Source organism: Felis catus, chromosome D3 (genome assembly GCF_018350175.1).
Source record: "Felis catus isolate Fca126 chromosome D3, F.catus_Fca126_mat1.0, whole genome shotgun sequence".
In the NCBI taxonomy this organism is placed as follows: domain Eukaryota; kingdom Metazoa; phylum Chordata; class Mammalia; order Carnivora; family Felidae; genus Felis; species Felis catus.
The window spans coordinates 70,580,760-70,652,848 of record NC_058379.1 but is presented as its reverse complement, the minus strand read 5'-3'; the positions used below and the strand labels follow the sequence as shown (position 1 = coordinate 70,652,848).

Genomic DNA, 72,089 nt, shown 5'->3' with positions numbered 1-72,089 from the left:
GGCAAAATTAAATTCAAATCCCTAGCCTGTCACTTACTAGTTAAGTGATATGACCCAACTTATTAACCTCTCTCAGCCTCCCTTTTTTTTATCATTTGTGAAATGGGGGTAATAATACCTACATCACACAGGTTCCTTGTGTCTGATACCTGTGAGACACTCAGTAAATGACAGCATCATGATTTTCCTCAGGGCTCATTGCTTGGGGTTACAGAAGAAGATAAAGAAGTTTTGGGAGATGTTGAATCCGTTTTGATGCCAAGAGGCCCTGTAGGAGTTTCTTTACAAACAAAACAAAACAGAAACAAAAAAAGTTCTTTGATATCTGCCTATTTTCCTTACCTGCCTCTTTCTAAAAAAAAAAAAAAAAAAAAAAGAGAAAGAGAGAGAGAGAGAACAGAGAAAAACATACTCTTCTTAACGGGTCTCGCGAATTCATGAATCCATATGTCTTAAGCGTCTATCAGCTTACACTCTGTCTACTACACCTTATCTGTAAAGGAACAGAACACCTCCTGCAGTCGTAGTGCCAGAAGGCAGATTCCAGTCCATCGGCACTTATGAGACACCACAAGGCCCTACCTGCTCAAACATACCATCCCCAAAACCTGTCACATGACTTAAATTTCTCCTGTCAAAGTTATCCCTTTGGGTTAAGGCTTTACGGAAGGTTCCATTGGTTGCCAAAGAGAAAAAAATCTCTTCTTTCAAGAGATTTGCTCAAGAATTAGTTTACCAGATTGACTAGCATTCAGAAGTCCTGGCGGCCTGGTGTCAGCCTACATTTTGGCTGACATTTTGGCCTACATTTTGTCTAAGGTACCCTCATTTATAGCCATGGCTTGGATCACCAACCTCAACTCCAGCCCAAGTCGGTCCTCCAAACATCACATCCAGACATTCGATAGCTTAACATCTTCAGTCAGATGTCTTAAAAGTACTTCATGACAATCAGGCCCACACTACTTCCACACCTATCCTGCTCCAAGATTCCCTATCTTAGTGACTGGCACCACTGACCACCCAATTAATGAAGCCAGAGACCTGAGATACATACTTTATTAATACCTTTCTTTCATTTCCAAAGCACTAAGTTCTGTTGATTTTACCTTCTAAGGATCTCTTGAATCCATCCACCACTCTGAATCTCCACTCTCACTCCTTAATCCAACCCAATATCATGTTCTGCCTAAATATGCACTGTCTAAATGATATCCCCTAAAGTCTGCTCTCCACTGGAGTCAAACCTCGTTCTTACAAGAAACTGGATTGGGGCACATGGGTGGCTCAGTTGGTTAAGCGTCCAACTCTTGATTTTGGCTCAGGCCATGATCTCATGGTTTGTGAGATTCAGCCCATCAGGCTCTGTGCTGACAGCATGGAGCCTGCTTAGGATTCTCTCTCTCCTTCTCTCTCTGCCCCCGCCCCCCTCAAAGAAATTAGATTAATCCACATCTTTTCTCAATTCAGGTCATTCTATGGCTTCCCACTGTTGCTAAGATAAAGTACAAAATCCTCAACATGGCACATTAGGCCCTACAGGATGGGGATTCCACCTGCCTCCCCAGCCATATATCTCACTACTCCTCCCCTCCTTTCCCTGAGCCACTCTTGCCATCTTCCAGTTTCACACACACACCCTCCCACTTCAAGGCTGTTGTCATTGTTTGAAATGCTTTCTTCAATCCCATTCCTCTTTGTATAGCTAATTCCTAATCAAGCCCCCAATTTTAGCTCAAACAGTATTTCTTTAGAAAGTCTTCCATGAGCCCCAAAGATGATCAGGGATTCAGTGAGGGAAGTAGGGTACACAACCATTGGAGGATATATATTAGAATTGACTGGAGAATTTTTCAAAATATATTTTCAAAATATATGTGCCTCCTGACTCGGCCCTAAGCTTTCATTCCCTCTCTCTCTCTCTCTGTCTGTCTCTCTCTCTCTCACACACACACACATATGCACACACATGTATACCACCTCTATTACCAGATTCTTATTCGATGCTTAAATATGCCCCAGTTAAGACACCATTGATTTGTATTATTATTAGCCATTATTATGAGTAGGAGTGCGTCATGAGCCTCAGAAGCATGGGAGTGGAAAAAAATTGAGAACTGCTCTTTTGCAAAAATGGAGATGGCCTGCAAGATGCCTTCCCACTACAGCTCTGTAATTCTCTGAGGTTCAAAGTAATATTCTAGGACCCAGTCAGTGCTCCCCTGGAAGTATAGGGCATCAACACACAGTAGAGCTGAAATTCCAGATAAATGACAGGATACCAGTTAAATCTGAATTTCAGATAAACAACAAATAGTTTTTTAGTGTTGGTATGTCCCATACAAAATTTAGGACATCCTTATACTAGAAAGTTTTTTGATATTTATCTCAAATTCCGATTTAGCTAGGATCCTATATTTTTATTTGCTACATCTGACAATGCTACATGGGGCAAATCTTTGATAAGTGGGAGAAAGGTGGTGCTTAAATTCTTCTCCTTTCCCCAGGACTGCCCTCAGACCCGGTAGTTCATGCAGCATGATGTGTCCCATGAGATCAAGCAACCAGCAGCCCAGGACAGCAAGCAGTGGCCAACATTCACACATCAGCTCTCTTCCTTTCCTGACTCGCCGCCCTTCTCCCTAATCTTGCTTCCCTAGCGGCAAACCCGTAAGCACCTTTGGCTTCTATCTAAGCTTCAGTCTTAGGCTCTGCTTCCTGGGAAACCCTGTCCGTTGAGAGACAATGGGAAAATAAACTGTGGTTTCTTCATAGGATGGAATCCTATATAAGGCTTCAGGTATATAAACTAGATTTACATGTATTAACATGGATGGATTTTGAAATCGATGTTAAGTAAAAATAGCAAATTGCCAAAGGAACATGCGGTATTTTACTATTAATATCCTTTGTAACATATAGAATACTTATATTATCTATGGAATATATAAAATGTAGAATGCAAAATCATGGATGAGAACAAAACAAACAAACTTGAGGTTGTTGGTTATCCCTGGTGAGGGAAAGAGGTAGAAGGGACAAGGATGCTGCGTGTAGAAAGATTTTACGATTTTATCTTAAAAGTTCCGAAAAAGATTTTAAAAAAAGAAAGACTGCAAGATCTTGTCCCTTAAAAAAATCCATTGGAAGCAAATGCTGCAAACTGTGACTATCTGTGAAGTGTAAATGATGGGTCTATGTATATGCTTCCCTGTATTTTTCCGTCTAGTCGGCATTTCATAATCCTTAAAAACCTTATTACATTTAAAATCAGCTGCTTCTAGCTTAACAAAGGACAAAGCAAATAGAAATTGATCTCAGCAACACTACAGAAGACAAAAGAAACGGTAAGACACCAGAGTTAAATTGCCCAGAGAGAACGTGGCGTCTCTCTATTCATCTCTCACCCAGCATCCACGCCTCTCCAGCGTAAGGCATTGCAATAGGCATTTTGGAAGAGACGATTATATGTAAAAACAGCCTAGTACCAAAAAGTTGAAAATCCAGGTCCTATTTACAAAGAATTGTATTCTAAATATTTATTTGTAAGTCTGTTGGTCAGAATTGAAGCCTCAAGGAAGATTTCCCTGCAGAGAAAAAAAAAATTGCTATCAACTGTGGTTAAATTCTTAAGTTAGCCCTCAAAAGGCCTATTTGTTCCATAATATGAAATTATTGAGTTCCAGGGGTGGAAGGGATCTTAACGTAATTGAAATTCTGCACATTTGCAATGAAAAATAGTCGAAAACAACAAGTTTCGAAACTGGTAATGAAACAGCACAGAAAAACAATAGAGTTGAATAAGAAATAGCTTTTTTCATTATCTTGAATGCTGAAGTTTGAGGACAAGAAGAACTAATTAAAAACAGGTTGGAAAGCAAAGGAAACTTGCAGAAACAGGGAGGGGGGAGTTGGGGGCATTCCAAGGACTTTCAAGGTTGATACCACGGGCTTTCTTGTCATTTAGACTTTCTACATTCACTTTAAACAACGAGCTGTTACTTCCCTTGATACCAAGTGATTATTGATGATCTTCTACACATTTTTCTACCATAATTAGGAATCTGTGATTCAATTAATTGAGACCAGAAGAGACAGTGTGTGCGTGTGCGTGCACGTACAGGTGTCTCTGTGTGTGTATGTATGTGTGTGTGTGTGTGTGTGTGTGTGTCTTAAAAAGATTGCTATAGGGGGTCTTAGCTAAATTCTGAGTGAAGAAGGGAAGGAAAAAGAATTAGCTGAAATGTATCAGGTTCGGCACAATCCTCCTAAGGGAAAAACAAATAAGAAACGAATGTAGATCATACATGCCCTGCACTAGCCACCAGGTACGTGACTGGCCAGAGACAGGATAGCTATGGTCCAAACAGAAACCAAGTACAAAATAAACACATGTTCCTCAAAAACTACACAGAATTACCACGTGACCCAGCAATTCCTCCTCTAGGCACATATACTCTAAAAAGCAGGATCTCGAAAAGGTATTTATAGCAGCATTATTTAAAAATGCCAAAAGGTAGAAGCAACACAAGTATCCACTCATGGATAAACAGAATGTGGTCTACACATACAACAAAGTATTATTCAGCCTTAAAAAGTAAGGAAATTTTAACCCATGCTACAACATGGATGAAACTTAAGGACATTACGCTATGTGAAATAAGCCAGTCACGAAGAGACAAATACTGTATGATTTCACTTACATGTGGTATCTATCGCAGTCAAACTCATAGAGACTGAAAATAGAATGGTGGTTGCCAAAGGCTAGGGGAGAGGGGAATGGGGAGCTATTGTTCGATGGGTCTAGAGTTTCAGTTTTGCAAGATGAGAAGACTTCTGGAGACGGATAGAGGTAGCGGTTGCCCAACAGTGTGAAGGTATTTAACACTACTGTAGTATACACTTAAGAATGGTTGAGATGGTAAATTTTATGTCATATGTATTTTACAACAATTAAACATAAATAAATAAGTACATAATAAAAATCAAATATGGGGAGATGCTGGTGGGGCAAATGGAGTGGCCTTGAGGAAGATGCAAAAAAGACCGAGAGCCGTAATAATGTCAGGTGTCTGCAGGGCAATCACCACTTCTACTAACATAGCACCTGGTGCTTTTTCTTCTTCACACTTATCACCACTGCAATCAGGTATTTGCATGGCAATGTTGTGAAGTCTCTTTCCTCTCAATCCCGAGGTCAATGAAGGTAGGAGCTACATCTGCTGTGCCCACCACTCCACCTCCCAGGCCATCATATCGACGGACACACCATGAGACTTAGCAATACTTGTGGAATGGATGAGTTTGTGGCCACAGAAGTAACCGTCCCTTAAAAGTCCAATTACAGTAAAAGAAAGAAATGTCAAGAAATAGAATGCAATGGAAAAATAAATGCTACAAATGATAAGACACCTGAATGCCAAGGTAAGCAACGTCACTGTGCCTTTGGAAGTTTGCACGGAGAAGGAGGAAGCTGACTTGAGTCCTGATCCTGTCCCTGTTCCACTTTGTGTGTGACACCCAGCTGGGCTGTGGACTCTTCACTGCTATTCTATGCTGAATATGACCCACTTGCCAATAATTAAATACAGATCATTGTACTTGCAAGGTCCTCTGATTTTATTTGCAAAGTTTCTCTTTTGTCCTGTGGGTCTGTGATTAAATAGGAGAAAACTAATGTGATTAATAGGACCTTAAAGTTCTGATTCCGCAAATCCCAATTTCTCTGAGCTGTACCTACTCCCTCTATAAAACTGGCATGGTTCTAACATTAAACTTTTTGGCACCCAGGTCTGATGAATTGCTAATAAAGTAAATAAAGCTCTTTATAAATTATATATAAATATATATATATAGTGAAAAAAATATATATATATAGTGAAAATAACACCTTGAATTTATACAACAGCTTCAAAAAGGGTGCTTCATTCACCCACCAAAAGAGAGAGAGGGAAATAAAAACTCTCTTTGGGTAACAAATGGATAAATACTAGTAGTATTATCTTTGACTACAGAATGAAAACAAGAAGCAAAGAAAGGTCAGGCAACTTGCCCAAGGTCACTCTGGAAGTCAGTGATGGAGTTGACAATAGAACCCAGGTTGCCAGGCTCCTGGCCCAATACATTTCTCTCCAGGCAATAAATTACAAGACTGGTTAGGTTTCTAGATTCTCCAGATGTTGCCATTCCCTCAATGTCCTTGTGCCGCCACCCAATGCTTTCACATTTTTTATGGAGTTAGATGAAAGTCTCCCTCCTCCTGACAGCTTTATTACCCCAAGAAACCATTATCTCCCTCTAACTCAGAAAGTTATATGCAATTGTTGGTGCAGTAACCAAACAGGAGTCAGAGACATTTCTATGATTGATGCACCCTTCAGTGGAAAACAGCTGAAAATATTACTGCTTTGATATTCCCATTTTTTTTTCAGGCCTAAAGGTTAATCAGTTGACAATGTTATACAGAGAGGTTTTTTTTTTTTTTTTTAAGTCCAACAGCAAAGAGTCTGTGTAAGTTGGAGAATGCTTCCTGGGCTAGGAAGAGTTGTTAATCCCCAGAAGAGAAGTTTGAATAAAGTGGGGAAATGCAAGCATTGTTAAATTCACAGGAAGGGTTGCTGGTCCTTCATGCAAATGCAGGGGTCAGAATATAAAGAGCACCAAGCAGAAGTAAAATCGAGCTTAAGAACAATCACCAGTCCAAAGGGAAGAAAAGAAAACATATGAAAAATACAGGAAAAGAAAAGATAGAGAAAATGAAGGAAAAGGAAAAAAAGAAGAGAAATATCAAAAGAAAGAGTAAAAGAATGAAGCATGTATTAGTAATAACTAATAGTTATAAATACTTACAGCTTCTTAAAGGCTCTCACATATATCTATTCGTGTATTGCTCAAAATTCATCAGCCCAATCTGATGAATGAGGCTCAAATGCCAACGATCAGAAAGTTAGGAAATAGAAGACAAACACAGACACAGACTCAAATACCGGACCCAAGGAGGCTTGTCCTAGGTCGTATAAGGGGGAATTAAGCCTAGACTCTAGTTGTGGCCCCAGGGGCTATGTGGAAACCCTCAGCTATGTACCATAATGTAAAGAACCCCAAGAATCTTCACTCCAGACCCTGCATAAATTTTCCCTTCTCCAAGAAAAAAGGGTAAAAGAAGGATGGCAAGGAGGCCCACTTCTTCAGAAATGAAAAAAAAAAAATAAAATAGAATTTTAAGTGGTTTACTTTTAGAAAGAACAGCACATGAAAAGATACTGTGGCACAAAATAATGTCCAGTATTAGAGAATGTGATCAGCCCGAGTGAACCATTTGGCAAAAGATGTAAAAGAGAAGATGATGTTAGTTAAATGGTTGAGTAATGGGTCCTGGAAGGCCTTATAAACCACACTAAGGGACATAAAGTTTATCCTATTGGCAATGGGGAGACTTCAAAGCTTTAAAGATAAGAGGAAGCATTGCAAATGACATGATCACATCTGTTTTGGAGAAAAATAACCCTGACTGCAATGTGGCAGAAGAGAAGAATGCCTGTGAAACCAGACATAGGGTGAAATTCAAGCATGGAAGTATGATCTAAAAGAAAAAGGAGGGCCACCTGGGTGTCTCAGTTGGTTAAGCTTCCAACTCTTGATTTTGGCTCAGGTCATGATCTCATGGTTCATGAGTTTGAGCCCCACGTCGGGCTCTGCGCTGACAGTGCAGAGCCTGCTTGGGATTCTCTCTCTCTCTCTCTCTCTCTCTCTCTCTCTCTGCCCCTTCCTCTCTTTCTCTCTCTTTCTCCCTCTCTCTCTCTCTCAAAATAAAGAAATAAATTTTAAAAATATATATTTAAAGAAGAGAAAGGACATGGTCTAGAGATATTTCAGAAGTATAGTCAATAGATGGAGCCCAGGGAGGAAAGAAGTCAAAAATGAGTCTGGGAATGCTGGCTTCTATAACCAGGTAAAGTACAATAGCATCGATCAAGACTGAGACGATACAAATGTTTATTTAGGGCATTTTGAATTTGACATGTCTTTGGACCTAGGTGTATGTGTCAGCTAAGCTGATGGGAAAGATGGCTCTGAAGCCCAAGAGAAAGTTAGTACTGATAAGAGAAATTTGGGAATTGTCAGTACATAGGTGATGGTAGAAGTCATAGCAGGAGCAGCAAACATCAGTATCCAGCCTTATATCTAATTCTTTGAAAATTCAGCCTTCAAAAGAACCTTAGGTCACATAACAAGGAAAGTGAAAATGCTGACTAGATAACTGGCTTTCATAGCCACACCATACCAAGGGTATAGCAACCATACCAGTGATTTCCAACCAACTGGCTGCTGGACTCACCAATACCTATTTTCAGCTGCTACTCACTCTCTACTCTCCCTCCTGCATGTTTACAGAGAGGCACTTTACTTGACATGCTTCTCAGGCTCTGGATACTCCTCCTTTTTTTCCCCAAATGCCCGCTACGCTTTCTTCCAGCTGTGGAATCTCCAAAGAATGATAATCCATTGAACGCCCCCCATTATCACAAGACCCTAGAAATCTGCACGTATGTACTCTTCTGGGGCAGCAATACCTGTCTTGGACAGCGTGAACCAAGAAAAGAAAAATCTCAATAGCCAAAAGGTGGAAACAACCCAAATGTCCACAGACAAATGAATGGATAAACAAAAGGTGTTGCATCCATGCAATGGGACATAACCCAGCCTTAAAAAGAAAGGAAATTGTAACACATGCTACAAAATGAGGACATTATAAATACTACATTTAAGGACATTAATCTAAGTCAAATAAACCAGTTATAAAAGACAAATACTGTATGATTTCACTTATACAAGGTACCTAGAGTAGTCAAACTGATAGAGACAGCAAACAGAATGGTGGTTGCCAGTAGCTGACAGAGGGAAATGGGGAGTTAGCATTTAATGGTTACAGAGTTTCTGTTTAGGAAAATGAGGGAAAGTGCTGGAGATGGATGGTGGTGGTTATACAACAGTGTGAAGGTACTTAATGCCACCGAATTAGCTGTATACATAAAAGTGGTTAAAATGGTAAGTTTTATGTTATGTATATTTTATCCTAACAAAAAAAATGTGCCAACCAAAAAAAAAAAAAAAGATATCCAATCTAAGAATAGTTGATGGTTTTATGGTCACAACATGGAATACAACAGAGCAGTGAAAAAGAACTGATACTGAATACAAAGACGTAAATGGATCTCACATACACAATGTGAAACACAAAGTCCCAGATACAAAAGTGTACGATCTACACAATTTCATTTACGAGAAGGTCAAGAACAGGCAAAACAGACCCGCGGTGATAGAAGTCAGAACAGAGTTGCTCTGGAAGAGGTGTGCTGAACGGAGGAGGTCAAGAGAGAACCTTCTGCGTGTCGAAATGTCCCCTATCAGGATATGAAAATTTGAAATTTGAAAATTGGGATATGAGCGGTGGTTCCCTAGGTGTATACATAGGTAAATTCATCAGGCTCAACACCTAAGATTTATGCACTTTACTCCATGTAAGTTGTGTCTCGATATTTTAAAAATTTTAAAAGAATAGTCTCAATAAAAATTGTTTAAATGTTTCCAGGTGCTGGGGCACCTGGGTGGCTCAGTGTGTTAAACATCTGACTCCGGCTTAGGTCATGATCTCACAGTTCGTGAGCTCCAGCCCCGCTTCTGTTGAGTTCGAGCCCCGCTCAGGGCCCTGCAGTCTCTCTCCCTCTCTCTCTGCTCCTCGCTCACTCGTGCTCTCTCTCAATTAATTAATTAATTAATTTTAAAAAAACATGTTTCCAGGTGTTTTTGACAGAGAGCTGAAAGCAGCTATAGCATGTGAATCAAAGTTCTGATCGAAAAGGGAAAGAAAGCAAGAATTTGGGGGGGGAGAAAGAGGCACTACGAGGGATGTGCCCCTTAGGTTTTGGAGGGAAGGGTGCAAACATCGCCATCATGGTGGTTGTGTGGTGAGGTAGGGAGAAACCACCGAAAAGGAGATCAGGGAGTTACCATTTCACTTCAAGGTTCAGTTCAATAAAATCCAGTTGATAAGTAACTATTGAGGGGCACCTGGCTGGCTCTGCCGGTGGAGCGTGCAACTCTTAATCTCTGGGTTGTGGGTTCGAGCCCCACGTTGGGTGTAGAGGTTACTGAAAAATAAAATTTTTAAAAATAAATAGAGAGAGAAAGCACTTCGTGCCAAACACCATGCAAAGTTCTAGGGCAGTATCGCAAAGTGGGCCAGCCACAAGGGAATTGTGTCAGTTGTTTGTTTAAAGTGAAGATTCTCGGGGCGCCTGGGTGGCGTAGTCGGTTAAGCGTCGGACTTCAGCCAGGTCACCATCTCGCGGTCCGTGAGTTCGAGCCCCGCGTCGGGCTCTGGGCTGATGGCTCAGAGCCTGGAGCCTGTTTCCGATTCTGTGTCTCCCTCTCTCTCTGCCCCTCCACCGTTCATTCTCTGTCTCTCTCTGTCCCAAAAATAAATAAAAACGTTGAAAAAAAAATTTTTTTTAAATAAAAAATAAAAAAATAAAGTGAAGATTCTTGAGCCCCACCCCAGATCTACCGACTCAGAAACTCAGGGGGTTGGGCTCCAGGAATCTCTTTTCCACAGTCACCCCAGGTGACTCTACAAAGGCGAATAATTGAATAATATATACTTTGTTCTGCACTAACCTCTCTGCCCTCAGGAGGGGGGGGGGGGATGGAAATGAGACATAATTTTGGTATAATGTGGCAACTGCAATGATTAAGATACACAGAGACTGCTAAGGGAGCTTGCAAGGAATGCCTGAGGGTGGAAGTAAGAGTAGGTCAAATCAGGTGAGCTGATACCTGTATGGAATCGAAAAGGCAGTGGAAAAATTAGCCGAACCAATTGGGGGGTGAAGAAGTCAGAAAGGTAACTGATTTGCCAAGGGTGGTTTCCAGAAAGTAGGATCAGCATCACCTAGCAACTTGTTAAAAATGCAAATTCTCGGGGCGCCTGGGTGGCTCAGTCGGTTGAGCGTCCGACTTCAGCTCAGGTCACGATCTCACGGTTCGTGAGTTCGAGCCCCGCGTCGGGCTCTGGGCTGATGGCTCAGAGCCTGGAGCCTGCTTCCGATTCTGTGTCTCCCTCTCTCTCTGCCCCTCCCCTGTTCATGCTCTGTCTCTCTCTGTCTCAAAAATAAATAAACATTAAAAAAAAAATTTTTTTTAAAAATGCAAATTCTCAAACCCCATCCAGACCCAGACCCACTGCGTCAGAGTTTCTGAGGGTGGACTCAGCGATCCGCGTTTTCAAGCCCTCAGAGGAGTCTGATGCCCACTGAAGTTGGAACTGGGTTCTGAAGTTGGAACCAGAACTGGCTGGCAGGAGCTTTGGAGCCAGGCCGCCTGGGTTCAGATGCAGGTTCTGGGGCTTGCTTGCTGGGTGACCTGAAGTGGATGGCTTCATCTCTGTGGGCCTGGGCTTCTTTACCTCTATAATAATAGCACTTCGCTCATACAGTGACATACAAAGTGCCCAACATGTAACAAGTGCTTAGCAGAAGTGGAAGCGTGGGCGGAGGGACCCACGGGGCCAGTGGCAGGGCGGTTTCACAGGAAGCTGGGATCCCAGCCTCAGGCACGAAGCAGGGCGTGACAAGAGGTCAGCAGAGGACAGATGACGGCATTTCATGTTGAAAAAAGAAGACAGTGGGAACTTACACTTCCAAAAAGATGGACTGCATGTACTTTTTCCCATTCCTCCCACTAAGAACAACCAAACCCCCTGGGTAGGATACATAAGAAGACTCTGAAAAGTAGAGAAAAAAAAGGCAGACCGGGAAGAGAACTCAAACGCTGAGGAATGACACAGTGATGAGTTCACTGGATTTTTTTTTTTTTTTCTTTCAGCCTCGCATATCCCAGACTTGGGGCTGGTGTACCTGGCAACTCAGATATACCAACGGGTGCAAACAATAAAAGCCCCAGCAAACGCACACTCTCTCAGCCAAAGGGCCAGAAAAGGGGCAGCCTGGAAAGACAACTTCTAGACAACAGCTGCTCTACTCCGGCCAAACACCACGGAAAACACCAGGGCCCGTGCCCACCCGTGACGTCGTCAGATTCCATCCCAGCCAGGCTGTAATGAGACGCCCGGGGTCCCACATCGGGGAGCCGTTCAGAGAGGCTGGGACTACACTGCCCATCAGGAAACAATGAAACCCTCTCCATGATGTCCCTGAAGGCCATGCGGGGGCCAGAACACCCACCTCCTACTGCCAGGGCACCCCACCCCAACTGCAGGATGTCAGTATTGGATGTGTGATATTGTACTCTTAATTTTGCAAGAGTTGCAGTCGGGGAAAACTTGGTAAAAGTTACAGGGGCTCTCATAGTGTCTTTTTAAAACTGCATGTACATCTACAATGATCTCAAGATTTAATTATTTCATTTAAAGACAGAAAAAGAAAACTGAAACAAACCATGTGGCAGTGGAGAGCTATGGATTTTTTTTTAGTTTGTTTATTTATTTTGAGAGAGAGAGAGAGAATGAATGAATGAATGAATGAATGAATGAATGAGAGAGGGGCAGAGAGCGAGGGCAAGAGAATCCCAAGCAGGCCCTACACCATTAGCACAGAGCTTTATGTGGGGCTCAAACTCATGAACAGTGAGATTAAAAGTCAGACGCTTAACAGACTGAGCCACCCGGTCACCCCAGAGCAATGGATTTTAAGCTAAAAGTGACAGATTAGATTTGTACCATAATCAACCTTTTCTGAGTGTGGTTTCCACAAAGGGCTCAGATGATGACAGCCTCCAAACATCACTGCAATTAACCTGAAGGGAGCCTTTGGCACACACACTAGACTGTCTGCTCTGGAGAAGGACTCTTCCATGGGGCATCGTCAGAGCCTCACGGCTCGTCTCCCAAAGAGGAACAGAAGAACAGTTGGAAGTTTCTGGGTCCCTGGGGTGACGAGCCTAACGCCTGTGGGAAGTCTTGAGGGAAACGTCCAGGGCAGTGAAGGAGGACATGACTTACAGAGAAGTAAGGTCATGATTTGGGAAGCTCTTGTTTCTGACAAATATGCTTGTGAACCAACTCTATCAGCTCCAGTAAGATCTGGCAGTCTGCAAGGGTAAGCACAAATCAGTATGATCGGTGACCAGAGGAGGCTGGGGGTCACTTTTTCAACAAAAGCGGTTTTTGAAAATGAAAACCGTAAGACGCTTCCTGTGCAATCAATGTGTTTCCACTTGTACAGCTCTGACTCCATCATGTCAAGCCCTGCACCCCAGTGGGATGGAGCGACCCTGGCCAGTGACGTGGGGAGGGAGAGAAGAGAGCAGCTTGGTGATCAATAAACACTTGTGGAACCCTGAATATAAACAACGGACTTGATGGGGAGTATTGATGGGAAGTCAGAGAGCGCTTGGGCTCAAAGGAGAGGCAGCACATGACAGGCTGGAGAAGTCAAGGTGGGTTTCTAGGAAGAGGTGGGATTTGTGCAGAGTCCTGAGAGAGATCAACACATGGGTCCTTAGAGAGAGAGAAAGGGACGTGGGGTGGAACAGGCATTCTCTATTAGGCAAGGTGTTTAAAACACAGTGCCTTTGTGAAAGTGGGGCTCTTCAGCTCAGTTGGCAAAAATGTGAAGCTAATAATGATAGAGTTGCAAAATGAATCTCTGAGGTGATTTGCTTTGTGCAAAAAATAATAATAAAATTAGTAAATCAATTTAAAAAACCGCTCAAGGTCACAGACTGGGCTCTGGAAATACAGACGGCTCAGCACAAATCCACACTCAGTCCTGGCCCTGAAGGAGCTCACATTCCTCAGTGGAGAGACACGAATACACTGGCACAATGAAAAAGGGGGTTCCTCCTGTGGGGGAGGAAATGCCAACATTCTTGTATAGAGTCTAGAACAATGTGATTATGTCTTTATCCCATGTTTTAAAATTGAAGTTTTGTTATTACTCAGGTATCATGACGCTAGCAGATCAGGAGAGAAATGCCTCTGAAGAGATAGCTTGTTACTCACCATTTCCAAGATGAGGGGGCATCACAGGCAGAGATCACTCAGGAGGCCTAGGGAGCAGGAGGCAAATGGGGGAAAGAGCCTTTGTTGTGGTTTCCACAGGAAGGATTGGTCAAGGCAGGGTAAACTGGTTTAGGTATGGCTAGTTCCAGTCACTTCAGCAGGCTCCAGGGTGGGCTAGGTGCCTAGGCCAGAGGAATGACCCCACAGAGTTTAGGAACTGATAAAGGGAAGTGAGGGAGGAGGTCCTGGGCTGTGGATTGCTTGGTTTACATATGAAAGGTGTTCTGAAAGTAAGTTGTTTGCTAGCTCTAGAAATGGACTAGCTGAGGCAAAGGCAGAGGCAGGGGCTGGGGAGGGGGAGGGGGGTAGTCCTTCCCTGGGCTAGCCAGGGCTCAGAGGTCAACGTGTCAAAAGCACAGAATATAAAGAGATGTGATTAATACATGCACTAAATATTTACTGGGCCTCTTCCACGTGCCCAGCACTGCCACTGGGCTTGTGAATTCTCAGAAAACTTGTAAGCATGACCTTCATTTGCCCTGGGAGAATTAGCTCTGCCTTAAGAGGTGGTCCATAGAAACTCACAGAGGAATTAACAACCCAGTAACTAGTAATTCAAAAAATGTAACAATATGAATGCTCCAAATCAGTGTTCCTCAAACCTGAGTAATGTTTGGATTCCTTTAAAAAAAAAAAAAATTCTTCCCAGATCCCCAGTGTTGACTTAAATTATGTTTTATTATAATATTAGTTAAATCTATACAAACATGAGAGTGGTTGTAAACTTCTTATGCTTACAGCTCTGACAATAAAATCAAAACAAGTTTTAAAATTAAATGGGGCGCCTGGGTGGTGCAGTCGGTTAAGCGTCCGACTTCAACCAGGTCACGATCTCGCGGTCCGGGAGTTCGAGCCCCGCGTCGGGCTCTGGGCTGATGGCTCAGAGTCTGGAGCCTGTTTCTGATTCTGTGTCCCCCTCTCTCTCTGCCTCTCCCCCGTTCATGCTCTGTCTCTCTCTGTCCCAAAAATAAATAAACATTGAAAAAAAAAATTTTTTTTAAATAAAAATAAAAATAAAATTAAATTAAATTAAATTAAATTAAATTAAATTAAATTAAATTAAATACAAATATGGGGTGCCTGGATGGCACAGTCGGTTAAGCCTTCGGCTCTTGATTTCGGTTCAGGTCATGATGTCATGGTTCGTGAGTTTCAGGCCTGCATTGGGCTCTGTGCTGACAGCACAGAGATTCTCTCTCCCTCTGCCCCGTCTTTCTTTCTCTCTCTCTCTCTCACTCTCTCTCTCTCTCTCTCAAAAATAAATAAATAAAAACTTTTTAAAACTAAATTAAATTAAATACAAATAAAAAGATAAAACCAAAGAAATTTTAAAATAGCTTCAGTTTAATGTGATAATTGATGTTTTTCTTAAACTTGATTGATACTATGGGACATAGTAGTGGAAAACTATGCTTGAGCATTTCCTATTTTACTTGTTACCAACATGAGTCTTCTGATTCTGAAAATGACGACTCGTCACTTGAATCAAGGTCATTGGGTCCTCTGCCATCATACTGTTGTTTATTTTAATTACCTCACTTTTAACCACCGATGCACTACTTTGATAGAAGAGTCAACAAAAAATGCAGAACTGGGGAAAAGATCTCCATTGGCCTGTTTTCAAATCTGCTTATTGGTAGTGAAGTGTTACACATAGATGTCTTGGGGAATGCATCCACAAAACAGGTCTGCTTACAAAGCCAGCGTGGTGCCACCTGCTGCTTTCAAGTTCTTGTACAGCTAAGTGCCCTCCAATCATCTCATTTCCTTCCCCTCTTTTCTGTTCAAGCTCCTTCAAAACCATTGCTTATGTGGTTTGCCTGGACATCAATTGGCTTTCACATGGCACCACCGAGGCACTGAAATCATAAACTGAAACTCAAACAGGTGCACCCAGATGATGTCTTAAGCTTAGACTATTTTAAATTTTTTTTCAACGTTTATTTATTTTGGGGACAGAGAGAGACAGAGCATGAACGGGGGAGGGGCAGAGAGAGAGAGGGAGACACAGAATCAGAAACAGGCTCCAGGCTCTGAGCCATCAGCCCTGAGCCTGACGCGGGGCTCGAACTCACGGACCGCGAGATCGTGACCTGGCTGAAGTCGGACGCTTAACCGACTGCGCCACCCAGGCGCCCCAAGCTTAGACTATTTTAAATCTTAGCATCGAAATTAAAACATTTTAGGGGAAACTGACTAGATAGTCAGAAAAACATGTGACTCTTGATCTTGGATGGTGGCTTTGAGCCCCACGTTGGGTGTAGAGATTACTTAAAAAAAAAATAAACTTAAAAAAAAAGAAAAAAAGAAATGAAAACATTTTGTAAAATCTGAGGATACCTCCCCAAAGATAAATCTGGGGGCCTCCAGAGGTCCAGGGACCCCAGTTCAAGGAAGGGAGCACAGTTTGGATGGCAGAGGGAAATGCAGAAAGCTGATAAGGTCATGGAAGGTTTGGGACAACGACATAGTTGGAACTGGATGGGAAGATGGGGAAAGGACTTAGGAAACAGAGAAGGGAAGGCTGAACCTCTAAGTAGTAGCTACGGTGTCCACGAATCAACATCACCTGATGTCCCCTCCTCTAGTTATCCTGGCCCACCTGTCTTCCTTCAGTTGCTGTAACAGACAGAACTGTTGCTTTTGAGGTCTCTTCTGGCATTGTTTCTCTGGATGCAATTCTCAACACCCTATCTTGTTTGAAGCCTAGCTCCTTCTCTTTTATTTGGTCTTTATCCAAACTATTAGTCTGTCAGAAAGGTCTTCACTAATCCCCTAATCTTAATATGGTTCCTCACATTATTCTTCCAAAGAACCCACTCTTTTCCTTTGAGGTTTGTATTAGTTTCCTATTGCTGCCGTAATGAAATAACACAAACTTGGTGATTAAACAATACAAACGTATCCTTCTACAGTTCCAAAGGTCAGAAGTCCTAAAACCAAGGTGTCAGCAAAGCTGCATTCCTTGTGGAGGCTTCAGAGGGGAGTCTGTGTCTTTCCCTGTTCTGGTTTCCAGAGGGTGCCTGCATTCCTTGGCTCACAGCTCCTTCCAGTTTCAAAGCCCGTAACATAGCATCCCCCATTCTATTTCAGTGCCCACCATCACATTACTTTCTCTGACTCTGACCCTCCTGCCTCCCTTTTATAAAGACCCTCATGATGACATTGGGCCTTCCCAGACAATCCAGGAAAATCTCCCCATCTCAAGAGCCTTAGCTAACCACATTTGCAAAGTTCCTTTTGTCATGTAAGGTAACATATTCACAGGTTCTGGGGATTAGGATGTAGACATCTCTTGGGGTCATAATTATTCCATAACAAAGGCTCTTCCTACAATTCAACTGGTTTCCTCTGTATTGCCTACCTCACAATCAGACTGTAGGTCTGTGAAAAGAACTATGACTGTATTATGGTGTTGAGGGCATAGGAAATGCTCATTATATATTTAATAAATGAGATGTCAATAAAGGAATGGCAGGTATATGAAGACGGAGAGTGTGGCTGAGATATCTTCTAAGGAAGGTGGACGTGGCCATTCTGCCTGCTCCAGATTTCACTAAAAAATGGTAGGAAGCAAACCAATCTTGCTCAAGACACCTTGCTCTCACTGCTCTAGAGTGTGTCAAACCTAGAGAAGGTCTCTAACTGGCCAGGGGGTTCCAGTGTCCACCCCATTATGGACCAATCCACATGGCCAAGAAAATAAGGTGAGGTGATAATCAGCACCATTACAGCCACCAAGATGCAGTTGGCAACGGGCATTTCCAGAAAAAGGTGATGGTGATGCTGCTGCCAGATGGGGGAAAGGAATGTTGGACAGACAGGTAGAACAAATTTCTTGCCCAACAATATCCCAGCACTTATTCCCAATAAAAGCTTAGCACTAAATCATCTTGTGCCTTTTAACCCTCTTTCTTTCCTTCTGTATGTACCTCCCTCTCTAATGGTTTGTCCTTTAGCTAATCTTTCTATACCTTCTATCTTTCCATCTTTTCCCTCTTTCCTCCAAAATACATGGCTGATATATAAAACTGAACTATAACATTTATTACATTTATGTAAACGTGTTATACCTACAAACTAAAGGTTTGTATCCCCAGCTCTTATTTTGAAAGCAAATGAGTTGGAACATTCTACACTCAAGAGTGCAGTAAAGAGAGCCCCTGGTTAGAAGCTTGAGGTCTTGCTCTCTGGCACTAATTCTCTAGCTAGATGTGTGACTCAGACAAAGTCACTTGCCCAGACTTGGCTTTAAATTTCTTTGTGTAAAATGAAAAAATGGGTCTAAATGATCTCTAAGATTGTGAACATCTCTGAAATTCTATTACGCAAAGGTAAAGGGCAACTAACATAAAAGGAAGGATGTTTGTTCATAACCAGGAAGGTGGGTTGCATATAATCTGAATGTGTTATTTTGTTTCTAGCAATCATTTCCCTTTGATAATAATAGCAACAATAATAGTAGCTTACATTTATTGAATGATTCCCTTGTCCTAGGCACTATTCTAAGTAGTTCACATGTGTCAACTCACTTAATCCCCAGCTGGGGACGACTAAAGCACAATCGACAGAAAGATGTTCTGCCCCTGAATTATAGCTCCCTGAAAACAGTCTCCCCATGACAGTGGATCCACAAATCAGGAAAAATATAGCTATTTACTGAGCTGTCGCTACCGCTGTATTTTCACCCATTTTACTTAACCCTCACAAGAACCCACAAGATAAACATTAATGTACTTCTCCCTTCGGCTGACAAACAGTAACTCTTTAAAAAGAGATGTTCTGGCTCAAATTAGTGATAGGAGAGGATCCTTAACTCACCTCCTCCCATGAACACACTGAATCTACAGCTGCATATGGAACAACATCCTCTAGGAAAAAAGCCTAAAAACTGGCTGAGTGATTCCTATGCATCGGATGATTGAGATAAAGTCTATATCTCAATAAGTGGGTAGTAGAAACCGGGACACAGTCTTGCCATAAGCCTCATGCCCAGTGCAGTGACCTGCAGTCCGGAGTGGACACAAAACCCAGAACTTCTCCTTGAGGAGTGAAGGATTTGAACCCCACATTGTGCATCCCCAACTTTCCAGACCTGCACCTGGGAGATGAGCCTGCAGAACAGCCAGGTTTGAAATGCAATAGTACTTACATCCAAGATCCACAAGACTACAGCGATCTAAGAAAAGGCTCCTAAATGGCTCATGCACTCAGACTCCACTACCCCAAAGCCCAGGATGGAAGTGGTCAATCAAAGGGAATCAGACTTTGTGTGGGAAGGGCTCATTTGCTTGACTTGGAGCATCAGCCTGAGCGACGGGCATAAGAGATAAAAGGAGATGTGATAGATTAAAGATGACCACCAATGATTTGCTGCTTCCCCATCAAGAAGTGGGAACTATTTCCCTTTCTCTTGAATCTGGGAATCAAGAGATTCCCAGATGACTTACTCTAACCAATCAAAGGTGATCAAAGTTACACAAGGACAGTTCTAGACTAAGGCCTTGCACTGGTGGCTTCTCGTTTTGCATTCTGGGAAACCAGCAGCCATCCTATAAGGAAGTCCAAGCTATCCTGCTGGAGATAAGGATCACATGGAGAGGTCTGGGAAGATGAGACACTACAGAGAGAGAAAAAGAGAAAGAAACTGAACCACATAGAGGAGTATTCTAGCTAACCATCAGCACCCAGGCTCCAGACATGTAAAAGAGGCCTTCTTCTCTCCCCTCCCTTTTTTTTACCTTTTGACCCTCTTCACCCATTTCTCCAAACCCCAACCCCTGTCTTATGACAACCACTAACCTGTTCTCTGTATTCCACTTACAATTGCATCAAAAATAATAACATATCTAGGAATACATTTAGGCAAGGAAGTGAAAAAACTGTATCTTGAAAACTACAGGACATTAATGAAAGAAATTGAAGAAGACACAAATAAATGGAAATATGTTCTGTGCCATGGATTAGAATAATCAATATCATTAAAATGTTCATACTACCCAAAGCAATCTACAGATTCAGTACAATGCTTGACAAAACTCCAAAGGCATTTTTCAAATAAATAAATAATTCTAAAATCTGTATGGAACCACAAAAAACTCTGAATAGCCAAAGCAATTTTTCTTTTTAAGTTTATTTATTTATTTATTTTGAGAGAGAGCGTGTGTACGTGCACATGAGCCGGGGAGTGGCAGAGAAAGAGAATCCCAAGCAGGCTCTGCACTGTCAGCACAGAGCCTGACAAGGGTCTCAAACTCACAAACCATGAGATTGTGACCTGAGCTGAAACTAAGAGTCAGATACTTAACTAAATGAGCCACCAAGGCACCCCAAATATGGTCACATCTTTTTTTTAAGTTTATTTTGAATAGCCAAAGCAATCTTGAGAAAAAAGAACAAAGCTGGAAGGGTCACAGTTCTCCATTTCAAGGTACATTGCAAAGTTATAGTAATTAAAACCATGTGGTTTTGGCATAAAAACAGATACATGGATCAATGGAATAGAATATAGAGCCCAGAAATGAACCCGTGCATATACAGCCAATTAATTTATGACAAAGGAGCCAAGAATATACAACGGGGCAAGGAAAATCTCTTCAATAAATGGTGTTGGGAAAACTGGACAGCCACATGCAAAAGAATAAAACTTGGCCACTATCTTACACAATACACAAATCAACTTGCAATGGATCCAAGACAAGAACATAAGACCTGAAACCACAAAACTCCTAGAAGAGAACATACATGGTAATTTCCTTGATATAGGTTTTAGGGGTGATTTTTCAAATCTGAGACCAGAAGCAAAAGCAACAAAAGCCAAAATAAGTAAGTGGGACTACATCATACTGAAAAGCTCCTGCAGAGCAAAGGAACCCATCAACAAAATGAAGAGGCAACCTGCTGAATGAGAGAGGCCTTCTTACATCATCCAGCCAGCTAACCCACCACCTGGATGCAGCCACACAAAACACCCCAAAGGAGACAAGCGGAAGAACTTCTAGTCAACCCTAAACTCATGAGAAATAATAAGTCACTGTCGCTTTAAGGCAAAAAGTTTTGGGGTGGGCTGTTATACAGAATTATTTATGTGAGGGGCACCTGGGTGGCTCAGTTGGTTAAGCATCTGACTCTTGATTTCGGCTCAGGTAATGATCTCAGTTCGTGAGTTCGAGCCCCACATTAGACTCTGCACTCATAGTTCAGAGCCTGCTCGGCATTCTCTCTCTCTCTCTCTCCCTCCCTCTCTGTTCCTCTCCCACTTGTACTCTCTCTCTCTCAAAATAAATAAATAAACTTAAAGAAAAGAATTATTTTTCTGAAACAGAGACAACAAACTCTTCCTCATCTCTTCTCAGTTACACGGGTGCTTTGACCCAGTGAAAGCAGTAAATGTCGGTTACTTGATGTTAGTTATGGGATATAACATATCTCTTATAATACAGAAGGATAGCTGTTCTCCCACAGAGTACAAGAGAGTTTAGCCTGGAGTCGAATGGCACCAATGCTAGGTCTTACCTGCTCATGCAAACGAGACAGCAGCAAAGATGAATGGATAGCTTTGGTCATCTCAACCATCAAAGCAAATGGACACATGATCACTTCGGCCGTTAATCAGAATCCATCACAAAGAGAAGAAACTGCTGGTCTGTCTTGTCTCAGCCACCAATTATCTTCATCATCCCTATGTTCCATAAGGACCTCAGGGGACGGGCATCCTTGGGCTCACGATACTGCAGGTGGCAGGCAGTGATGCTACAGTCACCTACACACAGCAAAAGTCACATGATTCAGGGTCCACCTTGGTACTTCTGCCTTGTGGAATTGTCCTGAGTACCTCAAACCCCTGGATTTAGCTCTTTGGTCTGTTCTGATCTGCCTTTGATGTGTTTTCCTGATTTCTAGATTTTTGCAGCCCGTTCTAGTCCCATCTATCTGATGTTTCAGGTTTAATCAGAATATTCAGGCCTCTGGTTCGGATGCGCCTCAGGGATGATTCTTTGTTCAGGGTTATAATACCCATGTCCCTGCACTGGTCAATTATCCAATAAACATACTCTGAGCAACTACTAAATGCACTAATGATAAAAGCATTAGATCTGACTTCTATCCAGACACCAAGAGCTTCCAAATTAAAAATAAGTCCTGTATTCTATCTCTCCCAAAAGAGTATGGGGTTCCACTTAATAAATATTTTGGTAAATAGAAAGTGATATCCCATACAGAGACATCCAATCTGCAGTGAATCAGAAAACCATAAAATACACTTGACATTAAAATTATTCTGCATCGAAGTCAATCATTTTTTGCAAATTCATGAGACCCTTCAGGATCTAACAGATCCTCTGGAATATCATTATGAATATCCGTTATTATTCTGCTTACAAAGCAGAGAAATGCCAATTAGCAGAGATTTCCTATTGACAGAACACCAGCTAAGCCAGCTCTCACTTGTGGTGGGGGGGGAGGGGGGAGAGGGAAGAAAGACATTAGCAAAACAGAGAAAATAAGCAGAAATTACCAAGTCAGAGAGAAAAGCATACATTTTTCACCAATGCAAACTTTGAAATTTCCAGTGCCCAATCTTGGAACAAGGCAGAGATAAAGATTGGTTGGCATTTCCATTAAGTGTTGTGTCCTTACCAGACCCTTCTTTCAGATTCGAACTGGGGTGGAGCCGGGGGAGGGCTCCCTTACTTTCTTCTTGGGGAACAAAGGCTTCTGGTTGTTTGGAAAAGATGAAATCTTTCTCACATCCTAAAAGGATCTGGGGAAGGTAATTACTGAAAGGAGATTTACACTTCAATGTTAGAAATAAAGAAGCCACTCCAAAGAGGGGTTTACAGATTACAATACAACCAGAACCATCGCAGGGAGTTGTTAATGGCACCCAGCTGAGTTCTGGAAATATGTTTCAGAGAAATGTCCAAAAACCAGAGTGAAGAATTTGTCTTCCCACAGAATTATTTGAGGCCTCTAATTTCTTGAGAAAGGAATTATTGGCTCAAGAATTTGCAAGGCTGCAGTAATTAAACTAACAAATTATAAGTACATTTATCTGGATAAAAGATATTCATCACCCAGAGGGTGTGACTGCCACATCCCACACGTTCGGAGTCCGTAATTCTCCCATCAGGCACCTATTTGCTCTGCACTGTGGGAAAAGTTTGCTTAGAAAGGAAGGATTTCACCTGCAACGCCCCTCACTCAGGTCCTCTGAATGACAAACCCTGAATGACAGCTACATAGAAGGCTTCAGGATGCAGGGGACGAGGGAGGGAGGGAGGGAGAGCCTATCCATTTTAATGCCTGCAGCAGCAGGAAATTAAATCTCCGCTATGCAAAGCTCTGTGGCCAGCATAAGATATGAGAAGAAATATCTAAGTGTGGTTATAAACGAGAAAGGTCAAAGACTTATTTTTCTTCTTCACCTTTATGCAATTTATTGGGAAACTGGCATATCATTACTCAAAAAGATAGAAATGAGACTGTTACAGTTGCTTTTACTTCGCTGGCCGAGTCAAACTTTGCATTTCAGAGCAGTTCCTCATGGCAGGGGTGAGGGCATTTATGTTGCCAGGTTTACCCAGGGGTGGGAATAAAAATGATTAAGTCTGGTCACCCTGTCTACATCCCTGGTTAATGATTTGCATGCTATTTAACGACGTCCACAGTGTCACCAGCAAATTCAATGGGCTCACTCGCTAGTCCATCATCCCAATCACTAAAAAAATATTAAATAAGAGCTTCTGCTTAAGGTATTCTTTGAACTGACCCAGAGTACTGAAAAGTGCCTTTATAGGTGCAAACTTTGTCGTTGGCTCCCTGACTATGGCGGGGTGTTCTGGGCCTGATCTTTTTGAAAATAAGAATGGGGAACAGAACCCAATGCTCAGAATTGTAATGAACAGCATTTCCTTACTCACTCCTGGGTTAGCTGTTAATCTTAACCCTGGACTTCGACTAAGATGTCTAGTTCTCCCACCTTAACTCTCCTGCCCTGTTATTGTAGCCATTCCCTACCACTGCCACACCCAAGTGCTCACAAGCACATAGATACCTTCAGTTGGTTGGTTGGTGTTATGGGCTGAATTGTGCTCTCCCAAAATTCATATGCTAACGTCCTAATCCCTAGTACCTCAGAATGTGATTGTATTTTTTTTATTTTTAATGTTTATTTATTTTTGAGAGAGAGAGAGAGAGAGAGAGAGAGACAGTATGAGCAGGAGAGGGGCAGAGAGAGAGGGAGACACAGAATCTGAAGCCAGCTCCAGGCTGTGAGCTGTCAGCACAGAGCCCCACGCGGGGCTCCAACTCACGAACCATGAGATCATGACCTGAGCCGAAATCGGAACTTAACCGGCTGAGCCACCCAGGTGCCCCAGAATGTGATTGTATTTGTAAATAAGGTCTTTAGAAAGGCAAAAGGAAGTCACTAGGGTAGGCCTGAATCCAATCTGAATGGGCACAGACAAGCACGGGAAAGGCCATGTGAAGATACCAGCACAAGGCAGCCATCTACAAGCCAAGAAGAGAGGCCTTAGAAGAAATCAACCCTGCCAATCCCTTGACCTTGGACTTCTCAGCCTCTAGAACTGTGAGAAAATAAATATCTTCTGTTTAAGTCATCCAGTCTGTGGCACTTCGTTATGGAAGCTTGAGTAAAGTAATACGGTTGGTTCAACCTTCAACATGCCTGGGTGAGCTTATCTTCCACTGAATATAAACTAAGTGAGAAGGTCATTCCTGTCTCCTGACTGTGAGGGCAGGCAGACTAAATTAAGACGGACCAGAGAGGACCAGTACTGGGGTGACATTCCAAGATGTTGAAGGAAACTGGATCATAAAGCTTCTTCTGCACCTTCTCCTTTAGCACCTGCTGCGCTGCTGGAGGGGTTACTCGGGGAGTCAGCAGAACTGAGAGATGTGACCTGATTGGATCCCTTAAGTGAGAAGCTGAAACCATACACAAAAGCAAAAGGACTAAGGAAAGACTTCCAACTGATTTTGTTAATTGGTTGTTTTAAAAAACTTATAGTACTCATCAGTATACACAGTAACACGGTTATAAAAACATTCTAATGAAAGTTTAGGCTAAATTAATCAATGTATAGTGTGTAGAACTAGGGAGGTAAACCCAAATGTCCATCGACAGATGAATGGATAAAGAAGACGTGGGAAATATATACGATGGAGCATTACTCAACAATCAAAACGAATGAAATCTTGCCATTTGCAACTACGTGGATGGAACTAGAGGGTATTATGCTAAGCAAATTTAGTCAGTCAGAGAAAGACAAATGTCATATGACTTCACTCATATGTGGAATTTAAGATACCAAACAGATGAACATAGGGAAGAAAAGCAAAAATAATATAAGAATAAAGAGGGGGGACAAAACCTAGGAGAGTCTTAAATACAAGAGAACAAACTGAGGGTTGCTGGAGGGGTTGTGGGAAAGGGATGGGCTAAATGGGTGACGGGCATTGAGGAAGGCACTTGTTGGGATGAGCACTGGGTGTTATACATAGGGGATGAATCACTGGAATCTAACTCCTGAAATCATTATTACACTATATGCTAACTAACTTGGATGTAAATTTAAAAATAAATAAATTAAAATTTAAATTGTAAAAAAAGATGTTGGGAGGTGAAGCAGAGGCGTATGCCTCAAAAATATTTTGCTCAGCACAGTTCCAGGGGCCTCATTTGACTCAGATCATGAAAAGCTAATGAATAATAAGGATGGCCAAGAGTTTGGAAAACATGCTATACGAGAAGCCATTTTCAGAAATGGGTGTTTGGCCTGAAAGTGGGATGTTTCAAAGGGTACAGACAGCTGCCTTTACCACTTGAAAAGGCGATCTTGTCTTTGTAGGATTAGATTAATTTGTATGGCACTCCAGGGGAAAAACCAAGACAAAAAGGTAGATATTACTCCGAGGGACTTCAAGAAGTTTTAACAGTGATGTCCAGTAATCCTGAGATTGAGTTAGTTTTAAGTGTGAGAGGACTTCCGTCCAAATTGAAAGGTAATTTTGAAGTTAAAACTCACACATTCGGTAAGGAAATATTAATCAAGCATCTACCACATGCAGAGTTCAGGGCTGACAAAAATGAAGGACTTCCGTGGGTTTTGTCTGCCCACCCCCCCCCCAACATTTTGCAGGGAGAATTGCTTCTCCATATTCCCACTGGTCACACTGAGGTTGTCAGATACAGTGCCCCAGCTCAAGACTACATACAGTCACAAAGAGGGCATGTGACCCCGGCTCAGTCAATCACAGCATCTCACACCCACAGCAAAAGCGAATGGTCAAGAATGAATAATCCAAGTCAGTCCAATCAGGCCCTTCTCTGAATTTGTGATAGATGTGAAGAGACATGTAGGGGTAGGTGCAGGTGTCTCAAGTTCAAATTCACTGAAAATCTGTACACAGGGAGTGGTGTGATGAAAGCAGAGCGGGAAGAGGATACAAGTGTGCAATACGAACCCGGAAGCGGGGTTAGGAAGGGAAGGAGCACTCAGTCCAAGGACATGATTCTGAAGCCTCTGAGGCTGGTAATGCAGGCCTGAGCTAGAGGCCTCTGCACAGGACAAAAGCGGAGTTGACCGGAACTCTATTCTCACGAGGCCTTTTAAAGATGCATGGCTTGTAGACACGAGCACACACACACACACACACACACACACACACACACACACCCCAAAGGACATACAAGGGGAATTTCATTTTAGCTCCTTCCACCCAAGAACAGATTAATTTTGCTCATTCTGTTGCTGAAGCCGTCATCCTACGGCAGGGTACAGCTTGCCATCAACTGACAGACTCCCAAATACATGAACATTTTTAATCAGGAAAGGTCGATAAAGCATATTGGCCCCATTATTATGGATTACATGTTCCTTTTCTTTTATTTTTAAAATTCCTTTATTTTGAGACAGAGAACAAGTGGGAGAGGGGCAGAGAGAGTGGGGAACAGAGGATCTGAAGCAGGCTCTAAGCTGGCTGATAGCAGAGAGCCCAACGCAGGGCTCAAACTCATGAACTGTGAGATCATCACCTGAGGTGAAGTCAAATGCTTAACTGGCTGAGCCACCCAGGCGCCCTGAGTATTCCTTTTCTGAGCAAAAACCCAATAGCCTTCCTTGGGACTGTGGGGCGGGGCGGGGGGTGGGGGGCAGTGGGACTTAAATGTCACTTTGGAATCACCATCTGAGAATGACATAAAAATAACTACCGTCAGCCAAAATCCAGGGAAAACATTACTTAGATATCACTCCAGGGCTTGGGAACTGATTCAGAAAGAACTCCTGCATTCAACCATTCAACAAGAAAGCACTCGCTGGAGGTTTATAGTGAGTTACACTAAAATACTATGAAACACTTACAGAGTAGAATACAGCTTCCAAAACCTATTCATATATTTCACCTGATTTTACCCTCTCAATAATACATTCAGGGAGGCAGGGGCGCCTGGGTGGTTCAGTTGGTTGCGCATCCGACTTCGGCTCAGGTCATGGTCTCACAGTCTGTGAGTTCGAGCCCCACATCGGGCTCTGTGCTGACAGCTCAGAGCCTGGAGCCTGCTTCGGATTCTGTGTCTCCCTCTCTCTCTGTCCCTCCCCCACCCGGCCCCCACTCATGCTCAGTGTCTTCTATCTCTCAAAAATAAATAACCATTTTTAAAAAATACATTCAGGGAGGCAGAGCTGATATTACTTCAGGGCTTAGGTGGAGGAGACATGAGGCTCTGAGAAGCAAAAGGACTTACCCAAAGACTTTCAGTAGGTAGTGTTGAACCCAGGCCTGGAATCTTTTGACTCCAAGTCCAGACAACTTGACTTTGCAACTTGACATGGCACGTAGGTAGGGAGGCCAGGGCTCACTCCTGGCGCCCCCTGCAGGGTTGGGACGCCTCCTTTATGCACAGAGAATGGAAAGGTAATGGTGGACCACACAAAGTCAAGTTCTAGCTCTGCCACAAACCAGCTGTAGGACCTGAGCAAGTTGCTTCCTAAGAGTTGACAGCAAGTAGAGTACATAATAGCCCAAGAGTAAAGAACTGGGAGCAGAGCCCAGGAAGCTCTACACTGCAAATCTACTGGAGGAGCAAGGACTGGTGGGACGAGGGCTTCCTGGAGAACCACAGCCACGTTCACCCTAAAAGCACCACGGAGCCCCATTCGTAGCAATTTATCCTGAAGAGAGAGCCGGGGTACTGAGGGAAGGGTTAGAGGGAAGTGCTGATTTAAAGTCTCTGAGCTGGTCTCCAAGCCAAGCTCAGCGTCTACCAAGTCATGCCTTAGTCAAAGGAGATTTTTTAAAAATGTTTATGTATTTATTTTGAGACAGAGAGAGCACATGCAGGGGAGCAAGAGAGAGAGAGGGAGAGAGAATCCCAAGCAGGCTCCACACTGTCAGCACAGAGCCCGCTGCAGGGCTCGAGCTCATAAACTGTGAGATCGTGACCTGAGCCGAAATCAAGAGTCGGACACTTAACTGACTGAGCCACCCAGGCGCCCCTAAGGAGAAGATATTAAATAATAACAAGGAAGAAGAGGAAGAGGAAGAGGTAGCTTGAATAAAAACCAGAACTATTTCCTCAAATCTCTGTCAGACAGTGAGTGTGGCACGTGACATTTGACAAGCCAGTCACCCCCATTTTCTCACTGCAAAATGGGATGTCTACACTAGCACACCTGGGATTGCTGTAGAATTAAATGCAAGGATTCATTATGCACTTGGCAAAACGTCTAGCACATGATTCTTTTGCTGTTCCTAACGTGGCTTCACTGCTTTGGTATCTGGTGACAAAGTGCAGTACAAGCGGTCCCTTTTTGGGGTTTCTGGCAGGTAGTTCTAGGTTTGGCCCAGTCAGTATTCCCTTTTCTAAAGTACAGGACCTCTCTTTCCTGTGGGAAACCCATTCTGGTGGTTGGACGTGACCAGCACAACCACCTTTAGCCACAGGGAAGGCATATAACCAGATGTGGTCAGTCACAGCTTCCCATTCCCCGGGCCACAGTGAGGGGTTCTGGAATGGCAGGTGACCACAGAAAAGCCAATCCAATCCCTTCCAAGGGACCTGATACGTGAATTCCAGGAGAAAGAGAGAGAAGGTCTTTCTTCCTCTGGGGCTTGGAACAGCTCCAAGAGAAAAGATTTGTGAGAAAGAAGCCAGGGAAAGTTCAAGCAGAGCCAAGAGAAGGAGAGCTCAAACCTGATGATCCTCAGCGTCCAGCTGCATGGGAATCTGGCTCCTCTCGTTCAACTTTCCAGTCCGATGAGCCAATAAAGTCCCCACTGGGCTTAATGCAGTGGAGTTTTCTCAGACTTATGACCAAGAATCCTAAGTGATTCAGATTGTTGCTAGGTAGATTGGAGCTCAGAACAGACCTGGCAGCCTGAGTGCCAAGACAGATCCTTTTCCATCTGGAACAGAGAAGGACAAAGAAGAACTCAGCTCCCAGCTGCGTTTTGGCAAGTCTATAGCACATATCACCACAGCAAACAAAAGCAGAAGAGGAGGATACCAGCAGAGGCCGGTGTCATTTGAAAGGACTATCTGCTAGGAGCCAAATTAAAAGTATATTGAGTTTTTAAATTGGGTTTTTCCTTTTAAATGCATCTTCCTTTATCCTTTCATAGTTTCTTTCCATATTAGAAAAAAACATTTGCTCCAGCCTTGGGGGCTGGGATTTGGTGTTAACTCTAAAGGAAAGAATGAAAGCATCTTTCCTCCCTCCACCCACCAACTCTCCATATAAACACTGGCATCATGGTTCCAAAAACTGAACCTTTCTTACACTTGAGGAAGAGGAAACAAGTTTTGAGTCGCTGACGATTTAAGGTCCTGTCTGCTGAGCCATCATGCTGCTCTACACTTCATCAGGAATCAAAGCTACGATTTCACTCATATGCGGAATTTAAGAAACAAAACAAATGAACATAGGGGAAGAGTGGGGGAAGATAGGGAATCAAACTATAAGAGACTCTTAACTATAGGGAACAAACTGAGGGTTGATGGAGGGATGTGAGTGGGGGATGGGCTAAATGGATGATGGGCATTAAGGAGGCACTTCTTGCGATGAGCACTGGGTGTTATACGTAAGGAATGAATCACTAAATTCTGTGCCTGAAACCAATATTATACTATATGTTAACTAACTAGAATTTAAATAAAATTTTGGAAAAAAGGGAAATTAGTCACTGAAATATTTTTTCCTACTTAAAAGAAAAAATGTAAAAGAAAATATAAAAACTGCAACTTTTTAATGGTTAAATGCCTTTGTAATGAGTTACGTTTAATTAATCCATTTTTATACTATTGGAACAGAGTTGATATGACAGGAAATTCAGGGGAGACGATGTCTATATTATCATAGCTGCATCATTCTCTACCATTGTCCATTCTATGGTATTAACTTCCTTTCATCATGTGTATAATTATGTATAATAAAATATTCAGAGCCTAAAAAAAATCACATGATAGAAAAGAAAGGAAGAGGGCTTTCGCATATTGGAAGATTAAAGATTTGGGTTGGAGGGGCGCCTGGGTGACTCAGTTGGTTAAGCGTCTGACTTCAGCTCAGGTCACGATCTCACAGCTCTTGAGTTTGAGACCTGCATCCGGCTCTGTGCTGACAGCTCAGAGCATGGAGCCTTCTTCGGATTCTGTGTCTCCTTCTATCTCTGCCCCTCCCCCACTTGTGCTCTGTCTCTCTCTGTCTCTCAAAGATAGATAAACGGAAAAAAAATAAAAAAAAATAAAAAAGATTTGAGCTGGAGCCAAATAGAGGAGGGAGGGGCCAAATAGAAGAGGTTCCAGGGCAAAGTTCAGAAACTGTCCTTTGTTTGTAGGTGACCTCTCTGGAAAGTCAGAGTTGGCAGAGAAGGAAGAAAATCTGCTGGCAGGGATACTATCCGAGTACCCGGAAGCCAGGCTGAGCCCAGACCTCTTAGGACAGGGACACTCATCAGGTTACTGTCTGTAGGTGGACAGGAGCATCACCTGTATCCAGGGGTTCACCCACTGCCAGGTCTAGTCTGAATTGCAGCCGCACTGCCTGGACCTAGAGTCTTCAGAGGCTACGCAATCTGACTGCTGTGAAGATATTTCCCCCACCCCCTCAACCCAAGGGAACCACTAGATAGTTTCTTACAGGAGAGGAGATTATGGAAAGGAGTTCCTATAGCTGTATTTTTGGGCCACACTAGGGTGTCCAGAGCAAGGAGACTCGTTTGGACAAATAACTATCACGTGACTATTAGCAAAGCATGGACACTCAGAGGGCCATCAAGAAGCTACAAGCAATCTGTGCCTTTATTTCAATTTCTCATTACCTAAAGCAGTAGACTCCAAAATTTTGTAACTGAAAACCCATTCAATAAAAATTTGAACATGGGTTCTCTATATATACAGTGGACCCTTGAACAACACAGATTTGAACCGCATAGTTTCACTTAAATGTGGATTTTAAAAATACAGTACAGTATAAATTTATTTCTCTCCCTTATGACATTCTTAATAACATTTTTTTCTCTAGATTACTGTGTTGTAAGAATTCAGTGCATAATACATACAACGTACAAAATATGTCTTCGTTGACCATTTGTGTTATTGGTAAGTCTTCTAGTCAACAGTAGGTTTTAGCAGTTAAATTTTGGGGGAATCAAAAGTTACACACCAGGGGCGCCTGAGCAGCTCAGTCGGTTAAGCATCCAACTCTATTTCAGCTCAGGTCAAGATCTCACAGTTTCATGTGTTCGAGTCCCACATTGGGCTCTGCACTGTGTGAGGAGCCTGCTTAGGATCCTCCCTCTCTCTCTGCCCTTCCCTCAGCTCATGTTCTCTCTGTCTCTCTCAAAATAAATTAATAAACTTAAAAAATAAAGATACACATGGTTTTTTGCCTGTGCGGGGGCTCAGCACCACTAACCCGTATGTTTTTCAAAGGCCAGCTCTATTCACTTATTTATGAATTATATACAGATCTCATAGTTCTACTACATATATCATAAAACACACACCAAAAAAAGGTGTTTTAAAAGACAACAAAGAAGCAAATAATATTTCTATTAAACATGTTACTGAGTATATTATTGGCCAACATATAGTTAGGGTAAGGTTTGACATTAGGAATGGTGATGTAAATTTATATATTTTTAAAATTTTTTGTAACATTCATTCATTTTTTGAGAGACAGAGAGAGACAGTGCAAGCAAGGGAGGGACAGCGAGAGGGAGACACAGAGTCCAAAGCAGGCTCCAGGCTCTAAGCTGTCAGCACAGAGCCCGACGTGGGGCTCGAACTCACAGACGGTGAGATCGTGACCTGAGCCGAAGTCGGAAGCTCAACCGACTGAGACACCCTGGTGCCCCTAAATTTATATCTTAAATAACCTTGTCTTGACTTCACTTTTTTGGGCCAACCTCTATATTGGAGGATTATACTGTCACTATTTTTACCTCTTACTGTGTTTCACCGAGAACTTGCTTCCACTTAGAAATAGAACTGTTGGATCCATCATCTGCTCATACTTCGCTTGTCGTTTGCATTATTAGCGCCACCTTAATTCCACAAAGAGCTCGAAGCCACTCATCTGCTTTGTGCAGGTTAAATGAGATGTAATTTTTAAAAAAATAATCTGTAAGTCCATTTAACCAAGCAAGCGTACAGAAAAATACACCAGAAACAAACAAAGGAGTGCAGTCCCACCACCAGCACCTCCACCTGAGGGACCTCCATTCACCTTTCAGGATTCCTTAAGTCCTGTAAAGCACATGGCCACACACTGTATGGACCAAGTGAAATGAGGGTCCAGGGTCACTCCATGGATAAGTACTAGTAAACATTTAATTTGCTTTTTTAGGTTATAAATGAATAAAAGAGAAATTCTACTATTCTTTCAACAGCCTCTTGGATCATTTGTCACAGCCCCGTCCAAGACTGTGGCAGTGGCCGGGTCCCCTTCCAGCACCTCTCCCCCTTCTCAGCCAGCCTGCAGCTAGAGAAACCCAGTTGCCATCACCAAATCCTTCCATTCCCTGCCAGGTTAAGTCCAGATTCCTTAGCAGGGCACAGAAACGTTTGCACCAGGATGCTGTACCCTTCCAGCTCTCTCCCCTTCTCCCTCCCACAAACACTCTGTGGCCCACAGCAGCAGACACCTTCTCAACAGACCAGGTTCTTCGAAGTCTTTGCAGTGGCTCTTTTCTCTGCCATGAATGTCTTCCTTTAACTTTGCCTGCCTATAAATCTCCAACTCATCCTTCCAAGTCCAAGTCACAAGTGACCCACTCTGTAGCCCATGGAATTAACCATTAACTCAAGGTACAAGGATAGTCACATCTCTTTTCTTTTCCCACTCAATTATTTAAGCACACACTTTTCTCTTGGGACTTCCCCACATCCTCTACCTTTTTTTCTTTACAAAAAAAATTTTTTTAATGTTTATTCGTTTTTGAGAGAGAGGAAGACAGACAGAGGGCGAGCAGGGGAGGGGCAAAGAGAGAGGGAGACACAGAATCTGAAGAAGGCTCCAGGCTCTGAGCTGCCAGCACAGAGCCCAGTGTGGGGCTCAAACCCACAAACTATGAGATTATGATCTGAGCCGAAATGATCGGCGCTTAACCAGCTGAGCCACCCAGGTGCCCCTAATTTTTTTTCCTGACACATCAAAAGAGCATATTTCATCCCAAGTGTCAATCCACTTCCAAAACCCAGTAGAGAGAATTGGAGCCTGATCCAATTACTGCTATTACCTTTCATTTCCACATCGTGTTGTCTTAGAAACCTTGAGCACTTTCTCACTGTATGCCTGTCACACAGTCCCTTGTCCCCTGTACACAGCCCCATCAACACCTGTGCACACTCTCGTGATGCTCCAGCTGGCCCAAGTCCCTACACTTGGACTCCAGGGTACCTTTTTAGGTCCGTATACACAACCACCCGTTGTCCCCAAAACTCAAATTCTCAGAAGGGGATTGATCCTGAAAGACATCCAGCTTCAGTAACATCCTGGGCTAAACCAGGTCCCCGTCAAAAACACTTAGCTCTTTGGGTTAAAGACCAAATTTTTTTCTTCAAAGAAATTTTACTTTAGGGGGCTGTTAATTATTCCTCCCTCCACCACTTATCTCTTGTATACCCTGGGCTTCCTTAGCAGACTGATCAGGATCTCCTTGACTATCAACACTGCATAACAAGGCATGAAGCAGCTTCTTCTAAGCCAGTCAGAAATGATAATAATAATAATAATAATAATAATAATAATAATGTCTTTTTGCTATACCTTTACCTCAGAGCACCTTCAAACTGGACCCTAATATCTGCATTTAGTTATTCCTGTACCAATTATAGCTGGAAGCTTATCAGACTAACGAAAAAGAAAAGCCAGTCTCCAAGAGCCCACCAGTCCACCTCATATACATAAAGTCCTCCCTGACCACCCTCAGCATACAGCCACAAAGAGTCTGATACCATGTGACCGTAGCACTTGCTTCATAGATCATGTTATGAACTAAGTTGTGTCTCCCACCTCCCCCCCCCCAAAAAAAACTCATAGGTTGAAGTCCTAACCCCGATATCTCAGAATGTGACTATATTTGGAGACAATCTTTATAGAAATGATTAAGTTAAGATTAGGTGATTAGGGTGGGCCCTAATCCAGTATGACCGGTATGCTTATAAGAAGAAGGAATCTGAACACAGACACACACAAAGGGAAGATAAATGTGATGCCACAAGGTGAAGATGGCCATCTACAAACCAAGGAAAGAAGCCTCACAAGAAACCAACACTGCCAACACCTTCATCTTGGATTGCCAGGCTCCAGAACCATGAAAAAACAACAAATGTCTATTGTTTAAGACACCCAGTCTGTGCTACCTCATTACCGCAGCCCTAACAAACCAATATAGACCAATTTTGCCTATTAGGGAAAAGTCCTCGCTTGCTGGTTCTCATCCATCTCTGTAATTTCTAGAGCTTTGCCCAGTCCCTGGTCGTTCTAAGTGCTCTGAGAGCATGTGTTACTGAAAGGAGGAGGGGATGGAGGGAACGGGGCAGGAGAGCCAGCAGAGGCCTGAGCCCTTGGAGTTACCACTTTATAGTCCATCTTCCAAGTTTCTTAAGCTGTGTTCCTCTCATGCCAAAAGGAATCACTTGGCAGTTTATGTTATTTTTCCTCTTCTCTGGCTTCAAACCCCACTTACGTAAATCATGGGTGAGTCAGACAGTGTGGAGGGCTTGCTGTGGGCAGAGGACTGTTATAAGAAGTGCAAGGGGAGGGGCGCCTGCGTGGCTCAGTCGGGTGAGCGACCGACTTCAGCTCAGGTCATGATCTCACGGTTTGTGAGTTCGAGCCCCGTGTTGGGCTCCGTGCTGACAGCTCAGAGCCTGGAGCCTGCTTCGGATTCTGTGTGTGTCTCTCTCTCTCTCTGCCCCTCCCCCACTCATGCTCTGTCTCTCTCTGTCTCAGAAATAAATAAACATTAAAAAAAAAAAAGTGCCAGGGGAGAGCTGCAGCGCCTAGCAGTGCTGCCCAAGGGAAATACAACCCTACACCACGTACACAATTTTTAATTTTCTAGTAGCCACATTAAAACATTTTTAGAGAAGTACATTAATTTTAGTATGTTTTATTTAATTCCAGATATCCAAAACATCATCAGTTCAACATGTGATCAGTATTTTTAAAATGTTAACAAGATTACTTACATTCTTTTTTTTTTTGTACTAACTCTTCAAAACCTGGTATGCATTTTACACTCACAGCAAATTCTTTACTGTAACCATTATTAGTCACATTTCACATGCTAACTACTCACACACGGCTGGTGGCTACTGCATTGGACGGCAATGGAGAATCGGCGGTTAATGACACAGACTTTGGAATCAAGTGGACACGGTCTTGAATCCTGATCCGTCACTGACTAACTTAACCTCTTTGTGCTTCAGATTCTGCGTCTCAAAAATGGGACCTAATACATCCTATGGCTAAGGTGAGGGTCTCCTGCAGTAACCCAAGTAAAGCCCTCAGCACAGCGATGCAATAGCATCAGCATGTGCCAGGCTCTATGTTATTTAACTTATATGATTAATACTCCATAAACTGCAGTGATTATTATTCTCAATGATTAGTGCTAAGGGGATGAAAGTTGCAATTTCTCCATCAGCCGCCAGATGAGTGATCTCCCTCCAGCTCTGTTTCTCAACTTATAAAATGGGAATAAGGAATGCATCCACCACTGAAAATAAATATGACCTTCCTATTCAAGCAACATGATACCTCAAAATATTCATGTTAGCTTGGGCATCTTCAGTTTACAACACTAGACCATAGCAAAACAAAACAAAACACAAAACAACAACAAAACAAACTTAGAGCCTTTTTTCTTTGCATATACCTTCTCATTAGCTCACTTCAATATGCCTCTAGGCAGAGAAATTACTCGTCTTTCAAATCCCTGAGCTGATCTGAGTCCTATGGTGCTCATTTATTCTTGAGACAGAGAGAGCTTCTCCAAAATCTATTCAGCCACTATTTCTAAATTATGAGTGCATAAAAAGAGATACACCTTTTTTTGTGAGGTCTCATAACTCACCCTTACACAGCACAGGTGATAAATGCAAGCAGGAGGCTTCCTGTTAAAATATGTGTATTAGATATATTACTGTATCTACTGTATATTTTCATTTTGGCATGCAGGAGCTCTCCTTCACCTTACGATAATAAATTATATAACCTCAGCCATAAAATAACTTTGAATAACAGGACATTAAATCATTGTAATGATATTTTGTGCTCTATAACTACTTTCAATTTTAGATCTCAAAGCACTTTACAAACACAAATTAATTAGCTCTAGCATTGTATGAGATTAGTTTTTCCCCTTTATTGAGATACACTTGACAAATTAAAATTACATATATTTAAGATGTATACCATGATGCTTTGATACATGTATCTATTGTGAAATGGTTACCGCAATCAAGCTAGTTAACATATCCATCATCCTACATACCTTGGGGGTTTTGGGGGGCAGTTGTTAGTTTTTGCAGTGAGAACACTTAAGTTTTCCTCTTTTTGCAAATTTTAAGTACACAATATTGTATTATTAGCTACAGTCATCATGCTGTACATTATATCTCCAAAACTTCCTCATCCCACATAACTGAAATTTTGTATCCTTTAACAAATATCTCCCTATTCCCCCTTCCCCCATCCCCTGGCAATCACCATTCTACTCTCTGCTTTTGCAAATGTGATCATTTTATTTTCCACATATAAGTGAGCTCATACATTATTTGCCTTTTTGTGTCCAGCTCATCGATGTAGCATAATGAATGCACTCTAAGCTCATCCATGTTTCACAAATGCCAAGATCTTCTTTTATAACAACGAATAGTGTGTGTGTGTGTGTGTGTGTGTGTGTGTGTGTGTGTGTGTATACCACATTTTTTTAGATCTATTCTTCTGTTGAGAGATGCTTAGGTTGTTCCCATATCTTGGCTAATGTGCCTTAAAACTGAGTCTCTTGAAGTTATTTTTGTGTCTTGTTTTTGTTATCTCTTCAGTCAGTCTATATCTTTTGATTGGAGAATTTAATCCATTTACATTTAAAGTAATTATTGATAGGAAAGGGCTTACCCTTCTTATTTTGTTAATTGCTGACTTTTATAATTCCTTTGTTTCTTCCTCTATTGCAGTTTCCTTTGTGATTTGATGATTTTTTTGTAGTGGTATACTCTGATTCCTTTCTCTTTACATTTTGTGTATCTTCTAAAGGTCTTTTCCTTCTGATTATCATGAGACTTACATAAAATATCTTACAACAGTCTATTTTGAGCTGATAACAACCTCATTGCATGCAAAAATTCCACACTTTTCCTACTCCTGCCCCCTCCATTTTCTACTATGATGCCACAATTTACATCTTTTTATACTGTGTACCCATTAACAATTATTGTAGCTATAGATGCTTTTGTTTTTTTTAAGTAAGCTCTACACTCAACATGGGGCTTGAACTTACAACCCTGAGATCAAGAGTTGCATGCTGTACTGATTGAGCCAGCCAGTTGCCCCTATAGTTACTTTTAATATTTCTGATTTTTTTTTACTTTGATGCTACATTAAAAGTGATTTCTGCACCAATTACCGTATTAGATTATTCTGAAATTGACTATCTACTTACCTTTCCCAGTAACTTTTACACTTTCATATGTTTTTATGTTACTAATTAGTGTTTTTTCATTTCAGTTTGAACTCCTTTTAGCATTTCTTATAAAGCAGGTCTAGTGGTGATGTACTCTTTCAACGTTTGTTTGTCTTAGAGTCTATCTCTCCATTTCTAAAGGCTAGCCACACAGGGAAAGCCACACCTTCTGAAAAGGGTGCCATCATGATCTCCAGTGCCTTGCTCTGTAGAAGATCCCAGCAGCCTTCTCCACTGAGGATCTCAAAGCTTTTTACAGATCCATATATCCCCCACCGCTTTTACCATGAAGGACATCATGGTATTTGCCACTGTGGACACTAGCGGCCTGATCTACAGAGGATCCCACTAGTTTTTACCACTGAGGAAACCCATCACAGCCACTGTGGATCCCCATGGCTTTCACCACTGAGAGGTCCACAGTTTTCATCTTTGTGAACTACAGCTGTCTGAGCCACCACCCATCCCCTCCCCCTTGAAATCCACCCTAGCCTGCAGCCCTCAATGACCTGGCCCTGGGACCCAGTACAGCCACTGTGTGGGTGTCTACAACCAGCCCTGACCCCTGCTGCCACACAAATGCTCACTTCCAGCCTCTGAAATCATACACATACCTATCCATGGCCATCCCTGGCTCCCACTGCTGGTCCCCCCCCCACAGCACACTGCATTCCTCCAGCCCCAGTGCTGCTACCACCCGTGCTATCCCTACCCACCCAGGCACACTCACCACTGGCTCCATAGGCACTGCTAAGGATAGCCTCATAGCCACCACAAACCACCATAGCTCTTGCTACCAAACCATACAGGGACTTCTTCAAATGGAATCCAAGGCACACTCAACAGCAATAGGAAGCATATGAACATTAAATCGCACATACAAAGATAAATATGTAGTCAAATACAGAATGATATAACATTCTTTTTTTAATTTTTTTTTGACGTTTATTTATTTTTGAGAGACAGAGAGAGACAGACAATGAGCAGGGGAGGGACAGAGAGAGAGGGAGACACAGGATCCAAAGCAGGCTCCAGGCTCTAAGCTGTCAGCACAGAGACTGATGTGGGGCTTGAACCCACGAACCATGAGATCATGACCTGAGCCAAAGTCAGATGCTCAACCGACTCAGTCACCCACGAACCCCAGAATGGTATAACATTCTAACACACAAATTACCCATACTGTGTGTGTGTGTGTGTGTGTGTATATATATATATATATATATATATACACACATATACATATATAAACTTTAAATTTATAATTTTATATATAAAATTTTAAAACAAAAGTATAGAGAATAACTATAGCCACAAAAATTCAGTAATGGACTAACAATATAAAAAGAACTCTGGCTTTAATAACACAAAGTGTTCAGGGAGTGAAACTGTAAAGTTTTTATATGCAACTGAACTTAAGTTGTTAGCAAACTAAAATAATCATAAATACAAGAAGATGTACATGAACCTCATGATAACCACAAGGGGAAAATTTTCAGTAGGTACACAAAAGATAAAAAGAAAGTGATCAAGCCAAATCACCACCAAAAAAATGAACAAAAATAGCAAATAACAAAAGAAGACATCAAGAGAAGAGAGGAACAAATGAACAGCAAAACAAATGGAAAATAACAAAATGACAATAGGAAGTCCCTACCTATTAATAAAGACTTTAAATGTAAATGGATTGAACTCTCCAATCAAAAGCACAGCTTAAAGGAGGGCACCTGCTGGGATGAGCACTGGGTGTTGTAGTATGGAAACCAATTTGACAATAAATTTCATATTAGAAAAAAAGCACAGCTTAAAAGGCACAGGAATGGCTGAATAGATTAAACAGACAAACATACAAACAAAGAAGATCCGTGATGTGCAGTCTACAGGAAACACACTTTAGACATAAATACATGAATGAACTGAAAGGGAAGCTGTAGAAAAAGATACTCCATGCAAATTTTAACCAAAAGATTAGGGGTGGCTATACTTATAATAGACAAAATAGACTTCAAGCAAAAAACTTTAACTAGAGACAAAGAAGGTCATTATATAATGATAAGAGGGTCAATTCCACAAAAAGATGTAAAATTATAAATATATATGCCATCCAACCTCAGGGCGGCTAAATATATAAAACAAACATCGACAGATATGAAGACAGAAATTGACAGCAGTGCTATAATAGTAAGAGACTTCAATACTCCCCTGTCAATAACAGACAGAATATCCAGGCAGAAAATCAATAAGGAAACAACTGACTTGAAAACAACAAAAAACAAATGTACCTAATAGACATATACAGAACTTCCCACCACACAGTAGCAGAATACACATTCTTCTAAGCATACACAGAACATTCTCCAGGACAGGTCACATGATAAGTCACAAGACAAGTCTTAATAAATTTAAGAACACTGAATTCATACTAAACGTCTTTTCAGACCATAGTGAAATGAAACTAGAACTCAATAACAGAAAACAGGAAAATTCACAAACACATGTAAACCAAACAACACACTGTTGAACAACCATTGAGTAAAAGAAGAAATTAAAAGGAAATTTTACAAATACCTTGAGACAAACAAAAACAAAAATACAACTTACCAAAACTTACGGGATGCAGCAAAAGCAGTACTAAGAGGAAATTTTATAGCAATAAATGTCTACATTGAAAAAGAAAGTAAGGGGTGCCTGGGTGGCTCAGTCGGTTGAGCATCCGACTTCGGCTCTGGTCATGATCTCGTGGTCCGTGAGTTCGAGCCCCGCGTCGGGCTCTGTACTGACAGCTCAGAGCTTGCAGCCTGTTTCAGATTCTGTGTCTCCCTCTCTCTCTGACCCTCCCCTGTTCATGCTCTGTCTCTCTCTGTCTCAAAAATAAATAAAACATTAAAAAAAAAGAAAGCATATCTCAAATAAACAAGCTAATTTATAACTCAAGGAATTAGAAAAAGAGCAAATTAAACTCAAAATTAGCAGAAGAGAAATAATAATGATTAGAGAAGAAATAGAAAATAGAAAAAAATTTTTAATCAACAAAACTAAGATAAACAAAATCAACAAACCCTTAGCTAGAAAGAAAAGGAGAGAGAGAAGACTCAAAATTTAAAAATAAAAGAGAGGGGTGCTTGGGTGGCTTAGTAGGTTAAGTGTCTGACATTGGCTCAGGTCATGATCTCACCACTTGTGAGTTCAAGCCTCACATCAGGCTCTGCACTGACAGCTCAGAGCCTGGAGCCTGCTTCCGATTCTGTGTCTCCCTCTTTTGGGCCCTCACCCACTCATGCTCTGTCTCTATATCTCAAAAATAAGTAAACATTTTTTTAAAAATGAAAGAGAAGACATTACAATGGATAACAAAAAAGATCATAAGTGATTATTATGAACAATTACATGCCAACAAATTGGATAACCTAAAAAAATGGATAAATTTCTAGAAATATAATCTACCAAGAATAACTCAAGAAAAAATATAAAAGACTGATAACAAACAAGGAGATTGAATCAGGAATCAAACACCTTTCAACAAAGAAAAGCCCAGGACCAGATGGCTTCACATGTAAATTCTACCAACAGTCAAAGAAGAAGTTATACCACTGCTCCTAATTCTTCCAAAACATACAAGAGGAAACATTTCCAAACTCATTTTACAAGGCCAGCATCACCCTGATTCCAAAGCCAGACAAAAACATAAGAAAAGAAAGCTATAGGTAATACCCCTGGTGCACATGGATGGAAAAATCCTCAATAAAATACTCCAAATCAAATTCAACAGCACTGCAAAAGCATCATATACCATGACCAACTGGAATTTATTCCTGTGATACAAGGATGGTTCAATATATGAAACTCAGTCAATGTGGTACATCATATATTAACAGAATTTTATTTTTTATTTTGTTAATATTTATTTATTTTGAGAGAGAGAGCGAGAGAGAGAGAGTATAAGCAGGAAAGGGGAGAGAGAGAGAAGGAGAGAGAAAGTCCCAAGCAGTTTCTGCACTATCAGTGCAGAGCCTAATGCAGGGCTAGATCCCACAAACTATGAGATTGTAACCTGGCCAAAATCAAGGGTTGAACACATAACTGACTGAGCCACCCAGGCACCCCTAAAACAATTTTAAAAATCACATCATCATCTCAATAGATGCAGAAAAGGTATTTGACTAAAGCCAACATTTTTACATGATGAAAACTCTTAACAAAATAAAGGCCAAATATGAAAAACCCAGAGCCAACATCATAATCAGTGGGGAGAAACTGAAAGCTTTTCTTCTAAGATCTGGAACAAGACAAGAATGTCCGCTATCACCACTGCTATTCAACATAGTACTGGAAGTCCCAGCTAGACCAATCAGGCAAGAGAAAGAAATAAAAGACATCCAAAAGAAGAGGTCAAATTATCTGTTTGCAGATGACATGTACCTATATGTAAAAAACTGAAAAGACTCAAAAAATGGAAAACTTATTAGAATGAATAAATTCGGTAAAGTTGCAGGACACAAATTTGACATATAAAAATCAATGTCACTATACACTAACAACAAATTACCTTAAAGAGAAATTAAAGGAACAATCTCACTTACATTAACAACAGAAAGAATAAAATACTTAGGAATTTACTTAATCAAAGAGGTGAAAGACTTGTACACTGAAAATTATAAAACATTGAAGAAGGAAATTTTAAAAGCCACAAATAAATGGAAAGACATCCCATATTCATGAACTGGAAGAATTAAGATTGCTAAATATGTTCATACATCCCAAAATAATCTGCAGATTCAATGCAATCCCTATTAAAATCCCAAAGATGTTTTCTACAGAAATAGAAAAGCAATCCTAAAATTCACGTGGAACTATAAAAGACCCCAAATTGTCAAAGCAATCTTGAGCTAGAACAACAAAGATAGAGGCATCACAACTTCTGATTTCAAATTATATTACAAAACTAATCAAAATCACTATGGTGCAGGCATTGAACAAGTGGAACAGAGTAGAAAACCCAGAAATAAACTCAGGCATTTGCTTCCAGCTGATCTTTGACGAGGGTGCCAAGAACACACAATAGGGAAAGGATAGTCTCTTCAACAAATGGTGCTCAAAATAGAATAAGAATGTAAAACTTGAAACTGTAAAACTCCTACAAAAAAACAGGAGAAAATCTTCTTGACATTGGCCTTGGCAATAATTTTTTGGATATAACATCAAAAGCATAGGCAACAGGGGCACCTAGCTGGCTCAGTCCATAGAGCATACGACTCTATCTAGGTGTTGGGAGTTCAAGCCCCATGTTGTGCATAGAGAAGAAAGAGAGAAAGAAAGAGAGAAAGAAAGAAAGGAAGGAAGGAAGGAAGGAAGGAAGGAAGGAAGGAAGGAAGGAAGGAAGGAAGGAAGGAAAAGAAAGAAAGAAAGAAAAGAAAGAAAGGAAGAAAGGAAGGAAGGAAGGAAGGAAGGAAGGAAGGAAGGAAGAAAAAATAGACAACAAAGGCAAAAATAGACAAGTATGATTGAATCAAACTTAAAAGCCTCTTAAAAGCACAGCAAAGGAAACAATCAACAAAATGAAAAGGCAATCTACTGACTGGGAGAAAATATTTGTAAATCATATATGCAATAAAGGGTTGATATTCAAAATATATGAGGAACTCATACAATTCAATACCCAAAATACAAATAATGTGATTGAAAAACAGGGGAAAGACCTAAACAGACACTTCTCAAAAGAATAAATTCAAATGGCTAATAAGTAAATGAAAAGATGCTCAGCATCTCTAATCATCTGGGAAATGCTAATTAAAAAGTCACAGTAATGATATCATCTCTTACATATTAGGATGGCTATTATCAGTAAGACAAAGGATGACAAATGCTGGTGGGGAGAGGGAGAAAAGGGAACCCTTGTGTACTGCCGGTGGGAATGTAAATTAGTACAGCCATTATGGAAAATAGTATGAAGGTTCCTCAAAAAATTAAAAATAGAACTACCTGTGTGGTACCCAGCAATCCCACTTCTGACTATATATCCAAAGAAATGAAGTCAATATCTCAAAGAGATATCTGCGCTCCCACGTTCACGGCAGCATTATTCACAGTAACAACCCAAATGTCCTTCAACTGATAAATAAAGAAAGAAAATGTGATCTCAAAGGACCACATGTTGTGTGATTCCATTTATATGAAAAGTCCAGAACAGGAAAATCTATAGAGACAGAATGTAGATTGGTGGTTGCCTGGGTCTGTGCGGGGAAATTGGGATGTGATTGTTGATAGGAACAGGATGCCTTTATGGCATGATGAAAATGTTCTAAAATTGATTGTAAATATACTAAAAACCACTGAGTAAATTGGTGAATTGTATAGTATGTGAATTCTATCTCAATAAAAAATATTATTTACAAAAAAAAAAAAAAAAAAAGATGAGGTTAAATGCAATAAGCTTTATCCTGAAAGAGAATAGGGACATTAGTGGGAAAACTAGAGAAATATGAAAAAATCTGTACTCTACTTAGTAGTAATATAATGATACTGGTTTCTTCGCTTTAACAAATGTACCATGGCAATGTAAGTTGATAACCATAGGAGAAATTGGGAAAGGGTATGTAAGAATTCTCTGTAATATCTTCAAACTTGCTGTAAACCTAAAATTATCCCTAATAAAAAGATTTTTTAAATGTTAAACAAAACACACACACGTACGCACACATACAGAAAGATCATTTTATTGTAATAACATTCAAACAGTATTTACAACATGGGAAACTACTATATGCTGTTTGGGGACACAAGTTCAAAATAGGATATGAAAATATGTATGGGCACAATAAACACCAAAATCAGGAGAGTGCTTATCTCTGAGAAGCAAGAGAGTGGAACAGAAGCTGAAAGACATCATGATACTTTCTTTTTAATTAAAAAACATCCAAAGTACGGGCACCTGGGTGGCTCAGTCGGTTGAGTGTCTGACTTCGGCTCAGGTCATGATCTCACAGTTTGTGAGTTCGAGCCCCACGTCAGGCTCTGTGCTGACAGCTCAGAGCCTGGAGCCTGCTTCAGATTCTGTGTCTCCCTCTCTCTCCGCTCCTCCCCTGCTCACACGCTGTCTCTCTCTCTCAAAAATAAATGAAGATTAAAAAAAATTTTTTTAACCATCCAAAGCAAATAGAACAAAATATTAAGTTGAACCGGATGGTGTCCCAGGCATCTGTCATATTCTTTCTGTGCCTTGATATGTTTGAAAGATTCTCTTTTATCATATGAATCAGGCAACGTTTGAGAACACTCATGCCTCAAATAGTAGTGTTTGTGGATTCGAAAGGTATGACAAATGGTTGTATATGATTAGAATTCATGTAGGTAAGATTCAGCACATTGCTGCTAAGAATGGCTATTTACGCACAAGAAGAACACACAAATTTGTCGTAATAGACCACTTGATTTTACAGTTGGGATGCTCACTGCCTAAAATCGCACATGCTCTGACCTTGGGCAAGCCATCTAACCTCTCCCTATCTCAGGTTTCTCCATAGTCAATGGAGATAATCAGAGTGCCTTCCACACTGTGTTGGGAGGATTAAATGACATAATCCACACAGGGTAGTGGTTCTGTCACCCAGGGGACATTTGGCAATGTCTGGAGATATTTTTGATTGCTACAAATTGGGGGGTGAGACGCTACCGGCGTCTGGTATGCAGAGGCGAGGGATGCTGCGGAACATTCTAAAATGCACAGCGCAGCCTCTCAGAACAAAGAAGTATCCAGTCCCAAATCCCAATCGTGCCAAGATAAAAGAGCCCTAATGTAAAACATTTAACACAGTGCCTGGTGCATATACTATATTCTATGCTGTTCACTGCCATAATACCACCATCACTACGGCCGTAATATAATACCAGAGGAGACCCGAACACATTGGTACCTGGATGTACCTTCTTTTGCCTGGTTAATAGTCTGCACTGTCTGGACGGCCGCTGGGATGACCACCTTGCTGAGCATTCCTTTAGAAAATAAGAAGTGTCATCTTTCTCCTTTGCTTACAGCTCTGCTCTTCCCTTCCCCTCCGCTGTCATTTTTTATTTCCACTTTGTAGCTGCATTAATTAACCCTGGAAAGGGTTCTGGACGCCCATTGACAGAAAGGACGTTTGCTTTCAAAGATAAAGCTGTATCATTACCAAGCCTCCTCCGCACAGCACGAGAAAACAGCCTTCGGAAAGAGGCGCTCTGGGAAAACGGCGGCAAATTATCCATTGTTAACCTTGGGCTGCCTTTAAAAAGAAAACATTTTACAAGGAAAGAAAAGCAAAGACAAAGCAAAGAGTACTCAGATGAGTTTTGTACCCACTACCAGCACCCAACGTTTTAGCTGCTAAGCTAGTATACAGTAGGTCAATCAACAGCCACATCGAAATGGTACGCGTGGGGACCTACTCAACATACCCCGTTTTCTGTAAAGAGAAGCTCTTCTCTACAAAACAAGCAAATCTTACAAGTAAAGTTGCCACCTCCTTAAAAAATAAAAAATAAAATTCAAAGCGTTTTGGACCATAAATAAAAGCAAATACCTTTCTAATCTTAAGAGAAATATTTCCATCTTTTGTTTTGTACCGTATCTCACCAACCACAACAAGGGGCATCCTGGAGGGCTTGTACCTATGAATTTTGATTAGATAATTTCCTACTGAAGTAGAGAAGTATCGACATATACTGGGTTTTAATACTGTATATGTTATTATGCATGAGACCACTTGAAGATCAGCCACACTATTAATTCTGTAACAAAATGGCTTTTCTTTTTTTTTTTTTTTTTAAATTTTTTTTTCAACGTATATTTATTTTTGGGACAGAGAGAGACAGAGCATGAACGGGGGAGGGGCAGAGAGAGAGGGAGACACAGAATCGGAAACAGGCTCCAGGTTCGGAGCCATCAGCCCAGAGCCTGACGCGGGGCTCGAACTCACAGACCGCAAGATGGTGACCTGGCTGAAGTCGGACGCTTAACCGACTGCGCCACCCAGGCGCCCCAAAATGGCTTTTCTATAATGAGCAATCCACATCTTTCTTCCTTTTTTTTTTTTTTTAGAGCTGAGTGTCAGCAGAGGGTCCCTAAAAAGAGGCCAACTCTACCCCTAATCACCAAGAGAAAGAATTTCCTGAAAGTATTCATATTTTTTCCACAGGACAGACATACCCAGAAAAAGGAGCTCAGAAATTCAACTCATGAATGGGAAAACATGAAAAGGGGGTAGAGGAGGTATCTGAATAAAGATGAGGCTAATCCCAAGGTAGAAAATTGATCTCTTCATTTGCAAGGTGTACATGTGTTCACAGTTGAAGGGAACCTGGTGACCACAGAGTGTTCCTTGAGGTTCATAGTCAAGATGGTCTCCAAACAGAGCTCATACATTGATGCGGGGCTCTCTCCATTTCTGGGATGACAGAATGACCTCCACACACAACATGATCGTTTGATGCCCGTATCTCTCCCTTTCCCCCCAATTTTCTCAGCCCTCTTCTCTTCTTCTTAATCTGATTCATCCTTCCTGACTCACAGGAAGCTTTCTGTAACCATCTTAGCTGAAACCATTGATCTCTGCCTCTCCCCAAAATCCAGTACATTATTCTAAATGATAATATTGGAACGTGATTATATTTGACTTAGCAGTTGCTTATATACTGATCAGTAATGTTCTTTGATTCTTTATTGTCAGTAAAGCTTGTCTTCCCACACATTTCCAGGCCACAGATTATCTCTAATTTTTTTTCTTTTTATTCCCTAAAGTGCAGTGCTAGTTAAAATAATAAACATTTGATACACTGGATTTAATTAAATAGGTCAGAAGTCACATGGCCTGATTTATCCCCCATTTCTCACTTATACTTGGCATATGTGTGGGCATGAGTGTGCATAGATGTGTTGGGGGGGGGGGGTGCAAAGGAGGATATACAGTTTTTCACCTGGAGCCACAAACCCAGAAACTGTCAGAGTTCCATGCTGAGAATCTCTGCCATCAGGGCCCCTCCTCTGGAAATGAAGAGATAACGACTGGTTATCAAAGGGAGTCAAAGGAGAGCCATAGTACCCAGAAGAGGGAGGAATTAAAGCAAGTTGCCTTCCCTTTTTCATCTCTCTCTTGAGTTCCTACCAGCTAAGAACGTCCCTTGGTGTGATAGACACAATAATGGCCCCAACAGATGTCCACATCCTAGTCTCCGGAAACTGTGAATATGTTACGTTTCGTGGCAAAGGAGAATTAATGTTGCTTTTCCGATGACTTCTAAAAAAGGAGATTATCTTAGAGTAACCAAGTGAGCCCAACATAACTATGGGGATAATAAAGTAGAAAAAGAGGATAGAAGAGCAGTCAGAAAGAGAGAGCTTTGAGAACGCTATGCTGCTGGCTTTGAAGATGGAGGAAGGGGCCACAAGCTATGGAAGGGGGGTGGCCAGTAGAAGCTGGAGAAGGTAAAGAAACAGAATGTCCTCTAGGGCCTCCAAAAGGAACACAGCCTTGCCTCCACCTTGATTTTAGCCTGGTAAGACCCATCTTGGACTTCTGATTTCTAAAATTATAAGATAATAGCTTAATGTTGTTTTCAGCCACCAAATTTCAAGTAATTTGTGAAAGCAGCAGTGGGAAATTAATATATTGGCTGTCCTATGAAACTCATCATGTCCCCATCTGAATTCAAGAGGGAAGCTGGACACATGGCAAGACCACCTGACCATCTGCATCAGAATCACCAGGGGCACTTGGCCATAAAGATAATCCCAGGCCCGCTTCAGACCTACTTCATCAGAATCACTGGAAGGTAGAACCCTGGAATGCCCCTCATGAGTCTTATGCACACCGAGGTCAGAAAACACCAGTGGCTGGAGTGCCTGAGAGATAGGAGACTCCCTCTAACTAGCCATGGGGCCATGGGCCAGTCCCTGATTTTCCTGAAATCTCTGATTTTTCTTCACAACTTGAACATGCTCATCCACACTGTCTTTCCTGACTTTTCTTAATACTCTTATTGTGCAAAGTTGCAATCGAAACCTCGCTTTTGCACAAAGATGTTTTGGTGTTTCTTTGTTCAAGTGCCTCTTCCTGGCTATACTGTAAACTATGATTCCAAACCTAGCAAAATGTAGACCACAAGCACATGAAAAGATGCTCAACATCAGTAATCACTAGGAAAATGCAAATCAAAGCCACAATGAGATACAACCTCATGCCCATTAGGATGACTACAAGAAAGAAAGAGAGAAAGAAAGAAAGAAAGAAAGAAAGAAAGAAAGAAAGAAAGAAGAGAGAGAAAGAAAGAAAGAAAGAAAGAAAGGAAGGAAGGAAGGAAGGAAGGAAGGAAGGAAGGAAGGAAGGAAGGAAGGAAGAAAATGACAAATGTTAATGAGGATGTAGAGAAATTGGAACCCATGTGCACTATTGGTAGGAATGTAAAATATTGCAGCCACTATGGAAAACAGTATGGCAGTTCCTCAAAATATTAAAACTAGAACTGCCATGTGATCCAACAATTCCAGGTATTTACCCAAAAGAATTAAAGCAGGGACTCAAACAGCTCTTTTCACAGCCATGTTCCTGGCAGCATTATCCGCAATAGCTGAAAGCTGAAACCAACCCAAGTGCACATCAGATGAATCGTAAACAAACTGTGGCATATACATACAGTGGGATGTTATTCAGCCTTAAAAAGAAAAGAAATTCTGACACATGCTACAACGTGGATGAACCTGGAGAACATTATGCTGAGTGAAATAAACCAGACACAGAAAGACAAATGCTGGATTCCACTCGTATGAGGTAGTTAGATGGTCCAATTCATAGAAACAGAAAATAAAATGGCTGTTGCCAGGGGCTGCAGGGAGAGGGAACTGGGGAGTTAGTGCTGAATGGGGACAGAGTTTTAGCTTCACAGGACGAAAAGAGTTGTGTGGATGGCTGATAGCAATGATTGCACGACAGTGTGAATGTACTTAATGCCGTTGCATTGTACACTTAAAAAATGGTTCAGATGTAAATGTTATGTTAGGTAGATTTTATCGCAATTTAAAAAAAAATTTTAAATGTAGACCCCCCAAGAAAGGGCTAAATAATATATTAGTTGCCTGGAGGTAGGAGGAAGAGAAATATTAGGGGTGTTTTTCCTTCCCCCAAAATAACACAAAATGTGGTACAGCCCAAATCACACACTATCATCACTATCACCTATAGACAGGGACAAATGTCCCTTATCCCTCCCTTCAGTTCTGTGTTTGTGAGTTATCTTCATTCACAGGAAACAAATCTTACTCCATAAGGGTGTGCGTGTGCACGTGTGTTGGGGGGATAGGGAGACACAGCTTGAACCATGCCAGGTCTGTGCCCTTCAAAAGCACTACACTGGATGAAAACCGCACTGACTGGAGATTACGCTGGATGGAATTACCGCCCCCCACCCCCACCCCCTCAAACCTAGACTCCACGTTTATCCGTGAGCACGCGGGTGTAGTCACACCCTCGTTTTCTAATTAACCTCTTAGCCCATCCAAGTTAAGAGGTAAATTTATTTAGACTCAAAGTAGACAGTGACATGCCTGCTTAATTAGACATTTTATCTATTATCTTCATTAAGTTTATCTTTGTTGGAAAGAGCTATTAATTTAATCACTATTTCCCAATCACGGCCAAGCCGACATCCATCGCTGTAGATACTTAAGCCAACAGGAGAAGAGGGAAAAATCTATAAATCTACAATGATCAATCCTGAGTGAGGTCAGTTAGCAAAGAAGAGATAGGATTAGACCATATTAGGCAATAGATTAACAACGGTCAGTCGAGCTGATGCTGGCCATGCAGTGGCACCGGGACTTAGCTAGGTTTTGTTAGTATTTGCTCCACAGCTCTGTCTCTCGGCCTTGGAAGTTCACATCATGTTGCTTTATCTCCACCTGGTTTCTGAGCACTGGAGACAATGCGTCAGAGCCTTCTTAAACATCAGTCTCCACAGCTGGAAGGGCCCCAAGAGAACACCTTGGAGATGGGGAACGTGAGGCCCGGAGACCGTGAGCATCTTGCCAAAAGAATAGTCATGCACAGTGACAGAGCTGGGGCCAGAATTCAGGCCCCCAACCTTCAGCCCAAAGCTATTTCTACTCTACTGCCAACACATCACACACGGCACTTACTGTCTTAGGAAGCATCCAGCAGTAGACAATCCTACACGAATCAGTTAGAAACAGGCAGGTGGTTCAATCATTCATCAACCATCTTCCATGACTTTATCCACACCCCTCAGTCACCTGCACGTTTCCACCAGGGACTCACAGACCATCTCTGCAGAAATGGTTCACAGGGTCACCTTAGGAACGAGAACCTCACAGATGCAAGACCTTTCTTCTAAGAAAATAGAGACAACAAGGATTTATTTTCCCTCTTCAATCAGGGGAAAGAAGGTTGCATGAAGTTTGCCGTGCTTGGTGGTTAGATACTAACCTGTGAGATAAGGAGCACCCCCAGAACCCTCATGCCCCATCATCACAGAGCTGCAGAAGCAGGACAAGAGTCACACTCTTCCCAGTAACTCATGAGGCGATTCTGTGGGTAGCAGGGCAGGCACCTGATGGGAAGCCAAGGGTGTCAGCCAAACACATCCCCACACATTTCACCCCGCAGTACCAAGTAATTGCTTTTCGAGGCTTCATTTCAGAAGAGTCAATTTCTTAAGATAGTGAAGAGTTTGAGAAATCCACCATCCCAAGAATAGAAAAGAGGAGCTTGGGTGTGTGTACGAGAGAGCAGGCAAGAAGGATCTAGGTAGCAGTTAAGATTCTAAAAAGCCCCATGTTTAGAGCTAACTCACTGGCCTGAGCCAAATGTTCGTAATCAAAGGGAATGCTGTTAATGGGTGCTGAGCTCACTGAGTTAATCAGAAACGTAGAACTTAAGGTCAGTAGAATAGCCTTCACCCACCACACATTTCAAGCTGCATTTTCAATTACCCTTTAGGCAATTAACTGTGCAGCTTAAATGAAATGTGTGGAATTCAGGAGAGATTAAACCCAATACAGTCTGCTAGCAAATCTTCAGTATTCAGAAGTTGAATGAGTTGATAATGGGGAAGAAACTACCCTAACCCTTGCTAAACCAGGCTGCACCTAATCTCTCCTGCATCGTCAAAAGTTTGAGGCAATCAGAACCTCCCCATAGAGTGGATGAAAGTTTGGAAGCAGTTTTTTCTTGCCCTTCCTCTACCCACCTCCAGATTTCCCAGACCCTCCCAGGAATGACAGGAAAATGTAACCCTCCACAAACCTTAATATTTGGTTTTCTGGCTGTTTGGGTTAAGCTATTCATGAGATCGTTTTTTCCTCCCCAAAATTATTCAACTTTTTCTTGTCTTTTTTTTTTCTAAATTAGCAAACATGCATTCTATGTGAAGCAATTAATATTTTAAAGAGGACCATTTGTGAATTATGTTTAAGGAAAATGGGCTTCTTGAAATGGTGTAGAATGCAGATGTCAGAGATGTGGATTCTCTTCCATCTTGGTCCATCAAACAAGCTGGATGATATTGCAAAAGTCACATAACTATATTTTCATCCCACATTCATTCATGCAACAAGTATTTACTATAAGGCTGTCATGGTAAAGAAGGCTGTCTCGGGTATCAGTAGGGAGGCATAAGGAAGTAGAGGAGACAGCCTTAGTCCCACAGAGGTCAAAGTCTTTGTGTGGATCTTAATATTTACTAAGTGCCCAAAGTTGACTATAAATAAAGGACAAGAGGATTCAGAGAGAAATCCCTTTGGCAGGAACAGATCCCAAAAGACAGTGATGTCAGCCACATTCAGGTTGGACAAGTGAGATTCAACAGACAGAAGAGAGTGAAAAATCAAGGGCAAACCCTGGAGTGGGACTATATAATGCAAAATGTGCTTTCAGAAAGGAGACGTCCAGGGCACCTGAGTGGCTCAGTCAGTTAGGCATCCGACCCTTGGTTTCAGCTTAGGTCGTGATCCCACAGTTCATGGGTTTGAGCCCTGCATCGAGCTCTGTGCTGACAGTGCTGTGCCTGCATGGGATTCTATCTCCCTCTCTCTGCCCCCTCCCCACTCAAGCTGGCTCTCTCTCTCTCTCTCTCTCTCTTTTTCTCTCTCAAAAATAAATAAATAAAAACTAAAAAAGAAAGAAAGAAAGAAAGAAAGAAAGAAAGAAAGAAAGAAAGAAAGAAAGAAAGAAAGAGAGGAGAGGTCCAGTTCAGCCAAGCTGTCAGAACAAAAGTAGAGCACAACCAATATATGAAAACTTTTCAAGGCCAGGCTGAGGAGGTGAGAACTCATCCTCCATCTGGCCTCATGTTTCAGGTGGAATAAAGCAAAGAAGAGAATAGAGCAGGAGGCTAGTTTGCAGGCCAATGGACTAGGTCAGATGCAAGCTAATAAGACATCAAGCTAGCATGAAGGCAATGGAAACAGAAAGAAATGGACCAAAGCAAGAACTATAACAAAAGAAATTTCCTCTCAATTTTGGAGTTCACCTTGAGGATAAGGAGGATGTTAAGATGCCTGAGGTTTCCAGGAAGGTATTGAGCATGATAATGGTAAGAATATTAACACTTATTGCTGGTTGGAGAGGAACATTTTTTCCGTTTTAGAGTATTTGAGATTTAGGTGTTGATCAACTCTCCAAGAGGATGCCAACAAGCATTTAAATGAAGGGCTGTAGTTTGAGAGAAATCAGAGCTTCAAACTCATTTGTAAAGAGACAAATGATCAGTGAATTCCCAATACCGGATGCATATCCCATATTAGAATCTCCTGGAACTTTCTGAAAGAACAGATGTCCAGGTCATACCCAGACCAATTAAGGCAGAATCCCTAAGAGGTAGGGTCTTGGTGGGCAACTACCAGAGAGATGATGCCCATATGGCAGATTCCAGCTCTTTGATGATTCCAATCTCACCTTTTTCTGAACAAGACTGTGGGGGGAAGGAAGATCAATAATTTTACTCAAATCAACAAAGATTTACCTCAAGAATCCTCAACAGAGAGGCACACTTTACTAAGTATTCCCAAGTGAAGCCTGGTTTCTATGTTCTGTAGCCCCCACTGGCAGCATTTTTGTATCCCCCCACCCACCAGCACCACCACCACCAAGAGAAAGCTACAGAAGAGTTAAGAAAGAAAGAAAACTAAGGAAGTCAGTGGGGTTGGGAGGGGGTATAGTGAAGGAACTGGGGTTGGGGGAGGTCGACCAGAAGTCTGGAATCCTGAGTTACTGCAAGTCAGGGTAGATTGGGATCTGTACCGACTGGACATAATCATCTCTATACTCTGGCCGTCCTAATGATCCCACACATATTCTTTATTCCTTACAACTTGGAAATCTCTTTCCATCCATTTTCTCACTTGATCCTACAACCACCCTGTGAGCTAGACAGACTGGCACTATTAATGCTTTTTACAAATGGGGAAACAGAGCACTGGAGATGGAAGTAGCCCTTGGCCCAAGAATCCCAGCCAGTAAAGCCAGGATTGGAAAGGACACAGTCCTTATGCCAGAATTCTTCCCACCACATTCTGCTGCCTCTACAGAATGGGGGATCTGGGGGATCTAGGGAATCTAATGGTGATGTGGCTAAAGGATCAGTGGCAAAGGCTTCTTAATTAAACATTTGCTTGGTCAGTTTATAAACCTTGTCCTCTACCAAACTTTGAACTAGAACTCAAAGTCTGAAGCAAGACTGGCTAGTTTTAATCTTTTCCCTGCATTTTTTCTCTTCTTTCCTCTATCCAGTGGCACAGGTGCCTAGGAGCAGTGAACTCAATACAAAGCAGGAAGACAGAGAAGCAAACAATATGTGTCCTCCAGAAGCTGACTAACCACAACTATTTATCAGGATTTATGGAGCAAAGGCTGATCCAACACTAATTGGAGATAGTGCAGATACGTCCAACCATATGAGTCCGTCCGACACGTGGCAGGTACTCAAGTATCTGTCGAACAAGAATTGGGAATTCTACTCCGGAGACTTCACACTACCTTGTCAACACAACTTTGTTTTGACCAAAACAAAATACTATACATTGTATTCCATTTATACCCATTAACATACCAAATATAAGCTAATATATATATTCCCACAACAAGAAAGAATCATATGGTAAAAACCACTCTCTCAGGGATCAGTGAGCTTCAAGGCACAAAAATTCACTTAAGTGAAATTCACTTAAGCTAAAAAGAGTGTGTTGTAGGACACACAGAACTTCCTGCCATGGAAATAGACCTCGGTCCACCCCTTAGGACCTATGTGTTCTCTCCCAGCTCTTTCTCTTCTCCATTCATCTTTGAGGGATTCCTCTGCAAGATATCCACAAGATACCCTCTGCTAGACCTTTCAGGACTACTTTACTCTCTATCTCCTATTTAAAATTCTCAAAAGAGAGAATTGGGTGCTGGCCAGCCAGTGGATTGACTGGACTTTCGTCAAGTATTTATCACCGGTCCAATTAGGGGAAAGGAGGAAACATGGTGAAACATGGTGAAACATGGTGAAACATGGTGAAACATGGTGAAACATGGCTCCCTGGGCCCCACCCCTCCTGTGATTGAAGCTACTGGTGAAAGGGAAGTCATTTCCAGAAAAGGAGACTGTGGGCAGAATAAGCATCCCCAAACATATCTATTATGGTCATTATCCTACATAATTGTGCTAAGAAGTTGTTTTATCTAAATTACCTAAAATAAGACCACATTTACGGGTCCCTGCACCTCCATGAATTTTCACACTGCCTATCTGAACATGAACCTTATGTTGTATTTCCCAATACAAATTAGGAGATGAGCCACTTTTTAAAGCCGTTACATGTTTCAAGTGAGTGGGACCTTGAGTGTTGATTGCAGGAGATGGCTTTAACTTTTCAACACTTTTTCTTTGAAATTAAGTCTGTTTTTACTCACCATATTAATTAATGTAAATGACATATAATTTAGAGATTTGCTTTTCTGTTCAAGAACAGCTGTTTCTTCCTGAGCAACATAGTACCAAGAAGTGTGACATCCAGAGAAGAACCCCTAAACCTTATCCAGCAAATATTCCAGTACCTTCCAACGTGGCAGACACCAGACTAGTCTAGGGAGGATATCACTTCATCCTCTCAAGGACCCCTCCAAGGAAGGTGTCATGGTCTCCCCTAAACAAATGAGGAGCCTTTCAAGGAGTTTCTACTTTAAGTAGAGCAGTTTAGCGTAGTGGTTCAGGGCGGGCCCACAATCCCTGAGACTGTGTTACTTTGGGCAAGTAATTAACGTCTCTGTGCCTCGGCTTCCTAATCTCTAACATAGCAGTACCATTAGTTCCTAACTCATATGGTTGCTCTAAGAATTGAACGACCCAATGGATGAAAAGCACTTGGAAGAGAGCCTGGCATGTAGAAAACACTCAAAAATGCTACCAGTTATTGTTATTATTAGAATGTAGTTTAGAACAATACACATGAAAGAATAACAAGTGTCTTAAGACACCCCATGTTTAAGCGCTAAGTCAAGTGCCACATTCAAAGAGAGAGGGAAATGGGTGGGAGGTGGCCAGCCTGGAAAGTTGAGACTTGAGCTAAGCCAGCTCTTCCAGGATGGAGGAGGTGTGGCAGGTGGGGAAGGTGGGAAGCTCACCCTAAAGTCACCGAGGTCCAACAGCTGAACAGAGGTGAGGCAGGGCTGACCAGAACCGGCTGCATCTTGAGTATCCCTGTGTGTGATGGGAAGGGAAGCAACAGAGTAAGTGGAGGGGTAGGATGGGGCCAGACGGAGAGTCGACACGGGATGTGAAGCTCCCTGGGAGCCACTGTTAAGTTCTCCAAAAGAGGAGTGGCTGGGTAAAGATGCTCGGGAGAGCAGCAGAGCTGATCAGAACAAAAGGAAACGGCCCTCTTGCCTCTGGCATGGCTTCAGGAGCCATATGGACAAGACTACGCAAACCCAAAGGCAGTGCGCCTCACTTCCCGATACAGACAAGTGGGCTTTCCTCTCTGGACCTCAGTTTTCCCATCTGTAAAATGTGGATGGGGCACCTGCGTGTCTCAGCCGGATAAGGGTCCAACTTCGGCTCAGGTCATGATCTCCAGACTCACAAGCTCGGGCCCTGCACCAGGCTCTATGCTGACAGTTCAGAACCTGGAACCTGTTTCAGATTCTGTGTCTCCCTCTCTCTCTCTCTCAAAAATAAACAAAACATTAAAAAAATTTTTTTTTGACGTGGAGATGGAGACAGAGCCTGGGTGGACAGCAAGTTCTGGGAGGGTAGGAGAAATGGTACATGACTGTCTTCCTTTTCCTTCACCCCCTTTCCCCCCAGTCTCAGAACACACTTAGGCACAGGTAAGAAGTACAACTTGAGTTTGCAAAACCGCCTGAAGTCCGTAGGTGGAAGACTTTGAGTTCAAATGACCTTTCTCTCCTCCATGTCTGCCATCATTTCTGCAAATTCCAGGAATTTGTCAGAAGTCCTGGCCCGTCCATGTAGCAACCTGAATAATGTGTGCGTGTCCTCGGGTTTCTGGGCCTCAGCATCGTCAACCATAAAGCGGGATAATACCTGAGCTGCTACTCACAAGAGGGCTGTGAGGATCACACGAAGCACTGTGAAAACAAGGGCAATGCCACACGCCCTGGTGGAAACATGCGGGCCGTCGTGTCCAGAAAGGGGCAGTGAAGTTGCAATCAGGCGCCCTGGGGGGCAGGCTTCTCCACCCAGGACAAGCTGTGTGATCTCGAACATAACGCTATTATGCCTCAGTTTTCTCCCCTGTAAAATGGAGAAAACACCCCAAATCCTAAGCTATTTGACAATTCAAGGGCGGGGGCGGGGGGGGAGAACCGCACTTAAGCCAGTTTCTACCTAAATGTAGTCTGAATGTAAAACTTGCATAGCATTAATTCCTTAAAAATTCAAGTTGGAATAAAACAGTCTGAAGTAGGATTCAGAGAGAATCTTGGAACGCAATTGTAGCTTACTAATTCCTGGAAAAATTCTAACAGGAAAAATATATCTCATTTAGGAGTCAGAATCTCAGAACGCAGGTAACATGGAATCTCAATTCCTCAGGCTCAAGGAACGTCAGTAGCTTTTCTTCCAGCTCACGAGCCGCGTAATAAAGAAGACAATTCGGGAAGAGAGAGAAGTCTGCTGAGAACGGTGAACATGGGCGATGTGTGCAGCCTGGCCGCTGGAAGGACACGCGGCCTGAAGGCAGTTCCCCAAGCCTACGGGTGAAGAAGCACTAATATGCAGTGCTTAAGAGGGTGGCTCTGTCATCGGAGGGCCCGGGTTTGTGTGCATGCCACATGGCTTTATGGAGAAGCTTTAATGAGCTAATACCTGCAAAAGCACTTAGCACAGTGCCTGGATCAGAGAAAGCACTCAACGCACGTTTGTTCTTGATACTGGTTTTGTTCAATAAACATATTGAGTACTGAGCCAGCTGCTGGATACCAAGGTGAATAAACCCCGTCCTGGCCCCTGAGAACACATGTGCATAAGTGTCGAGGAATTCACCTGTGCACACACCTACTTACAACCTTCTAGAGTTTGGGCGAGCGGTGATAAGGAGAGCTTCCAGGCCATCATAACTGGAACGTGTGCTTCCTACAGACGCAGTTGTAGGTGTCCTTCCCGGAAAGCCCTTCATACCACAGAAATGCCACAATGCTATATGCAGCTTCTGGCATACGCTTTTTTAGGTAACTACTAATACAAATATTAAATCCAAATGCTGATTATAAAAGTCATCCTGAAAATGTTCTTCTGGGAGAATTTTTCAACATGGACTAGCGTGGCTGAAGTATCTTAAAATAGGAACGCAGTGAAGGTTAGACAAACGAGGACATCTCTTCCTGGCAAATCTCCCCAAAGCAAGAGGGAGCTTTTTGTTCCCCATTGCTCCCAAGATTTTCCAACTGTGGTCAGAACTGTGAGTCACACATCTCAAAAACTTTTCCTTGCCAATTTGATGTTCACTAATACCAGAGAAGATGCTGTAAACTGTATATTCTGGGGAAGCATCTTTTCCCGGAAGACTTCGTTGGTGATCTCCTTTCACGAGTGTTGAATAATGACTCTTAACTTCTGGCCGATTCCAGCACTTTTAAATACTTCTTACTATTTTTTTTAAATGCTTATGTACTTATTTCAAGGGGGCAGGAGGTGGTGGTGAGGGGCAAAGAGAGAGAGAGAGAGAGAGAGAATCCCAAGCAGGCTCTGCACTGTCAGCATGGAGCCTGATGCGGAGCTTGATCTCGTGAACTGAACCATGAGATTAAGACCTGAGCCAAGACCAAGAGTCAGGCATTCAACCAACTGAGCCACCCAGGCCCCTAATACTTTTTACCATTAACTCATCTCAGCTAAGCAACTTGCTAGTTCACACAGCAGGGTATTTAATATCGGTTGTCCCCACGTGCCAGCCTATGAGACGGGGATAATTAACAGAAACTATCTCGTAGGATAATGTGAGGATTAATGAGTTATCACATATAAAGTGTTTAGAGCAGCACCTTGATAATAAATGCTCCGGTTAACCATGATTGTTACTATCATTATCACGGCCAATTCTTCAGTTTCTTTTTCTACATTTGTACATGCTGCTTCCTTCAGGTACTTCAAATAAGCCAATGGGTTCTGTTTGCTAAGTAAACAGACCATCCTCCCTTTGCTTCTGCGGAAAATGTCCTGCTTTGATGTCTTACCAATCTACTCCTAAGTGTTCTAAGGAGAAATTATATCTTTTTGCCCAAGTGCTTAGTAAAAAGGCACATGAAATGTTCTCCCTCATGAAGCAGCTCGTTGTGTTTTCATCACCAATGGTTGCATTGCAAATCAGAGGGAATTCTATTGTCATGAGAAATGGCGGAAAAATGAGAAGGCCGTGCGGATGAGGGCAGAGCAGCTAAGGGAGATCAGGGACTGAGAGGCCCCCGCGGGTCCTGTGGGGTGGGGGCTTCCACTGGGGCCTTGCTTTAGAACCTTCCCATTCGAGGCATGATTCAAAATGCAGTGCATGGACCAGCAGCCTCAGCATCACCTGGGAGCTGCTTAGAAATGCAGAGACTCGGTCCCCCTGAGACCTACTGAATCAGAATCTGCATCTTAACGAGGTTCCCCAAGGGATCATACACACAGTGAACTTTGACCAGCACCTATTTAGGCGACTTTTCCAAAACACCAACGGCCCACTTCATTCCCCACATCCTCAGATTCTCTGAGAGGGAGGCCTGGGTTTTGCTATTCTTTGAAAGCCCCCAGGTGACTCTTCCGAGCGGCTAGGGTTGAAAAGCCTACAGGAGAGGACAAACGGCTATGGCGATGTGACCAGGCACCAACCTGGCGAAGAAGGAAGAAACACCGAGCGCAGAAGCAAGAATAGGAGCGCATATGTAGAGGGATGGGAAAGCAAGACGGCAAGGAGTGGGTGGTGGCTGAAACGTAAGACAGAGTCATGGAGGTGAGGGCAGACAGAAGACAGGTCATGAAACGTAAGGGACCACGCTTTGGTAAGGACTTTAGAACGTGTCTTGTGTAGGGAGGCTTTGGAGGGTTTTAATGAGCACTCAATTTTATGTATCAGAGAGATCAGTCTGTCTGCTATAGGGAATGGATTTAGCAGGGATAGGTCCAGGATCGGAAGACCAGTGCAAAGATCACGTACTGTTCTTGATAGAGACAAAAGGCCTGGATCAGTCTAATCATACTGAAGTTAGAGACAGGGGGACAGTTTCCAGAATTAGCAGAGGAGAAATAGCCAGGATTGGGTGTGGGAAGGAAGAAAATTTACTAACAGGAAAACCAAAGAGCGGGGATAATCAGTAATAGGGAAAGAGTCTAGCATCCCAAGGAGGTGACCATGCAGACCTATAAGAGGGAAGATGAGATTTCAGAACGGCGTAGCAGGACCTAAAGCTGCCAGGGACCCAGGGTGGGGAGAGGGTGCCACTAGGAAAGTACCTGACCCACTAACGGGACACAGGTATTCTGCCCTTGGCATTTACATGCTTTCTTCCCAGCGGACCATCAGCGGCCAAAGGGTCAGGGCTGGTACCTTCCTTCTTGTATCCTGCAGCCCAGCCTGGAACCTAGAGCACAGCAAGTACTCAGTCAATGTTTACAGGCTGAAGAGAAGGAGGGAAGGGACACCCCCAGAAAGGAGTAAAGAGAGCCAGACTCTCCAAACCAAAGAGCAGAGCTGACCCATCTATTTTCAAACTGCAGTCTGAGAAGCTTGTTCCGGAAGCACTGATTCACGAGGAATGAACCAGACCCATGCTTCTCAGAGCTCCATGTGCATCCGAATCACACGGCAGGGATGTTGGTAAGCTGAAGATTCAGACTCAGGAGGGCTGAGGCGGGATGAGATTCTGCGCTTCTGCTAATGATGTTTGGACACACTTGCAGTCTCAAAGAACTACTTCAGCAGCAGACCTGGTCCTGTGGGTCAGGCAGTAGCAGCTGGAGTAACCTTGAAACTTCCCCCGGGGTGGTTATCTCTGTTTCTCTGGCTCATTTTCTTTAAGAGATTAAAGCTCAGACCTATGAGCAGAAAAGAGGCTGAAGAGACGATTTCCCACCGCTGGGCTGTGAAAGGCACAGAGGTGGGAAATCAGATGCCTGTGCCCGGGGTGGGGGGCCGGGGGCGGCAGTAGGGGCAAAAAGAATTACCCTGCAGAAGAGGGGGAGTCTCCCTGAGGCAGGACTACATGTTCAAGGGGGAGGGGTGGGTAGTCCTATTTCAACCCCGGGTCCCCTGCCTTCTACAATGGATTTTGTCTTTCTGCTCTCTGAAGTCACCCCTGTGTGCTAAAAACAGGGTGAGTATAGCCTTTATCCCTGCCATTTCTGGGATCTCTAATCTTGTAACACATTTAAAATGCTTTCATGAAGGGGCGCCTGGGTGGCTCAGTTGGTTGAGCTACTGACTCTTGATTTCTGCTCAGGTCATGATCCCAGGGTCATGGGATCGAGCCCCGCATCGGGCTCCATGCTGAGTGTGGAGACTGCTTGAGATTCTCTCTCTCTCTCTGTCCCTCTCCCCCACTCTCACTCTCTCTCAAATAAAAGGGTAATTTTTTTTTTTTAATGCTTTCACATAACTGACTCCAGTCTGGCTTGTTATGACTCGCGACAGCATCTGATAAGAAAGCCTCCCAGCTACCCTCAGACAGGAAATGGGAATTCTGGTGAGCACAAAGCATCAAGGGAGTCCTTTGAGTGTGAGGCTCCCCAGAGCAGTTCTCCAAGCGAATTTCCACTTGCAGTGTGTCCAGGTGGGGCTCCGGCCCCTCTCTTCTCTGTCAGGGTTTACAGTCCACCTGTAAGTTCCCTGGCTTGCACTTACGGAAAAGCAAATCTTTCCCACTTCCACGTCTTCTGTCGAGCTCTCAAGGTCTGCACAAACCTGAGTGAGTAGCCTCCCACCCGCTGCCCACCCCCATGCTCACGCCCCTTGCGATCACTGGGCTATTTCGTTTGTTTCTTCTTGCTTGACCTTCCCTCCCTCTGACATTCACAGCTGCTCTGTCCAGGAAACTCCCCTGACCATACTTTTCAGAGACTCCAGTCCCTCCAACTCCTGCACTGAGCCAGCAACGGAGACCTGCCTGGTGCACGGTCCTTGGAGGATTTCCTCTCTGTCTGTGTTTTTACTCCAACGAGACTATGGATGCCTTGAAATCGGGGAACAAGCCTTGTTTCCTTTCTGTACAGAGGCCAGTACAGTGGCCACTAAGTTCTCTCTTATTTATTCCATTATTCCTCATTGGAGTGTTTAGGTGCAGAGGATTTAACGTGGCATCCGGGGTTTGCAAGGACCAAGAAACCAATAGGCAAACATTTCAGAATCGGGCTCGAAATGCAAACTGGTGTGTCACGTTTAGGTCTCCTTACCGGCTCTCTCTCCTTCTTCCTTACCCTAAAATAACAGAATCAGGAGCAGCAGCAGGCCTGACCTGGTTGGCCACCCCTCGTTACCCTTCCAAACTCTCTCATCTATCATTCTTCCCCTCGCCCTCTGTAGTCCTGACAACTCACCTTTCTGGCATGCCCTGAACGTGCCGGGTGTACTTCCTCCACCTCAGGGCCTTTGAACTTGCTCCTCCATCAACCTGGAAGTCCCTTCCCCAAACAGGCACTCGGCTTTACTCACTTGCCTCCTTTAAGACTTTTCTGAGGGAAACTTCCTGGGAGGGCCTTCAAAGCCTAGTCTTTTCACCCCGATTCTTTTTGCTTTTCCAACAACCATATATATCATTTACAATACAGTAAAGTAAATATATCAGTTACCAATACAGTAAAGTGTCAAACTTCATTTTCTGTATTTTTAGGAAATCTGTTGGCTCCACATTATGATTGAAGATGAAAATCTATCTCCTGCTACCACCATTCCCTCCTCCCTATTACCCAGTGTTGTGGTTCTATTCTTTCACTTTTTAATTTTATGTCTTTATATGCATTTACATCCTGTTGCTTGATGTAGCAGATTTAAACAAGATCTTTGGGTCACCTGCTATGAAAAAGGAGAAAATTCATGCATACTCATGCTATTGCCCACCTTCTCACGCTCTGTACCATCTGATGTTTTTATTTTTGTGCGTTTTCTTTATAACAGTTACATTGTGTTCTGAAGTTATAACCACCACCGCTGTGTTAGTTTTATTACTGCATTCAGACAGATTCAATCCCCACTGCTAGTCCCTCTGCTGTAGCTTCTCCATATTCACCTTTGAGACAACTACATTTTATCTTTCAGTAGTTTTTTAAGGTCTTGTGAGAACTAGATTAAGGACTGCCACCCACAGCTGTTCAGGTTGTGCACTGCACATTTCCAAGGAACACCATTCATATTATAGTCTATGTAATGAGTGGCTGTGTGTGGCAGCCATGAATTTCTATCATATTTGAAAATATTTCCCAGTTGCTTATTTACTTTTGCATAATTTAGTTTGATACCATCTTTTTTCTTTCCCCAAGGACTTTATAACTATTGCTCTAGTCATTGATCCAGTGTTCTCTTACACTGACTAATACCTTGGAGAAGTGTACTATGGGAAGCCAGCCTAAGTGCCAGACGTGATCCTTATGGATTCTTAAAAGTTAGAAGATTGGGGTTTTGCTAGTGTGGTAACTAAGAAATAATCCATCTTGTAGTGTTATTTTCTATTGTTATTCTTCTTATTATTCACTATATGTATATATATTAGTAACTATATATTTTTATATATTATATTTTATATATTCGCTTATTACTAAAAGCAAAGTTGACCATCTTTTCATGTGTTCAGGCCCTTTTAATCTGTTTTTCTGTGAACTGGCTCTTCATGTCCTTATCCATTTTCCTTTTAAATTTTTTTTAATGTTTTTATTTATTTTTGAAGGAGAGAGAGAGAGACAGAGCATGAGCAGGGGAGGAGCAGAGAGAGAGGGAGACAGAATTCGAAGCAGGCTCCAGGCTCTAAGCTGTCAGCACAGAGTCCAACGCGGAGCTTGAACCCACAAACTGTGAGATCATGACCTGAGCCGAAGCCGGATGCTCAACTGACTCAGCCACCCAGGTGCCCCTATCCATTTTTCTTTCAGTTTTTAGGTCTTTCACTTGATGATTTCTGGGAGTTCTTTATGTACCAGAGTGATCAGCCCTTTGCAGCTCAAGATCTGTCTCCTCCAGGAAACTTCACTTGAGCTATATACTAACACGAACTAACATTCCAACAGGGTAGCAGACACAGAAAGGGCTTGACTTGGAGGACATAAAATGAGATAAATATAGCAAAGGAAAGAAAGGCTTAGCCATATGCCTGGAACTTTTTATTTAGAAACTATGAAGTCTTTAGCTTGCAAGGACAGAATTAACTTTACACGTCCTGGACCTAATGCTCTGAGGCTGCCAGTTCCACAGTCCCCTTAAGAGGATGCACCAGGGGCACCTGCATGGCTCAGTCAGTTAAGCAACCAACTTCGGCTCAGGTCATGATCTCACAGTTCGTGAGTTCGAGCCCTGTATCGGGCTCTGTGCTGACAGCTCAGAGCCTGGATCCTGTTTCAGATTCTGTCTCCCTCTCTCTCTCTGCCCCTCCCCTGTTCACGCTCTCTCTCGGTCTCAAAAATAAAAAAACGTTTAAAAAATTATATATATAATTTATATTTATATATTTATATCTATAATTTATATCTATATTATAAATTATATATATAAATTATATATTATATTATATATTATATATATAAATTATCTATATTCTATCTATATATTTATATATATAAATATAAATATAAATATATATATATATATATATATATATATATATATATATATATATATAAAAGGAAGCAGCAAAAGCAATAATTTGCCTTGGGTGCCAGGCAGCCCCCCCTCAAAACTAGGACACCAGACCCAAAAAACAGAAAAATGAAAAACAAAAAAAACCACACAGCCCTCTAAAGTCGGGCAAGCTTTACCCAGCAGAAATGGTTTATACTGGGCAGTAACTAACTGAACCAATTAGATTCTTTTCATGGCTAGTCATGACATATACGAAAAGGGAAGCAGACAGAGCAGAAGAAGAGAATAGAACAGAGAAGAACAACAGAAGCAAATAGAAGCAGAGAGAGAATACGGTGTCGATTTAAAGGAGAAAAGAGCCCAAATTTTCTATATACAGAGGCCAGTAGAGCCACCCCGTACCCTGAACCATGTTCCCAGTCTTTGGAGTCAGGCAAGGTGGCGGGTATTTGCCAAAACACATCAAGTGGTCAACTTGAGATTTATGTATTTGATCGCATATATATTTCACTCAAAAGGAAAAAAAAATCCATAAATATTGAATTCTAATATTACATAGCTGGAGCGCTTAGGGGTGATGGGTTCTGATGCCTGTTATTTCATTTTAAATGCCTCAAAAAAGAAGGTGGTGTGATAGATGGAAAAAGAAGAGTATTTATGTGGATAGATATGTGATGAAGTAAGTATACTAAAGGTGTTAACGGTAGCATCTGAGTGACGGGGCTATGGCTGTTCGCTATAAGATTCCTTAAACTTCCTTGTGTTTTGAAAATGTGTGTCATAAAATCTTATGTGCAAAAGCTGTGGGGAACAGCTAACTCATGGAAAGGAAAGAAGACAGTCAATTATATTGACATGAATCACAGAGGAGGAGAAGAAAGCTACAGGGAGAGAAAGCCCAAAGAAAATGAAACCCCTGGCTCTCAGTCCTCGAAGCAAATGAGGAGCCATGAGGAGGCAACAGCCAAAGGAAGTCGTGTAGGCCTTAATAAAATTGCGTCCATACGGAAAAGACACCGTCTAGAAATACACAAAAGTAGTAGCATGAGAAACATTATAGTCACCGTTGGTCTGGCCCTGAGAGAGGAAAAACTGGATGTGGTTTTAATACAAGCAATAAAGCTTAATACCTGCAGAGAATTTTGCTGAACATAAAGGGAGCAGGTTTAGGGGTCTTCCCCCAACTCAATAATAGAGAAAGGGAATCATGTGGAAGGAAAATTGTGTTTAATATACAAATCGAGGATGTTTGAAAGAAAATCTCAGTTGCCAGATATATATGTGTAATGCAGTATGTGACAGAGAGCCTGGGAATAATAAAATGTGTAACCGTTTCCCAAAAGCAATCTTTCCTCCGTACAAGAATACTTTAAGTGTGTCTTTTCTTGTCAACTGTATTTATTTTGAGAGAGAGAGAGATAGCACGAGAGGGGGAGGGGCAGAGAGAAAGGGAAAGAGAGAATCTCAAGCAGGCTCTACAATGTCAGCACAGAGCCTGACGCAGGGCTCGATTCCACGAACCGTGAAGTCGTGACCTGGGCCGAAACCAAAAGCTGACGCTTAACCAACTGAGCCACCCAGGTGCTCCTCAGTGGTGTCTTTAAAGAGGTAAACATGTGAGTAGTCATCAAAAATCAATCTATAATAAACAGGGTCTCTGGGCAGAGTTTGTGAAGGCTGAATTGAAAAATTGACAACTGGGCTACCCATCTCATCAGAAATTGAACACATCTCTTCTCTCTGTTTGCTAATGGTAATATTCAGTAAGTACTTGGGAAGAAAGGGGACCTACAGAGCTGAAAACAAAATTTTATAATAATGAATTTGGAGGCTTTCTAAGCCTTTGTGTCCTGATCTGTAAAATTCAAATAATTCTCTCAATGTCTGACACAGAAGTCCTCAATTAGTATTTCTACTGATTTGTGAGAACACATGAATAAAGATCATTTATTTACATACATGTGCCTGGAATATATGTGCCAGAAAGAGAGGCGGATTGCTAGAACTTTCTGGATTGTGAGAGAGGGGAGAGAAAGAAAGATCAGAGATTATGAAGTATGAGGGGTGAAATAACATTTTCTTCAACATTCGATAGTAATAATAGCTGAAATTAATTTTTCTACACACAATAAATTTGGCTGAATTTAGAATAAGCTAGATGTTATTAGATCAAGAAGGAATTTTTTAAGTGATCAAAGGAAGGAAGGAAAGAGGGCTCCAAACATCCCTTAGGATTTCAAAAAGTATGGTACAATCTAAAATGGACACAGCTCGTGTACCTGGGTGACTCAGTCAGTTGAGCATCCAACTCTTGATTTTGGCTCAAGTCATGATCTCATGATTGTGAGATCAATCCCTGCATCAGGCTCTGTGCTGGGCACGGAGCATGTTTAAGATTCTCTCTCTCTTGCCCTCCGCCTCTCCCTGCTCAAGCATATGCGTGCGTGCTCACTCTCTCAAAAATAAAATAAAACAAAATGGACACAACTGATGGGAGAATAAAGTCACACGTTTGCTTGCTAGTTATAAAGTGATATATGCTCATTGTTAAAAATTCAAATAATACCAAAATGTATAAGCAGAAGGTCAAAGTATCCACCTTTAATTAGGTAGGTCAGAGTTGAAAAATAAAAGTAAATATTCCTCCTCCAATTCCCTGGGCAGCCTTCAATCCATGAATCAGTCATGCCAATTTTAATCCATGAATTGAATTTACCAATTCAATCAGACTTCTGGGGATGGGGCCCTGCCATCAGTAGCTAAGTGTCCCCAGCTGATTCTAATGTGAAACCAAGGAGGAGAAACCAGGGTCCTGGAGCAGTGGTTCTTCAAGGGTGGGCCTCAAATCAGCAGCATCAGAAACACCTAGAAACTTACTAGAAATGCAAATTCTTAGCCTCTCCACCCCAGAGCCACTATCATAAGTGTTTTGACACCAATTTCCAATGTGGAGCCTGGGGTGTTCCCCACACCAACAAGGAGCAGTTCTCTGGACACCAGCTGGGTGTCCTACCATTCAACTTGATTCTGACACTATCTACCCAGAGACAGTGTCACATTACACAGGTTAAGGGTTCAGTCCTACAAGACTGCCCCACCATTACCACTTCAGAAGCCAGTTGCAATCCCAGGTTATTACCTGCTCTTCTGACCGACCAGCTACAGACTGGAGGCTCCAACGGCCCCCTCCTTGGACTTCAGACACCAGTCTCCAGTCCAGGTTGTTACCTGTGCTTCCGACCAACCGAGTATAAAGAGGTTCCCATGCCCCCCTTGTTGGATTCAATTAATTTACTAGAGCCAAACCCCAAAAAACATTTTACTTACCAGATCACCAGTTTATATGAAAGGATATAATTCAGGAACAGCCCGATGGAAGAGATGGCAAGCACAAGGGATGGGGGAAGATGTTGAGCTTCCACACTCTCTCTAGGGTGCCCCACTCTCCCAGAACCACTACCAGCCCCAAAGCTCTCCAAACCCTCTCCTTTTGGGGTTTTTATAGAGGCTTCATTACATAGGCATGGCTGATTAAATCACTGACCGTTGGTGGGCACCTGGGTGGCTTAGTCAATTAAGCAGTCGACTCTTGGTTTCAGCTCAGGTCATGACCTCACGGCTTTGTGGGTTCAAGCCCCACATGGGGCTCTGCACTGGTAGCACAGAGCCTGCTTGGGATTCTCTCTCCCAATCTCTCTGCCCCTCCCCACCTCGCACTGTCTCTGTCTCAAAATAAATAAATAAATAAACTTTAAAATAAACGAATGAATGAATGAATGAATGAATAAATCATTGCCATTGGTGATTGATTCAACCTGCAACCCCTTTCCCCTTCCTGGAGATTGGGGGTGGGACTGAAGGTTCCTGATGCTCCAATCCCAGTGTGGATTTATCTGACAACTGGCCCCCAGCCTCAGCTGACCTAGAAGCGTTTCGAAAGTCACCTCATTAACATAGAGAAAGATACCTTTCCAGCTGTCAACTATTAGGAAATTCCAAGACTTTTAGGAGCTCTGTGCCAGAAACAGAGATGAAGACCAAATATATATTTCTTATTATAAATCACAATATCACACACTAAATAAAAACCCTGGGAATGGAGCCCAGCAATTTGTGCTTTAACAACCCCTCAGGCAGTTTGACGCAGCTCAAGGTTGAGAACCACAATCTTATTACCCAAGAAGAGGAGAGGTGATGGTAAGGGGTGTACTGAACAAAAGACCTGCGTCACTGTATACTTCAAGAGTATAACTTGTACGCTGAACAAGCATAATTTGTGACACGATTAAAACACAATTTTGCTTTCTCTTTCACTTTCCCTTTCAAATGTAGGAGTAAATTTCACCTGTGATGAAAACATGGCCAGGTCTTAGGACTTTTTCTGCTCACTCTGAGGTGACATCTCCCAATTCATAAATTTTAAGACACCTTCAAAGATAAGAGTCCTCCTCAGGCTCCCAAAGCCCACATGACTGTGGCATGATGTCCCTCACAGTCTGGCTCATGGGGAGACAAGAGGGCAAGGGGTAAAGAGGCTCCCTGTGACTGACAGCTTTTGCTCTTGGGGCTGAGCGGGCGGACATTTAGAGTCGCACGTCGCCGCATAGGGCTTTCTTGGGCTCACTGGAGGCTATTCTGCTGGACTTCTCTGGCTACACTCACATGCATCAGCCCTGCCTTCTGCTCCCCAGGGCACCGCTCTCCATCACCCAAGACCCTCTGCAGTCCACTCCACACACACTGTCAGGGCCTCCTATGCTCTCCCCTCACCTTCTCTAGGATAGGGCAAGATACTAAAAGGCTTCAACCCATTTCTCACTCCCCAGGTCAACAAAGCTGTGATCCCCAGGAAACCCTCATATGCCCCCTCAGCCCACCAAGCTCCTGGAAGTGTAAGCAATCTACCTACCCTGCTGGCCCTACACTTCTGTAACTTTATCGGGCATGAGTCAGGTACCTCCAGGTCAGCTCTTCCCCCATCTACAGCAACACACATCAAGCGCTCTCAATGGTTCCCTGGAAGTCACCTGGCCCCTGCTGGACTTCATGGGAAGGAAATTTACATCCTGAAAACCATCGTCTCCAGAAAATTCCCTCACACATTCGTTGTCCTCTCCTCTCTCAACTTTGGATTATCGTCAAGCAGGTGAGCGGTCCAAGAGAACTTGGACCATTTCCTTTGTAAATTGTCCAGATGTGATCTGGTTTTGGAATACGACATGTATCATGCCTGGGTGCCTGTGCAGAAACTTCTAGAGGTTCTCGTGTGAGGTGTGTAACATGATTAGCTTAATCACCCAAGGTCACATATCTAAAAGAAACAAGGCAGAGGCATGGACTCAGGTCTCCCACCTCCAAACCGTTCTTTCATCCCTCCCATGAGACAGACAGCACTTGCTGAAAGGGAAATAGGAGACAGACACAGACTATGGAATCATGTATTAAAGCCAAGGTCCAGCATGAATTGACAACACCGAGAGTACAGAACCAGAAAGGGAGAGCTTCACAGATATAGCCAAGAGCCAGAAAATGTAAAGAAAATGGTACCTTGGATAAGTTCCTTTCGATTGCGAATCATAAAGACCAACTTAGAGCTCTTGAAATAAATGGGTATGTCCACTGTCTTGATTATGGTGATGGTTCGATGGATTTATACATATGTCAAAACCTATGTCAATTGGACCTCAACGAAATGGCAAAAACTCAAACAGAATAAACAATGAAAGGGGTTAGAGTGGGACATCAAATACACAGTAACAAACCTGAAACAGCCTGGGAATATTAGAAGGAGAGAACACATGTTATAAAACAGGATCATGAAGCAAGTAAAAGAGAAAGGAAAACAATAGGGTTTAGTGTCCCTAAGATGTTGATATTCAGGGTCTATGAAAGTTTTACTGGCTTTGTTAGGTAAGAGGCGAAGAGTTGTAAATATTTAAGTATATAACATGAAACAGATTTTACAGCAAAATTCTTTTAAAGATCAAATGAGGGGCACCTGGGTGGCGCAGTCGGTTAAGCGTCCGACTTCAGCCAGGTCACGATCTCACGGTCCGTGAGTTCGAGCCCCGCGTCGGGCTCTGGGCTGATGGCTCAGAGCCTGGAGCCTGTTTCCGATTCTGTGTCTCCCTCTCTCTCTGCCCCTCCCCCGTTCATGCTCTGTCTCTCTCTGTCCCAAAAATAAATAAACGTTGAAAAAAAAAATTAAAGATCAAATGAGATCAAGTGTATATTAGCATTCTTGAAAGGTATACCCTGATAGACAAATGTAAATCATTATTAATAATATATTAATAGTTATTCCTGCTTAATTCAGGTTTCCCCAGAAGATACCTTCTCTCTTCATGTAAAATTGAATATCATGCATATCTTTCTCATCCAAGGGTTGAGAACATTTCAGAAAGGAGTTTTCACACAGACATGGACACATGACTGTACTGCCATTAACCTCTCTAAGCCTGGCCCAGCTACTGCCTTGCTCCTGGC

At 42.4% G+C, this 72,089-nt stretch overlaps 1 long non-coding RNA gene across 1 annotated transcript; it reads right to left on the bottom strand.

The window, feature by feature from the left end:
* Positions 1–21,480: 21,480 nt before the first annotated feature.
* LOC123381438 lies at positions 21,481–69,189 on the bottom strand. Its single transcript, XR_006588406.1, has 3 exons — positions 68,931–69,189; positions 29,304–29,515; positions 21,481–21,842 (listed from the first exon to the last, which is right to left on the bottom strand). It is a non-coding gene; the product is annotated as an uncharacterized LOC123381438 (long non-coding RNA).
* Positions 69,190–72,089: the final 2,900 nt, after the last annotated feature.